The sequence below is a fragment of the Leptinotarsa decemlineata genome, unplaced genomic scaffold (genome assembly GCF_025532065.1).
Source record: "Leptinotarsa decemlineata unplaced genomic scaffold, Ldec_3_MD MMD2_tig00026328_RagTag_RagTag, whole genome shotgun sequence".
Classification (NCBI taxonomy): Eukaryota; Metazoa; Arthropoda; class Insecta; order Coleoptera; family Chrysomelidae; genus Leptinotarsa; species Leptinotarsa decemlineata.
In genome coordinates this window covers 6514488-6586576 of record NW_027412688.1, presented here as the reverse complement: position 1 = coordinate 6586576, position 72089 = coordinate 6514488, and the positions used below count along the sequence as shown (strand labels likewise).

At 35.2% G+C, this 72089-nt stretch overlaps 1 protein-coding gene across 2 annotated transcripts; it reads right to left on the bottom strand.

The window, feature by feature from the left end:
• Nucleotides 1-12535: 12535 nt before the first annotated feature.
• LOC111507512 (uncharacterized) lies at nucleotides 12536-60918 on the bottom strand. Of its 2 annotated transcripts, none has more exons than XM_074181985.1 (5): nucleotides 60687-60918; nucleotides 58555-58678; nucleotides 53666-53887; nucleotides 32898-33058; nucleotides 12536-18099 (listed from the first exon to the last, which is right to left on the bottom strand). In XM_074181985.1, the coding sequence occupies exons 2-5, from the start codon at nucleotides 58628-58630 to the stop codon at nucleotides 17914-17916; spliced, it is 645 nt and encodes a 214-aa protein (XP_074038086.1). In that variant the 5' UTR covers nucleotides 58631-58678; nucleotides 60687-60918; the 3' UTR covers nucleotides 12536-17913. The 2 variants fall into 2 exon arrangements, with proteins under 2 accessions (XP_074038086.1, XP_074038085.1); XM_074181984.1 differs by having other exon boundaries at nucleotides 32898-33076; nucleotides 60687-60917.
• Between the last annotated feature and the right edge of the window lie 11171 nt (nucleotides 60919-72089).

Below are 72089 nucleotides of genomic sequence, written 5' to 3'. Positions count from 1 at the left end.
CAAAAACTATTCATTTATTCATGAATCTCTATTTCGTCCCATTCAAAGTAGTATCAAATATAATATACTTGTGCCAGCGTTTTTTCCAATCCTCGAAGCAGTTCTGATATACACTCTTTGAGAAAAGGAACGAGGAAAAGTCGCAGGGGGACAACTCTGGTGAATACAGTGGCTGAGGCATGATTACGCTGCTGTTTTTGGCCAAAAAATTACTATTAGGCAATGACGAGTGAGCAGTTACATTATCGTGATACCTCGTATTGCTTTCCGCAAGCGGCGCATATACAACCATGTGGCAACATACGACAATGTGGCAACAACTCCTGATGCACTACTTCATGTACGGCTTTCGGAAACAAATATCAACAGGCGACCTTCTATCGTATGTCACCCATATTTGGAATAACGCAATCTAAAAACATGGAGAATCAAGAGCTGTTTCGCCTGATATTTCTAAGGCTTTTGACCGTGCTTGGCATGAGAGTTTGCTGGCCAAACTTCGATGCTGTGACTTGTCGTATCATTTTTGTGTATGGCTCTCCAGTTTCCTGAAAGAACGTTCCCTGCAAGTGGCCGTCGATGGATATCTCTCGAATACTTTCACCACCAACGCTGGTGTTCCTCAGGGAACCATATTGCCTTAACCCTTTTTTAATTGTATATCAACGACTTATTGTAAAAAAACAAGAATCCAATATATTGCTTTGTTGACGACAGCACACTTGTCTCTTCATTTCATTTGGATTCCAGGACATCGGCTACGGAGGCGCATCTTCATCGGCAGCAGGAGGTTGTATATCTCAATGAGGATCTAGAAGTGATTTCGAATTGGGGTGGAAGTGACCAGGATCAATTCAATGCCACAATAACCCACACATTGGTTTTCTCCAAGAAGATAAATGTCTCCGAACCGGATATAATAATGTCAGGTCAGACAATTAGGTAGATAGATAGATAGTTTATTTGACTACGTATATATATAAAACATTTGTAGCAAGTCAGGTGAAATCAAGCATTTGAAATTGAATAATACCTAAATGAAATAAAAACATTAACACTACAGTATAACGAAAACACAAGGCACCCAAAAGTGGTACAACAATTTTCAAAATACATTATTACTAGCAGCACTCTATAACAAAATACAATAAAATTTTTAAAAGATATTATTACAGGCACTTTCGTTTAAAAGATAAATTCGTTTATTACCATAATAATAAGAATTAATAATAATTTTTATTATTTCCTTGTTAAAAAGTACATTGTTATACGTACAGTGACAAGGAAAACGTCTGAGGGTGGGACACGTTACAGAGTATAATGTTTGTAGTAATCAATAATCTAAAAATATGATACATATAGGTATATAGGTACATATAATTATTTGTTTGGCTTAGATTATGTAAAAAAAATAACTATAAATAAATGAAAGTCAATTTTATCACATAGTTGTGATATTTTGTCATTAAAATATAAGAAAAACAGTTTAAAATTCGCCAAGTGTGAAGCAATTTTTTTCAATAAGTGCCTTTTTCAGTCTTGATTTAAAAATGTTAAGATTTGGTGATATTTTAATTGATTCTTCTAATTTATTAAACATTTTTGGTCCAAGATAGAGAAAACTTTTCTGATAAAGAGTTGTTCTATGAATATTGGGCATCAGTTTGTCTCTAGAAAGAGTTGGATAATTATATTGCTGGAAAGGTGTATTACGCTTGTTTCTATAAACGTATATAAACAATTCATAAATATAGAGACCAGCAAAAGTTAGTATATTGAGATTTTTAAAAGCATCTCTACATGATTCTCTCCAACCAATACCGGCAATGATTCTTATTGCATTTTTTTGCAAAATAAATATTCTTTCGGCAGCAGATCCGGTACCCCAATTCAAAATTCCATATCTCAAGTGGCAGTTTATGGTCGCATAGTATAAGCTCAGTAAAATCTCTTTACTACAAAAATTAACAATGAATCTCAGAGCATAGCAGTTTTTTCTCAATTTAATACAGAGGGTCTCAATATGAGGTGTCCATGTGAGTTTGTAGTCCAAGGTGACGCCTAACATTTTTGTAGAAGTACAAGATTCAATTGGGAGATCCCCATTTTCATGGATAACAAAATGTTCGGGCCAGTTACTAATTGTGAACTTCATCATCACAGTTTTAGATGTATTGAGTGTTAAGTGATTTTTTTCTGCCCATATGTTTACTTGTTTATGTACATCCTGGGTTCTTTCCTGTAGGGTCGTTACATCAATTTCCTTCACTATGAAATTTGTGTCATCTGCATACGCTACTGTGTGAATAGTTGACAATCCTTGAAAATATTTCATCAGGTCATTTGCATATATCAAAAATAGTATAGATCCAAGGATTGATCCCTGTGGGACACCCTGCGTAATGGGTGCCAACTGACTGAGAGTGTTTCCGACACTGACACGTTGCCCTCTATTTTCCAGGTAGGATTTCATTAAATCTAGGGCAACTCCTCTTACACCATATCTTTCCAACTTTCCTAATAGCAGGTCATGATTAACGCAATCGAAAGCTCTGGAGAAGTCTATGAACAATCCGCAAATATGGAATTTATCATCAAGTGCATTAACCACATGCTCATTGAACTCATAAAGTGCTGTTTCTGTACTTTTGTTCTTTGTGAAACCGTGTTGGTTTTCTGAAAAAAGGTTATTTGTTGTGAAGAAAGATATTAATTGATTTTTTAAACTTAGTTCAAAAATCTTGAAAATACTTGAGAGTAAGCTAATTCCCCTGTAGTTTTCATAGAGGTTTCTATCCCCTTTTTTATAAATTGGTGTTACTTTTGCTAGTTTTAAACTATCCGGAAAAATTCCATTTTCAGTAGACAGGTTTATGATATACGTCATTGGGTTGCAAAGTTCATAAGAACATTTTTTCAATAAATTGTTTGATATCTCATCGTAACCACTTGCGTTTGAATGCTTTAAGCTCTTTATCAATTCTATAATTTCGGGTTCCGTTAGTGGCGCAAAAACATTGATTTTTCGCATATTGTGATATTGCTATTCATGTAATCGAAGTCTACATTTCGCGGCTGTATGAAATTTGAGAACTCATTATTGAAGTTGTTGGCCATGTCTATGTTTGATACTTCAATACCATCTTGTTGAATTTTTATTTCATTTACCACGTATTCTTTTTTTTTGAATAGTATGTACCATATGCCACATTGATTTGACTTTGTTGCTGGAAATAGACATTTTGTCATTTACACACTGCTTATAACTGACTTTTAGTTTTTCCCTATACGTTTGGGTCACTCTCTTATATATCTCCGTATAATTATTATCAACTTTAGCACATTCTGAATAGAGGTTTACTTGGTGTTTCAGTTCATGAAGTTCCGGAGTGAAAATGTCAAAATTATGAAGCAGCCATAGAAGCAGCCATATATTCATCTGTACTATAAATGCCTTCATCAATGAGAAATTTTTTATGACCTTTTTAAAACGTGTCTGTGATAAATTATTGACTGTAGTTGGCAAGATATTGTATAGGTTAACATCTTAGGAATTCTTGGAAGATTTCTGTAGATTGAATTTAGCAGGTCGTATAAGATAAGCACCACGTGTTTCATAGTTATGGAAGTGGGAGTTAGTTGAAAAAATTTTATGTACCTCCAGCAGTGACTGAAAAATGAAAATCGATGGAAGAGTCATGATTCCCAATTTTTTGAACAATGGACGACGCATTAGAAATTATCCTTATTGCTTTTTTTTCTGTTACAAATATCTTTCCAGCAGAAGTAGAATTACTCCAAAGAAGTGTCCCGCAGCTAATGAACGAGTGGAAAAAGGCATAGTAGACAGCGAGAAGAGTGTCAATAGAAACAAATTTTCTCATTTCTGCTTTCTGCTTCGATAAGTTTATTGGGGGTTTAAATGGACACCAATATGTCTTGGCACAATCACGTTGCTGGAATTGCAATGGCTGCTGGTTCTGTTCCGAACCAGAAAACTGTACACACCTCAGCAACTTTTGATGCTTTATAAAGCTCAAATCAGACCTTTTTTGAAGTATTGTTCTCATGTATGGAGCTCCGCCCCCAAACATACCCTGTAGTTGCTGGATTCCAACTAGAAAAGAGCCATCCGCCAGATTGGAGACGCTTGGATTGGAGCAACCTTGGTTGCCTGGAACATCAAAGAAAGGTTGAAGATTTGTCTTTGTTCTATAGATACTTTCACGGAAAGTGTTCAAGTGACTTGGCACATGTGATTCCACCAAGAGCTGCTCATCGTTTTGAGGTACTACGCAGCACACCTCGAACTTCACTGTTTAAGAACTCTGCCATTTGGAGAGCTGCGTTTATGTGGAATTAACTTCCTGAGAACGTTTTTCCAAATGGTTTTAATCTCCAGCGATTCAAATCCAATATCAATCGCTACTTTCGCACAGACACCGCTCTGAAAGCGCCTTAAGGATTTTTCTGTAGTGCTTGTGTTTTATCCTTATGAATAAAGAATATAACTAGAATAGCCAAACACGTGTTGTGGTTTTGTAAACTGTCTAGTGAAAATCTCCCAGTGATGTGTTACTCGAGTATCGCAAGGAATAATCATGAATACTCTCCAAGAAATCATTATCTATTTATGGTATGTAACACGAACTTGTGAGCTCTACTCCCGTGTCTGCAATACGAATACTATTGAAAAAGATATCTTGCAACAGTCAATCATCAACATCAAAACCTCATCAATCACCATTGTCAGTTTTTCGTGAAAGCCGAAACCATCAACAAATTGAAAATTCCCCCGAATTAATTTAGCGACTCAAAAGACACGTGTCGGACGTGTGGCGTTCATCTCGCATAGGAAGAGCAGAACACTGAAATCGAGTGTTTTGTTTCCTGCTGCTCAGTTCCTGCAGCAACCTGCAAACACGGAAGCATACTTTATTGCCCACTTTGCTTAAACAAACACTTAGCTCGACTTTTGCGGTAATTAACTCTTCAAATTCACTATCGACGGTTTCCGCTGAGATGGATAAAGAAGTTTTATCCGCATGGGGTGGTTTTATTGAAGACTTCAGATTAGATTGTGGTGTCCTGCAGAGATGCATTCATTGATATGGGGATGTTGTATTGCTCTTGACTTTTATTAGATATTGTTCCTTTATTTCATTATGAGCCAATATATATTATTATGGAAGCATTTTATTCTAGCAACACACAAACATGGTCTTATTTAAAAAGCGTTTGAAAGGTATAAATGTTTGATCGAAGGTAATAACGCAAGACCTTGAACTTTTATTAATAAATTATAATTTTTTAACGAAAACTATATTATTAAGCAATATCGTGTGAGCAAACAGCTTGGTTTTATATGTTGCTGGTTGCTCAATTGGTATTGCTAAAAAATAACGTTCTCGGATTAAATTGAAAGAAGAATATTTTTAGGAGAGAATAATTTTTAGAAAAGTAATGTTCAGGCTTTCTACTTTCTTTACTTCCTAGAAAAAAAATGGGAATATTCCAAAGAAAGGAAAGAAGCAAATAATTTCAGAAAAAACTCTTCACATAGATGTATAATCATGCAATTGAATCACTTCGAGACACAAAACTGAAAAAAAAACCTCGAAACAACTACTTTCATATAAACATTGAATCACACAAAAATACTTTCAAAACAAGTACTTTTATATGAACGTTGAATTATACAAAACACATTCTCCTCTTCAGTTTGTACTTTGAACGTCAGCTATAAAATTGAATCAGATATTATTTAGAGGATTGCTAGACAAGATAGTAAATGGAACAGGTGAAATTTTACTTACATGAAACACTGTCATTCTCATTGGCGGACATCCGATTGTCTTTCCACCATCAATCTGGACCACATTATAAGATGAGATAAGATATATATTTCTTCTTTTTAGGTATAGTCTATCCATTCCCAATTGGAACGGCATTAAAAATAAGAGCACTACGAGGGGTGTTCATAATCACTGCCTGGCAAATGGGAAATGTATATACTACCAGTGCTTTTATGTTCAAAGCGTCGCCCAGATAGTTAGTGAACGTGCTATCAAATGTATTTGAGAAATAAAAGCTCGGCTAGCTGGACTGGCTGAATATCAATTATTTGGCCGCTTCACAATGTCGAGGCGGGAATTCCTTCTCTGTGCTGTTCCAATTGGTATTGGAAATACTATACACATGGTATACATAAGACAGGTCAATATATAAAACATAAAAGCTGAAAATTGAAGATAATTATAGAAACGTATACAAATACAGTCATAATAATTTTAAAAGTAATATAAAAAAAACATAACTCACTTTTCTTTATGATTTAAAAATTCACTTGAGTGAATAAAAATTGTTGTACGATAAAAATTTTTTCAATTGTATTTCATACTTTTTGTGATCGGGAATATCTTTAATTTTTCCTGGAAGGTGGTTGAAAGCTATTGCCTCGACATATCTTGGCGATTTTTTGTATTTCGTGAAATTACATTTGCTAACATGAATTTCATGATTTTGTCTAGTGAGGTAATCGTGTATTTCGTGAGATCTAGTGAACGATGGCAAATTTGAGTGGATACAAGACAGTAATTTATGCAGATAGACAGCTAATTAACGGAAAAACAGATTTGAACAAATACCGCTAGAATTTTATTTTTAAAAAAGACTTCTCTACATGATTCGTTGTATTTTAGATCGAAGATTAATTTTACAAATCTATTTTGGATAACAAAAACTCATACTACTTCTGGAGTACTCAATTCATTCATAAAATTACGATCTTATGTCACGAATAATAAAAAAATACTGGTACTCATGCCATCAAAATGATATGCCATACAAAATGAAATAAGTAAAAAACTTTTTATGTTAAATGGTTCCATTGATAATAATAATGATAATGATCTAGATGAGTCTAAAAAATAAAAAATAATATATTAAAAAAAATCAGTGAAGTGTGGCAAGTCGTTTTTCTTTCAGTCTCTTGTATCTGCTCATTGTTTTGGTGAGTTTTATTTCACTCACATAGTAATTTTAATTGTCTCAGTACAGTTATGGTCTCGTTTCATCATAACAACGAATTGAACCTGCAAATTTATGTAGAAAGTTGTATTCAAATCTTTCATTAATTCACCGGTTTGAAAAAAAATACCTATGAATTTTGTTTTTTTTACGTTATCGATTACAAGTATCGAGTCAGGATTATGATGATTGATATTATGAATTGAATGAGGTGGTAAAGCAATTTTTGAATATTACAGATCACTGAGTGTTGCGGTTTTTCCAAAATCGTTTGTATTTCATATCTTTGTCAATAGATTGCTCTCTTCTGAAAGAATTGCTAATTCAATAAGTTCTGTTTTTGAGTTTCCTAGGCATGTTTTCATGCAATTGAAAATGTTCAACCTTCTGCAGATATTCTGCAGATATTTTTATATAGGGTCTTTGAACAGGGACTTTCCGAATTTTGACAAATGATAACGGTCATTTTGTTGAAGCAACATCTGTCAAATTAATTGACATTTATTCAGTCTGTTTTATCTAAATCGGTGTTTTGTTCGGGTAATGTAACGCGCGCTTCGCCAATTTTTCGGTTGCGATAATCGTCCTACCGCAATGTCATTCGCAATGTGGTGGATACATTTGAGTCCACTGGTTCAGCAAACGAACGATCAACACTCGTACGTGGACGAAAACATCGCCGCTGTCTGTGGGAGTGTGCAAGAGAATCCGAGGCAGTCGATTTCGCGTCGCTCACAAGAACTCGGCCTTTCGCAGACCATAATTTGGCGAATTTTGCATCGTGACTTGGGCCTTCACCCTTACAAAGTTCAACTAACTCAGGAACTGAAGATAAATGATGTGTGTTCACTGAATGGGCTCTAGAGCAGTTGACAGCTGACTCTAATTTTCACCGAAAAATCATCTCCAGCGATGAAGCCCATTTCTGTTCCCAGATCATCACCCAACAGGTACCATAGGCGACTTCAACGCAAAGTCGCACGGCTGGAACTGCAGGAATTGAAATCAAAGAGGCAGACAGCTAGCGAGAATAATAGAAGAATTCGAGGATATTATGGTAGTAGCATCAGAATCCCCAACATATTACCCACGAGAAGACCAAGTCCCGGACATTCTTGACGTCGCGATAGTGCAGAACATCACTACTACTAGACGCAGGATCATCAGACCACAACCCCATTCTATTTACAATAGGAAGAGGTGAAGTGGAACCAGATAATCCAACAAAGAGAGTCATCGACTGGAAAAGATTCCAGCTCACCATTCACGATACGATAGGAGACATACCAGGTATCGAAACAAAGACCGATCTGGAAAACGCCACACAACAGCTGCAACAGGCGATCACCCAAACAATGGAAAGAACCGCACGGGAAGTCCCAGCCCAGAGCTTCAACTTACAAGAGCATCTCCCACCAGAAACGATAGAGCTCATTACAATCAGAAGACGCCTGAAAAGACGATATCAACTGACTCGCGCACCAATGGACGAAATGTGTATGCAAAGAGCCGGCAGAATACCGCGAGAAGAACTAAAAGAAATCCGAGATTAACAATGGACAACCCGTCTGCAAAAACTAAATACCGAAGACACATCTGCATGGAGAATGCAGAAAATTCTTGGAAGGGACCTCGAAAGCCATGCCCGCCAATACACGGCGAGCAAGGAATCGTCTAGACGGACCAAGAGAAAGCAGAAGCATATGCGGACAATTTCGAAAAGCAGCGTAGAGAGAACGACATCCCGGTCACGGATGAAGTGAAAGAAATAGGGACATAGGTAGAAACGACGCTATGTAGACTCAGAAGACGAAGAAGGGACAACGCGCAACTCCTGGCACCAACATCTCCCGAGGAAGTGAAAGATATCCTACGACGTCTAGCTACTCGGGAAGCCCCAGGCCCAGACCAAATAACAAACCGGGCTCTGAAAGTCCTACCACGGAAGGGTATAGCAGCTTTAACAAACATCATAAATGCTTCACTCAGACTGCAGCACTTCCCGTACCCGTTTAAGGAGGCGACGGTTATCCATATCCCGAAGCCAAAGAAGAACCACCTATTCCCAGATAACCATAGGCCAATCAGCTTAACCCCTTTTTTAAGCAAAGTGGCAGAACGTGTCATCCTGAAAAGATTAGAAGATCAAACCAACGAACTAGGAATACTACCACACGAACAGTTTGGTTTCTCGACACTCGACAGAGCTGCAAGTCCTGACGGTAGTAGACTTTGCCACGGAAGGCTTCAACCTAGGCAAAGGAGCGATTTCCTTAGACGTATCGAAGGCATTTGACAGAGTCTGACGTGATGGACGTCTGGCCCAAATGGTCAACTTTGGCTACAAGAAACCAATGTAAGATTAATCAAGTGTTGTCTAGCTAACAGACGATGCCGCTGCAGAGTAGGACAAGAACTCTCAACGATGCCATTACTGGAAGCAGGGGTCCCACAAGGTGCAGTCCTTTCGCCAAACCTCTTCTCGGTATACACAGCAGACGTGCCCAAGTCAGAGAACAACTTCAACAAGTTGGCGCTTTACACGGAAGACACAGCTCTGCTGGCGAGCCAAGCAGCACCTCACTTGATACTTGTAGCAACAGGCAGATAGATTAGAGGTATGGGCCAACCTGTGGAAGATCAATATAAACCCTAAGAAAAGTCAGGCAATACTGTTCCCCTGGAGAAAGGTGCACCCGGAGGAAACGTCATCTTCAACGGACAAGAGATTCCGTGGACCAACGAAGCTAGATACTTGGGGTCAACCTAGACAAAAGATTAACGTTCAGGTCTCACGTACGGCAGAGAATAGGAATGGCTAGATCTGCCCGACAAAACTGATTACCAATAATAGGTCGAAGAAGCAACATGAGACATAAAGGGAAGCTGCTGATAATAAAGACCGTAATACTACCGATAATCCTGTATGCATGCATTTCCTGGGACCAGTGCGCAGCTACATACAGAAGACAGATCCAGTCGTTTATGAAAACGTGCGTAAGGGCCGCCGTAAACGCTCCAAGAGATGTACTGAATAGGTACGTATTCCGGGATTTAGACCTGAACATACACTACGTGGACGAATACATGAGGAAACATGCAGAGGACACGTTCGACAGAATTCGACCGCACGACAATCCAGCGCTTAAGCAACCTACATAACGCAGGGATGACCCCAGATTCCGAGAGAGGGATAAACACAGAAGGCAAACGAAGCATAACCAAAGATCACCCCCCGAGAGTCAGCGTCAGACGGCTCCGGTAAGTATAAAAATTTCTCAACCAGACTTCAAATTAATATCATTTTCAGATTCCCTGAGAACCAACACTTGCTCGCGACTGAAAGACACTCGTCTCCGGTTAGTTTTTGGGGAACAAATGCAATAATTCAGTTAAGAAAGTCACGATGAAACAATTCAACAGACCAGAAAGTAAAAGCACCTAGAGTCTGACTTTCGACCAAAGTTGAGTCGATCAGTAAGCTGAGGAGTGCTCCGGAGAAGCGGGGAGGATAGACGAAATGGGATGTTCTACACACATTAACCGTGTGGGAAAGATTTCAACCCAGGGCACTCAACCCAAGAGGGGGCATGGGGGGGCATTTCTGTATGAATGGGCACGTGAACAATTCAAATTTGTAACGATACCAATCCACACGAGATCCAAGAACGTTCAATGTATCTCGAAAAAGTCATTGTTTGGTGTGGATTTTGGGCTGTCGGAATCATAGGTCCACATTCCTTTGATTCATGTTGTTAGACACTCCATTGAACCATTCAAAAGGTCATTTACATATACAATAGCTGAAAAGGAAGGTGGTTCAGCTGAAGCTGAAACTGAACCACCTTCCTTTCGGTCGAAATCTGTTTTCAGTTTCAGGTACTGCCTGAAAGAACACCTTCTGAAAAAATAATAATACCCGAATATCTTCTACGGCTGTTGCAGGCCATAGCTAAAATATTTTTAGTATTCTTATGTTTGTATCGATATCCGCCTCATCTCCTCTCTTTATTCGCTATCAAAATTACAATTACAATTTTAGTTCCTTTGTTATTTTTTTTTTGTTTTTCATCTTTTTCATCTTTTTTCTGTAAGGTGCAAGAGGAAGAATGAACAGCTTTGTATCATATTGACAAATTTGTATTTTGTTTTTCTTCATATTGTATCATGTTATTTCTGCTGTCAATAAATTCTCTTATTTTTTTTTCACCGTAGTGTGCGCTGGTCAGGCCCTATCCCCCGAAGCTCCGATATATTCGGTAGGGCGCGCCAGCATTATCAACCAATGACCACTCCCCACACCGTGGGGTAAGTGATAATTGGGTCCGAGAATCACGTGCCCTGAGCAAACGCAGTGAGCCAAGAGTGACAACCTTCTGCACCTGTGCGGCTAAGATTTCTGCCTTAGTGCGGCAAGCCGGTATGATTTTAAGATTCGAGAGTAGAGAGGGCATCATTCCACCAAAGACTCCAATAATCAGAACAACCATCTGGACAGAGTTGTCTGGATAGAGTCTCCAGAGTTCGAAGGAATCTCGATATTTTAACCGTTTTTCCTCCTCTTTTCTGACGATATTTGTCTCGCCAGGAGCTGAAAACTCCACGACAAATATCGTTTTGCTCTGGTGGTCGAGAAGGACTACAACAGGCTTATTAGCTTGTATGAGCCTGTGTCTCGTCAATACCGTAAGAATGCCGTAGATGGTAATAAAGCACTCTTAGGGCCGCTTCATGTCGATGTATATAGGCCGAGACCGCATATGCTGGACATGCTGATAGCAATTGCATTAGGGCCTCGGGCGCCTCGCGGCAGGCCCTGTATTATTATTATTATTATCATTATAAGAACGTTGGTCAGGCTATCATTGTCAACGGCGTGCACTATAGGTCGATGATTACCAACTTCTTTTGGCCTGAATTGGATGATCTGGATCCCAACATGTGGATCCAACAGGACGGCGCTTGTTGGAACCACATGTCACATTGGATATTCTGCACAAGCGATTCGAGGTCATGGCGATCCCACCTGGAGGTGATGTGATATGGCCACCGAGACGTTCGATTTGACCCTGATAGATTTTTTTGTTGGATTTAATGAAAGTTAGTCACAACGACTAGTAACAACTCAGACAACTTGTGCTTTCAACAACTCCTGAGAAAGCATTTTAATGTCACGTAAAATCTGCTTTGAAAAACATGTTAATTATATTCATGAACAGAAAAGAGGAGCCACTTTCAAAACTGTTTCAACAATATCAAAATCATGAATTTCAGTTATATTTACGTAATATATAAAATACGTAAATAATGTTACCATCTTTAAATAAATTCAACACAACTGAAATCGCAGTGAATTCATATATTATCGAATTATGAATTTATGACGGTTCAATTCCAAATGAAATAACCAAACCGGTGTTGAATTGCTCTCCAAATATTGTTACGGGAAATATAATATACGAATATTATTTTGAATTAATAGGACTTCAATAATAAAACACTGATGTACGCTTCATATATTTATTTACAGTTCGAAAATATTCATATTTGAATAATATATAAACAAGATAAAAACAAATCATTTCATTGATTAGCAAAACGGTTCGTTAAAATTCAACCGCAAGAATCAGTTCACAACTTTTCAATATTCAAACTATAGATAAAAGAGGCAGTAATTTTAGCACGGTTTAACGAACAGACATACATTATAAATAGCAGCAAGTCATGTCAAATATAAATTAGTCTCATGTATGCAGTTTTAATAAATCACATCTGAGTCACATATAAACAAATTATCCCATACGATTATTAACCGTTCCCAAAATTAATACCTCGATTAGTTAGCGTAACTTTAAAAACTATGGAAAAAGTATACAGGTGTGGAACAGAGAAGGAAGTGGATTAAATTTACTATCTCAATCTTTAAGCATATTACAAAAAATCCTGAAACATTTCTACTTCAAATTCAAAAATTTCATCTAACTTCGTGAAAATCACGTTCTTAAATTTATCTTCCCAGTACTGAGGATTGCAACCGAAATATTCAAACGAAACGTAAAAGCTTATGATACATCATACAAAAAGTTTTGTGAAAGTCCTTTTGAAAATGTTCAGATTCAATACAAAAATTAACATTGAAAATACCTGATTGTCAAAATTCATAAGAACAGTCAAAAACCCAGAAGTTCACCCGATCTTACGCCACTTGACTTTTTATATATTTGTGAAAAATTTGGTATATGAAACTTTTTCTCGGTCATAGACGAAACACCAACCAATCGGATTTTTTCAATGTTGATTTTTGTTTTACATCTGAAAACAATTTCAAAGGCAAAGAGATTTAAGACAATTTCATTTCGAAATAAAATCTCAAATATTCATCTCTGCGATCTACCTACACCGTAGGTTCTAGTGAATGCTTGCCGGAAAAAAACTATTTCCCTGGCTAATACCACGATGGATATTCAATTATATTCTTCAGACATTTATGCAAGATACCTCACGAAAATAGTCTCGCAGCAGGACCATGCTGAAGTCTTTTGAGTAGAGATCTTTCGGAAATTTAGGTGTTGCAATCCTCTCCCAACTAACATTTTTAATTATAATTACGTTATTTTGTCCTTGATTAGGTGGGAGATCTTTCCGAATGAAAACATGTTTACGTTACATTAACCTTATATTTACCAACGCGGGAAAAAATCGAAGTAAATTAGATGTCGAAAATTGGAGAATATTCTCCATAAAATATAGTCTGGTCAACAAGTGCATTATAGATCAAACTTTTTTCTCAGCCTACGGGAAATATGAGAGTGTCATTCGTTTCGGAATAGCATGTACACGATTTTTGAAAAAATCAAGGGCCGCTTGTAAAAGTTGCAAAAGTTATAAACAATTAACTGAAAAAATGGGGTCCGGTTTTTTTCAATTATCTCGAAAATTTCTTACCTCCCGGAACTGTAGAACCAATATTTGAAATTTCCCCAGAGGGGTACCCTAAAACTGGTACTCACTCTGGCTTGCGCAAGACACGACCATTTTGAGACCTTCAATAATAAATATTATTTCAACTTATTAAATATCAAAATTGAGAATTGAAGAAATTCAGGCACCTACTGGATATATGAGAGAACAGTAATCCGCGGTCAAAGTACCCGTTTTGGGACGTATTTTCAACCCTCTGGGATAATCATAAATATTGGTTCTACAATTTCGGGAGACATACATTATTTTGTGAAATTTCTCCCTCTTATTGAATCTTTTTTTGCAAATAAACAAAACCCATTTTTTCACTTAGTTGTTCATAACTTTTGCAATTCATGTAAGCGGCACTTGAATGTTTTCAAAAACTCTTTCACATACTATTTCGAATTAAATGCCAACTCGTTTATTAATTTGATCTGAAAAGCAATTGTTGACCAGATTAATAATAGTTTATGAATAATTGGGCTTTGATAACCTTCACCTAGTCAATACTACCTAATATTATTTCAGATCATCTCGTTCCTTGATGACTTCAAGGCACTCTTGCAATTAAGTATAGCTGCTTTTTGACATCATTTTCACCCATTAAAATTTATAGATTTTACAGGAAATTACTTCGCGATAATCGTTCTAATTTTTGCCATTTTTGCCACCCATGAGTTAGCTGATTCTTTAATCTGTTTTCCATTAACCAGTTGTCGCACCCCTACGAGCGACAACCCTCAGAAGTCGAAACTTGTGCGAGCTATATTCAATTATTCAAGGCAAATATTATCACATTTTTTCTCTCTGAAGGCGTTTCTCCTCTTTGAAATATATGATCCTTAGTTGTTAGTTGGGTGAAGATTTTAAATTTGAGGGCGGAATTTTTACGAAATATTAATTGTTAGCTCTTCCACACTGTATAATTTTAACTAAAAGAACACCGGTATTATATACACTGGACGAAATAGCACTGCAGTAAAATATATAAAACCCAATAACACTTCACGTGTCAATAATGCGATACTACAGCTGCCGGACTGTGTACTGGCCGGTGAGAAGCCCCCCCTCAAGATGTGCAGTAGATATGTAGAAATCTGTTATCAGTCTGTTAGATTATTCGAGCTGTAAACATCCAAATTCAGGACCGTATTTCGTTAGTGATGGAATTCAAAAGTAAATTGCAAAAACATATTGTTAATACTTTAAGCAGATACGATTTCTCTCACCGGCCATGACCCAGTCCGGTAGCTGTAACATCTGAGAAATGCTAACCTAAAAGAAATTGATTTCGCCTTTTCATTGCTACACCACACTAATTGCTGGATAATGTCAATTCTATATATTTTGTGTAATCCCACTTTGAATATTTTTATGAACGGAATCATTCATCTTAAATAAAACTAAAAATAACAATGAAGATTTCCAGGGCCTGGTTTTACAATCAAAACAAATCATTTATCCCTATGAAATGAAGAACCAGTTAACCTCCAAATGAAATGTAGATTTTCAATAAACGACGTCAGTTTTTCAGACATATTTTGATTCTTGAATTTCTACTCTACACTAGTTTAGATCCAAAATTGTATTCAAGGACTGTAGCCCGAATCTTATAAAAAAGTTTTTTCTTAATCATTTTGTTGCTTTTGACAAATTGGGATTGCGATATATTACAAGTTGGTGACTCATTTTGGTTTATTTTTCAGATTATTGTACATCTTAGACTTAATAAGTTTATAGAAGGAAATATTTGACATTACTCAAACTACTCAAACTATTGTGATTTGGGTAGTTTTCAAAATAACAAATAACTGAAAAGAGAATTACACGAAGTGCACAATCATATATTATACCTTGTATCTGACGTTTCTAGATTCTAGATTTTTTGGAAAAATAATTACCTACCACATACTACACTTAACCTACTTATCACAAGAAAATATTGCTAACCTATTCCTGTACAGTACTTAAAACAGTCATAGATATTTCAAGATAAATATAAAAATTTACAGAATAGGCAAAAAAGTCGAAAGTCAATCGAAGAATATTATAACAAACTATCTACTCGATATACTCCATATAAATTGACACGGATCACTATGAGACATATTACCACAACTTGTATCTGATGAATTCTTGCCAAAAATGAAACTCAAACTTGGTTGACATGATGAGACAGTTAATCAAGTCAAACTTTGTGTCAATGTTCTACATTATGTGCTATCCGGGTATATACATACATAACCTTGAAACTTGTATTCGACTTTTTAAAGAAGGTTTTTTAGAGTCAATTGTACATTACACTTTGTGAACTACTAGACTTTTTTTTATACACTTACCATCTACTATTCACTACCAGGGGCCTATCAAAACTATATCATATCAGCATAAAACATTCAAGACATTACGTACAGGGTTACATTTAAAATAATACTGACGACTTCGTTTGTGATTTCTCTCTCTCGTATTTACGAAATTGATATACACGTGACGTCTCGAGATTTGGGATTCACAAACAAGCAACAATTGAGAATCACAAACTGCAGACACATTAACGATAAAAAGATTCTACAAAGTGTCAATCTTTTAGAGTTCAGTCAAAATTCCAGCTAGTTAAGTTAAATTAAATTAAGTTAAGTTAAGTTAAATTACGTTAAGTTAAATCAAGTTAAATTATGTTGAGTTAAATCAAGTTAAATTAAGTTAAACTAAGGTAAATTAAGTTGGGTTAAGTTAAGTTGAGTTAAATTAGGGTGAGTTAGGTTACGTTAAGTTAAGAATGGACTAACCTGTTGATGAGAATCAATAACGCCATCCATGATAATTAAACAATTTCCACAAACAATCTTTATATTTAAACGCGCTTCGCTAACACCGTAACTTTCCCGGTAGAAATGAATAGTACATACTGGGCTACACACTATTTCACTATTAACCAATTAAGTAAGCTACCTAAAACTTTTGTATATCATGAATAGTAATAATAGTGTTATTCAAATAAATCCAGTATTTTCTCTCTATGTTATTTGATGTTCCAATGATAGCATTAAATACGACAGGAAGGTCATTGACAAAAATCCTAAAGAAAAATTGGTAAACCAGTAGCTACTTTCCAAGAATTCTAAAAAGCTATATTCATTTATCTTTTTCATGTTTACTGAGCATGACATGAAACTAAAAAAAATCAATTATTCCTGTATCAACAAATTTGTTTCTGAGATATTATATGCTTTTTGGCCCCTGGTAGTAAATTGCCGGTAAGACGGAGGTTAAGAACTCAAGAAAAGTGGGAATTTGTCAATAAATTTACACCTTGAGTCCAACTAAAGACAAATAAGTGTTATTGGGTTCTCCTCTGTCACTAAAACGTACAAAAGTAGATTTACAAAATTATTATCACAAAGTAAAACTTGCCTTCATCATCGACTAAGGCAGATTATGATTCACATAATCGGAATCGAACACATTCTGCTGAGTGTGTTCGATTTCATCTTCCTGGTTCAAAGCAGTCATTGGCCTGTATTGGGGATATTGGGGATATTGGGGAAAACGGATAGGATGCCACGTGACCGTTCATATTGCATTCTGCTCCATTCATATTGCAGTTTGTTCTGTTATGGCCATGGCTACCCACGGGGGGAGCGGGAATTTCTCCCATGTAGGTGGATATATGAGCTCCGTTATGGTACCCAGCTTGCACTTGGTTGTGGTTGTACTGGCGAAAGTAGTCCAAATGCTGCTGGTGCGATGGATGATACCGTTGCGGATGAACGTAGCCATACGAATTTACTGGGTACCGATTGCACCCATTATAGTTGTAGCTTCCATGCCCAGAAGATGATATGCTTGGGGAACTCAGGGGTAAATTATTGAAATCTGTTCCGTTATAGATTTGAACTTGTGACGGTTCCTTTTTCACCGTCATCTCTGGTGGTGGAATTTTCGGGGGGGAACCTCTGAGGGGGAAGGGGGGTCTGCTTGGACTACCTCGGGGGAGGGTTTCGAAACTCTTACCTTCCGAGGGGCGGTGGTGGTCCTACGGGCGATTACATGGTTACTTGTTTTATTGGTAGTGCGGCATTTTGCTCTCCTGTTTTTGAACCACACCTGGAACAAAAGAAAGGTTATCTACTCATGTACGATCGAATTATGATTTAATTTGTCGCGAAACAGGTTAAATATCATACAGTGAGGACATTAAAGTTCCCCCTATTCTCTTAACTTTTGAACGTCACTGGATATCAAGGTCGGATAAACTTTATATAGAAAGGAATAGTTTATTGTACTGTGTGCCGTCAATTGCCACCAAAGAAGTCTAATAATTCAATTCTCAAAGGAAAATTGGGTCTGGTAATACATCATTTGTATCTCTAAAAATGACTTATTTTTGCAAATCGGACAATTCGCTCCTGAGTATTTGACAGTTTCACATAATTTCCCAAAATCTGCGACCATGATTTCAATAAAAATTGTGTTCAAAACTAACTTTAGTTAATTCCAATATATGTTCCAATTGTTGATCATCAATAATGTCAAAGTTTTTTACAAATTAATTTCATACAATGTGTCAACCTTTTCCAGTGAACACATTTCAGGAAACAGTATTAGAGAGTGATTCGGAAAAAGATAAATAGACAAAAAGCAAGTAAGGTGGTCTGAAAAGTTTCCGACATACTCTAATTTCAACTCTATACACAGCGATGCTCTCAAGTAGTGTGCAAATAGTACTTGGCGTTTTTCTCTGCAAAATAATTGTTTACAAAGGTGATGGCTTCTTCATTTGACGGAAATCTCTGTCCTCCGAGGGCAATTTTCAGATGAAGGAACAAAAATAAGTCACCTGGGGCTAGATCTTGTAAGTAAGGCGGATAGCCAAGCAGTTCCAATCGTAATTCGTGGATTTTCGCCATAACAACCGCTGAGGTTGTTATGGCGAAAATCCACGGTGCATGGCATTGATGAAAAAGAATTTTTTTTTGAAAATGTGGCGTTTTTCTGCAAGTTCCGCCTTCAGCTTGTCAAGTAATAGTGCGTAGTATGATCCTGTCATGGGTTTTTCTTTTTGAAGAGAATCGATCCCAAAAAACAGTCGCCATCACTTTCCCAGCCGAAAAACTAGTTTTTGCTTTTTTTGGAGCCGGTTTCCACTTTGCAGTCAACTGTTTGGACTGTATATTTCGTTCGGACGTATAATGGTGTATCCAAGTTTCATCTACAGCAATGAGTCGGCGCCAAAACTCCAATTTATTGTGCCTAAACTGCGACAACAAAGCGTTGGAAATGTTCATTCGAACACCTGTTTGGTCTAACGTGAGCAAACGCGGCACCCAACACGCGGATCGCTTTCTCGTGACAAAATATTGATTTAATATGCGAAAACACGTTTATAGCCTCTGCTGTCTCTCACTTTAATTCGGCGATGGTCTAGCCAAAGTGAACTTTGGCGATGTTCTCGTCAGTAGTTGAAGTTTTTGGAAGTCACGAACGTATATAGTCTTTCAAGCTGTTAGACTGCTTTTAGATTCAGCTGCCCAAAATATCGCTGTAGTATCTGATTCTAACTCACTTTTGATTTGCGAGGCGTATTGCCTTTCATAATCAAATATTTAATGACAGCTTGATAGTCGATTTTGTTCATTTTCATAAAAACACTCATATCTACTCACTCAAACGACTGTTACATGACAACTGCGCATCTAAAATGACTGAAACGTTAGTGAGAAACAAATAACAACAAACTTCAGTATTCCATTTACGAGAGCTTCTACCTTCATGTTGGGGTCAGAACACACTGTAGTTGATCTGTCGTGAACACATGTATTTTGAGAATGGCACACACAATGTTACCGCTTGGGAGATATTCTGAGTAACCACATTAGACGATGGCCCGCTAGGTCACCTGACATAACACCCCTAGATTTTTTGTGAAGATTAACGTAATCTGAAGTATACATCGCATAAACTCAGTTCATTCCGGAAATCTCACGGGGTATAGAAAGTTTCAATTCTCTTTTCTTCGTTAATCTGATTATTTCGATGGACTCTGATTACCTGAAGAATATGAATTAATGATGCAGCCCTCGCCTTTCGATGTGGGAATATAAAGATTTATTATTTGGACGACACTTGGAAATATATGGCAAGACAAAATCATTCCAAGGCTGGTCTACCGTATTGAAGTCTTCTTCTGGAAAAAGTAAGCGACTATTTATTACCCACATTGGAAGTGTTGATGGTTTTCTTAAGGGCGGTTTATTGATGTTTGAGTCAAAGCATTCTAGCAATTACCATAAAGACATAAATGATGATGTGTTTGAAGAATATTTTAGGCAAATGTTAGACCTCGTTTCACCTAACTCTGTTATTGCGATGTTTGATCTTCCTCATGAAGGTGACCACCTGGTGATCAAAACACATGTCGAGGTGTTAAAATAACGTTTTGGTGATGGGAAAACAATCCAGTAATATTTATTACTACACCAAAGGTTTCAAACAGTGCATCACAATTGCGATGATTAATGCAAATCATCATTCCAGAGAAGTTGAAAGAATACCAATTTATGCATAAAAAAAGCTGAAATCTATGAGTGGCTTCAACATAAAATTAAACCACTTGACGAAACTATGGTTCAAAACGATGTTCAAAGAGAGCTCGTTTCACGAAATATTCAGTCAACAAGATGGCACAGATACAAACCATCGCGAACTCAATCCCATTGAACTCGTTTGGACTCAAGTAAAGGGTTTCGTTGATCTAACCTGGAACCAACACTTGAACAAGGTAAAAAGGAAAGCGGAGGTAGCACTGATGCCCGCCAGACGCACCTATGGAAAAACATGGGGGCTAAAACCAGACATGGTATATTGGCTATACACGATGGTGGTTAAACCCATGATAACATACGCATCTCTGGTCCGGTGGTCAAAGATGAAGCAGGCGACCGCTATCGACAAACTAGGCAAGGTGCAAAAACTTCCATGTTTGGGAATGATGGAAGCAATGAGAACTACCACAACAGCTGCATTGGAGACACTCCTGAATCTACCTCCTTTACACTTTGTGATAATGGGGGAGGCCAGGATGGGCCAATGCAGACTGGAAAAATCACCGAACTACAAAAGATCGGACCAAACAGAAACTTTGGAACATGTGGAGGAGCACATATTGGATATGTGAACGGACCACATGACACCGAAGTACACCTTTAACACAAACTTCACGGCCAAAATCATAAGCCATGAAATGTGGAAGACCATTAGTCATCCCGAAAACATGTTTCCGTCTTTCAGGCGGAAGTGTATGCTATCTTGCTGTGTGCAGACTTATTAAATTGAGACCTCAAAGAAATGAGCGGATCAATATTTTAACAGACACCAAGAGCGCACTAGGGGCCTTGACAAACCCGAAGGTGACATCAAAACTGGTCTGGGAATGCCATGAAGAACTGAATGAACTTGCAAACAGGAACAAATTAACTTTGTACTGGGTGCCAGGGCATTCAGGAATCACAGGTAATGATAAAGCTAATGAAGGCGCTAGACACGGATCATCAACTTCATATATAGGTCCTGAACCAGCTATGGGGGTACCAAAATCATTGGTACGAAACCAGATTAGGACATGGTACAATAAGAAGCACACAGAGTACTGGACAAAAGTACCTAGCAACAAACACAGTAGAACCTTCATTAGGAAACCGTCCGAGAAAAGAACCGAAGAACTACTTCAATATAGTAGGGATCGGCTCAAAATAATTACAGGGTTACTAACCGGTTATTGTCCGCTTAGAGGACACCTGAATAAAATGGGGCTGTACAACGGAGACCTCAGCTACAGATTATGCAACGAAGGGACAGAAACAGCTCCACACATCTTATGCGAATGTGAGGCACTGAATTACAGGAGGCAGGCAATATATGGACGTACAAAATTACGTCCAGAAGAATATGACGAACATCCAACACGGAATCTGTACAAACTAGTACAGGGAACGAGACTGATGGAATGGGTGTCATGAGAAGTTAGGAGAATAAACGCAATGAGCCCGAGAGGCTGCAGTGTCTGGAGACTTGGACTAAATGAACAAGTCAGACAGCTCCCAAAGGACAAAAACAAGGGTTTCGTTGCAAAAATCGAACATGTCAAAATACCCTTCGAGGAGTCCTTGAAAATGTCGATTTCGAATGACGCAAATGTATGGAACATGTTGTATAAGAAAAGAAAAACATGTGGAAAGTAGACCATTCAGTTGAGGAAATTGTAGAACTTTCAGTCATATCGTTCGCCGAAGATTTATTGATTTCATCTGATGATCACACAACCATATTTTCTGCTTATACCTGAAAGGGATCTTCTCAAATGAGCATACATATTCATTACGTATATATTTTACATCGATATGTTACAAATGTTACAGCAGTATAGTTATAGCAAGTATTTTTGACTGAAATACTCAAACGCATGTCACTGCAGGTAATAAAACGACCCAAAAAGTCGTATAATTTCTGTTTGCGACCCGTTTACAACAAAAAAATAGGGTGGATACGCTAGAATACTATAAAACCACCAAAACCAGCTGTGGCTGTTTTTTTTTTTTATAGACGTAGAACCTAATACCTCAATCCAATTGAGGACGTAACAGGTCAATGTATTTACAGTGTCGAATATGCCTACCAAATCCTTGAAATCTCTAATAACCCCTGTAATATTTTACGAGCTATGATATGTGACAGTTACCCAATTTGACCTTGAAAGGCACCGTCAGAAAATCAATTCAACCCCATCAATCCCAGCCTCACTAATTATTACGGCACTGATGTAACGAATCCAATCGCACCCCCTTGTGGACCGAAGTGTCACCGTGTACATTGCCTAACTGTACACTAGTAGACAAACAGCAGCTGTGCCGTATGAAAAGACTAACTGGACTCCAAATTGAATCATTACCGATGGGACGGCAAACAGACCGCCCCTCGTATTATGCCATTGTCGTTGCCATACCGCAAATAATGCCCCAGAAATCTGGACTATGTTGCAAATCACGTAACATATGGGTTTGCGTCTGACGAATATATACGTTCAATAATAACAAACAAATCTTTTGTTGGCTCGTCACTGGTTGAAATCTATTATTAGGAATGTTGACAGGGTTTACAGATACCGAAAAGCGCGTGAAATTCGAACGATGAACGAGTTTCCGAAGACTAGGCAAGATTCTATAAGTTATGAGCGCAACAGTTCGATGGGTTTCACCCAAAAATTATGTCACGAACTCTATTATTTTTGACCTTCATTGACAAAAGACAGTGGATTTCAAAGATGCGATATGAACATTGATTTAGGGACTCCTGTCGAACTTCATTCGCAAGTCGAAAGATCTTGATCATGCCTTCCATACTTATCTTGGAAATGGTGGGGAAATATTGGAGGGAAATTTTTAGTACACCTCGACGAAATATGAGAAATAAGCTCAATATAAGTTCACTGATTCCAATATCATCCAAAATTGAGAGATATTTCATATATAATGGAAAAAAATGTTCAACCATTTGCCAATTGAGATCAAAGGAATAACTTGTTGCACTAAATTTAGAAATTCCGTAGAAAACTTCTGATTTCAAAGGACTATTATTCTTTAGACGAGTTCTATTCAGATAGAAATTCAAAGTCTATGAACAATTAATTTTTAAATTTATGTTTGAGTAGCAACAAGTATTTAAACTGTGTGACTATTTCATCTTTTTGTTTGATATACACATTTAGCTGTAAACTGAATAGTTTGGAAATGTTTACGAAGTAGATACTACTTTTATTTTCTGTGCATTCACTTTCTATATTATTATACTTTATAGTTTTTATATTCTTATATCTACATTTACATGTTGCATGAGAATATTTATTATTATTTATTTCAATATGTAGCGTTTATAGTTTTACTTTCTGACTACTTTTTCATTCCAAAATTCTGAAATTATCAAAAGTTCAATTACTACTTTTCATTTGTATATCACCTACACCAGTGTAGGTAATAACCGACGGCCTTAATGACTTTATCAATCAAATTTTGTTAGACCACGTCGATTTGGTCATTTAGTAGATTGTGCTTGTGTTGTGAATTTTCAAGGATTCCAAATAATAATTTTCCAGATTTTTTCATCTTGTCCACTTTATCTTTGGCATCAAAAATGAAATTAGATAACTTGAAGATTTTCAGACCCATTGAATCAACAGAGGACTGTCCTATTCTGCAGAAGGAGGTAAATTCGATACACGAATGGTGCATACTAAACTAGCTTCCACTTAATATTGAAAAATGTAAATTCATGAAATACACCTCTAAACACAACAAAATACAGTTTGACTATGCAATAAATGACGTCATATTATAACAAAGCACATAAACTAAAGATCTGAGCATCATAATCGATAAGAAACAAGTCTTCTGCAAAAAGAATGCTTGGATTTATCTTCAGAACGTGTAGAGACTTTCAAAACCAAGAATGTTTTATGCAATGTCCGATCTCGTCTGGAATATGGCTCCCTAATCTGGGCACCTATATACAATGTGCATATACATCAACTCGAATCTTGTCAAATAATTTTTATGAAATACATGGCTTACAAACTGGATGGAGTTTACCCGTCCCAAAGAATTGATGTTAGAGTGTTGCTAAATAGCAACATAAATTTGCCCTCTTATCCTTAGAAAACAAGAACATATTATGCTTGTATCGTTATATATAAATCGATTCATAATCTGGTAGACTGCCCAGATTTATCCCAGCTAGATTTTCACGTACCGAGACGATGTAGTAGAAACGAAATCTTCTTCTATTTGCCTATCCGAAGAATCAACGTGTTAATAAAATCCCCAGTTTATAACATACGTAATAAATAATAGTTTCTATTCAAATGTGATACTTTTTTTGTTCCAGTTGGACGTTTCAAGTATATAATTCCTCACAAGTTCTAATTTATTTATACTTATTCATAGCTGTAAACTTAATTGTATTTGTCTTTTAATTGGGATTACTCCTGTTAGACAATAAACCCTTTTTTTAATGCCAAAGATAGAGTGGACAAAATGGAGAAATCTGGAGTTTATAAGCTCCAGGTGTCCGGAGTGTAATAGTGTTTATGTGGCAATGTGGCCGAAATTTCCAAAAACGGTATGCTGAACATGAAAGGTCCTTCAGACTAGATAAAAATGAATCGACGTTTTTGAACCATTCCTTGGAGTGTAACCACAAGTTCTCGAATCTAAACGATACGGAAATTTTGCGCTATGCAGTCAAGGGTTGGAAACTCAATTATTTCAAATCCTTGAAGATTCACAAACATAAGCATTGCGGATGACTTAATGACTAAATCATTCTGGTCTAACAAAATTCAGGTAATCAAGTCATTAAGTACCTACAGTTGTGTTACGATGTGTTAGGGTTAACATTGTTAATTATTTTAGTTTATTCCATTCGTTTAGAAAGTGTCCTTGTAGGACGATATAAAAACATAGAAAGTTTTTATTTCTCATTTATCATTTGGAAAATGTTTTTTGATGAGGAAAGAAGTGGCTCAATGATTTGATATTTGATCCCTTCTCAAGGAAATTGATATTATTCTGGCCCAGCAGTTGTCTGGAGTAGATTCAGCAATCTGCCCTTTTTATACTTTGGTGAATTTTCAACTACTTGTGTAGTTTATTGAATTGCAGAAGATTCTATTATCCAGAAAATCAATTACTTAGTTTGTCCCTCAGTACCTTCTGATAGAAGAATATTGATTATAGATATCTAATCGACAATTCAAACTATCTAATAAGTTTTTTTTTTATTTTTTTCTTCATTTCTTCAGGTTTATACAAATAAACATAGAAATGCGTCAGATGCGTCATGAAAATACGCATTACAAAGGTTCTTATGGTAAAATAACATTAAAATAAATAACAATAAAAGAGAAGAAAAAGCGGATTGTTCACACATACAGATTGAAATTCATATCAAAAACTGCATTGGATATAATAAAAGTATGATGTGGATAAAGATCGATTAGTGCGGGTTGAAGTACTCATTTTTGAATGAATTCAGACTTGTCAGGTTTCTTATCTCGGTAGGGAGATTATTAGATGATTTTATTGACATAATGTGAGGACCTTTTGAAACAATAGATGAAGTGGAATCAAGATCATCTGATTTTCGCGAAGTTTATATCCTGTAGCTCGACTCAAGTCTTTTCTGCTTGTGAAGTTCTCATCGTGTGACTTCACATTAGATACACAGTTAAGTATGACACTATAACAGATGACTGTTAGAATTTTGAGATTTGAGAATGAAGCCCTACATGAGTCTCTGGAACCTTTGAAAGTCATAACTCTTAGGATTTTCTTTTGGAGAACTAATAATTTATTGATTCTGGTTTAATTTCCATTACGAATGATGCAATAATGGAGGGTAGAGTGAACATAGGCATAGTAGTAATTGAAAGATATTCAGGGGAACTGTTTTTCTAAGATTCCATAGAACATAACAGTTCTAGATAGATTGTTAGTTATATAGTCTACATGATGCCCCCAAGTGAGGTGCTATTCGTTTTAGAGCTTTTTAAAACGAGGCCATTTCTGTAGCAGTGAGATTTCATATTATTAACTGAATTTTTGGCTTTTCCTGAGAGTATAATGATATCATCAGCGTGTACGCCAAAGGAGGTTTCGTCAGCGAATTGGGCAGTGAACTTATTTTTGTTTATAGTGCAGAGATCATTGCCGAATAAAATAAATAATGTTGGTACCAGAACACTTTCCTGGGGGTTAATTTATTGTAGATGAGAAATCGACGAAATATAACAAAATTTTCTGCAACCCTTCCTTTCTTACTAACGCACCACGAAATAAACATAAAATTCAACGACCCAATCTTCTGTCGGCCATACATCAAAAAATAATCTCTTCCGCATCTAAAAAACTAATTTTTATAGCGGCAAAGTGAAAAGTCTAGCGAATCGAAACAGGGGTGGTTTCCCATTCAATCTGTACAACCACCGCACTGGGATAACTGTATATATTTTATTCAATAGAACAACACAATGGGCCGAACATGCTGCGAGGGGGCTGTTTTCCATTAGTTCACCGGATTAACGAGGGTTGTTCCGGCAAAACACCCCGCCCTTGCCTTCACGAAACCTCGGCGGGCATTGCAGATACCTATAAAACATCTATTATCGACAGAGTGAGGGGACTAATGTAATGGAAATTGATAGGGGGAAATTGGTATGACAACTGTCCATCACGGTGGGTTCGATGTGACATTGTGGAAGTCGTTCGTTAAGCCTGCTTACAATTTTTATATCAGATCTGGGTTAACAGCATTTGGTGACTTTTTAAGACGTCGATCAATGGAATTAAGAAGATGAAGTTACTAATAGGGACACTTGACTTTGTATGCGTTTCATCCAAATTTCTGTAACCCCCTCTTGTGGTTGGTCATTTAGAAATTATATCCTTTTCAAATGTCGGACTAAAACCGTTAAAATGACATCGAGACACCGTATGAATCGGCCGAATGGAATCAATATAATCCAATGATACAATGTTATCTATTTCAAGTAGTAATTTGGATAGCGCCATTAACAAAATGAACTCACTAGCAACAATTCATTTCTATCTGAATAGAAATGAACTTTAACTTGATACAAATAAAACTAAAGCAGTGCTACACCACATAAGGTAAAATATGTTAATATGGACAGTATGTGAAAGCCAAATGGATTAGATTCATTATTTCGGTTACGGTACATATGTTAACAAAATCCCGAAACACATCAAATTCAAATTATACTTTGACATACTTTAACGGAAAATGCTACCCCTACCTTCAACGGATTAATTGCACGTAACAGTAGTGTAGTGATTTCAAAGAAACTTCGACCTTGAAAACTTTATTCTATGGTTCAATAAGATCAAAGTTAGAATACGCGTCAGTTGTGTGGAGCCCCTTTCATCAATATCACATTGATATAATAGAACCAATTCAAAGACGATTTTTAAAACTGCTAAGCCTAAAAACCGATGGCATTTATCCTCCGATAGGAACAACCCACTCTGAATCGCTACAAAAGCATAACTTTTGCAGTCTCGAAAAAAGGCGTGAATATTATAGTGTTGCACTAACCTATAAAATTATCAAAAGCATAGTTGACTGCCTAACATTACTGGAAAAGTTAAATATTTACATTCCTAGAATCTGTTCCAGGTGTTCCCGAGTGCTTTCTATATAAAAACATCTCGCACAAATGTTCTGGAGAATTCTCCGATCCATACCATGTATAAAGTGACAAATTCTGTTAGCGATAGTTTAGATATATTTACTTGCAAATTCTTGCGGTTCTTGTTGAATATTCTTCGTGAGCAAAACAATAGCAAAATCAATACCCCTGACCGCTCTGGACTGAATGATTCCGTACAGCCCATCTCGTCTTATGTTTGTAAATTTTTTGCTGGAAAAATCCTCACTTGTTTACTTTGTAGTAAATGTTCAATAGGTAGCGAAAACTTATGTGAATTTCTGGAAATTCATCTAGCTTTTCCTAATATGACTAATAATCAGTTCGTGCAATGCTTATTGTTAAATCATCTGAAAATGGAATTTCTAACAGGTGATGATCGAGTGTATTGTCAAACATGCGCCAAACTAACTGACTGTTATAAGGAAACAAGTATAGCTGAGGCATCAGTCAATCTAATAATAACACTGATGATTTTCAAACAAAACTCAACCTCTAACGGAAGCAAGAAACTCTTTGAAAGGTTCGAAATAGATGAACATTTCAACCCAGCAGACCACTATCATAATATTCATGCAGTCATTGTTCACTGTGGATCTTGCGTTGAATTTTGTCATTATTACGCCTTGGTCAAAGACGAATCGGACTGTATTTAACATCTACATTTGTTTATCGTGGCAATAAAATTGTAAATTGGAACACCCTAAAATTCATGACTACATATCTCCACAGAAGAGTAAGTTTACAATGACGATCACTTTAGATTCGAACTAGATTTATTTATGAATAAATTAATAATCTATAATTATACATACTTCTCTCTCTACTTTGGATGGTCGTTGCTTCCTATCGTCAGGCGCATTTGACCAAAATCTCCTTCTGTTTGTTAACAGGAGCTTCGTTGGGGGGCGCAGCGGTCTTGCAAGAGGCAATGGTACCACCCATTTTTTTCGAACTTTATATAATAAAAAACAGTAGTTTTTTTCAAACATAACAATTTGATTTTTTGAAGTCGCCTCCTGCCTGGGAGACCTTTTGGTATTTTTCCACATATATAACCCCCTTTACGTGGTTATCCGAACCACCCTGGCCTGGATACCGGCGTGAATAAAGGGGGCCATTTATTTATCACTTTTTTAGATACTCACACATTTCAAAATTTAACACAATACGAAAAGGAGCCCCACGATAGCACATGGCATCCGCGTACCTTCTTTGTGGACATGTCCACCACAGAACTTCATTATACATACTTGCAGCTTGTCAAATCTAGGAAGCGATTTGTAACATATCACCACTTGCGTTCACTACCGACATAGAACGCATTAGATTATGATAGAAAAGGATGCCTCACTCTGGTTTAAGTTTGACGATAGTCGTGTCACGAAGTGTTCTGGCGATGTATTGAATTTATTGGAGCCTCTGGAGACACCCTACATTTTGTTTTATAAGAGAGAGGACATTGTTAGATCAAGATCTTCAGATGATGTGGTGCTGCAGGTTTTTCCGGGTTTTCCTGCAGCTGAAAAAGCAAATGCGCCACTGGAATCAATGAAGTCGCCCCGGAGCGCCAATTAATTTTTATTGTTGTTTTTATTTTATTTTTATCGTTGATTTAATAAAATGTTCAAAAAGTTGCAAATTGTCAAATATAAAATCCCACTTCCTAAAATAATTGTTTTGCCACCTATAATAAATATAAAACGTGTAGTATTTCAAGTCACATGATTGTATTGTTTGTAGACTTTACAGTCACTTGTTTGTGATGTATTTATTATACTCTGTTATTTCCTGCTCTGTAATTGGGCTATGTCCTGTAGAGTATTGTATTACAAATGAATAAAACCCCCGTCGAATGACAGGTACAACCCAAATTTTTTAAATGGAAAGTACAGGCTACTGATATATCGTTTGGGAGGTTTCTTCGATCTCTATTAAAAAATGTTATCGATTTCAAGTGTATTGCAACAATTGGAATGAAATAAATTAAAATCATGTGGTTTGCGAAATTCGATAAAATACAATCCAAACTTATTGCATTATACTCAAAACTTATTTCATGTTGAGGTGTTGATAATAAAAAAGAAAGCAAAAACCATAGCAATGTTCTTTTTGGATGGTATCCTTTAAAAAACTGTAAATAATTTCCGTGACAACGTTGGTTTCAAACGCCCTTTAACTTGTTTTGTATATCAGTATTTCAATTCAAATTTGAAGAACGTTCATTTCAAGTCTGACAAATGATATGACAAATGATAAAACCGGAAAACACCAGGAAGTAGCTTGCCTATTTCATGATAAATTTCCTAATTCACCACCAATATCTCAAGGAACAATAAGCAAAATAGAGAAGCAGTTTCGCGAACTCGGTCATGTGGGGCAGATAAAAAAACAGCTGCCAATGCAGTGAGTGATGAACTCAAATTAGATGTGATGCTTGAGTTTGAGGAAAACCCACATAAATCGAGTAGACAGGCATCCACTGCATTCAATATTAGCCAATACATCGATAGTAAACATATTAAAACAAAATACATTCCTATAAAATGATACCTACTAAGGAGCTCATGGAAAAACTTATTATTGTGAGCGAATGATGGACATGTTGGATAACAATATCATCCAATTAGAAGAGGTTGTTTTCTGATGACTGTACTTCTTTTAACGGTCATGCTAATCGGCAAAATTGTCGCTACTGGTCAATGGAAAATACTCACTGAATGAGAGAAAAACACACGCAATACCCTCAAGAGGTTATTATTTGGGCAGGGATTGTAGAAACCATATCAATGGTCCCTTTTTCATTGAAGGCAACTTGGATGGCGATAATTATTTGGAACTACATTCCAAGTTTAGCAAATTTATATCCTCATCCAGGGAACCCTCAAGTTCCAGTGAATACGATATGGTTTCAGCAGGATGGAGCACCACCACATTACCAAGTTATTGTTCGGCAATACCTCGATACATTTCCCAATCGGTAGATAGGGAGGCGAGGATCGATTGAATGGCCAGCGCGATCACCTGATCTTTCATCAATAGATTTATTTTTATGGGGATATATAAAGAGCAATGTGTACGAAACTGAACCTTCAGATTTGAATGACTTGAAAGAACGAATAACGCCTGCTATTAGGTCGGTCACGGCTGATATGTTAAATAGTGTTAGAAGACAGTTTTATTTGAGATATAGGATGTTGTCAAGACGTTCGCGGTGAACATTTTGAACAACTACTTCGTTAACATCCACAGTTCTTTTTTGTATTATACAATTCATTACGTTGACATTTAGTTTTTGAGTGTATTTTATCAGGTTCGTTCCAACCAGCGTCAGAAACAGTTTCTGACGGTCAGGATTCTGCGCAGTAATGTGATTGCGTTCCAACGTGAGTTTCCAACCATTAGTAAACTATCAGTTTTCTGTTCCATCCAAGATTCAAACCTGTTCGAAATCTATCAGAATGGTTTGAGGATTATCTTCTAACCATCAATCTGACGCATGCGTATTCCGTATTACTGTTTCTGTTTTATGTTCATGCAACTTACAAACAACATAACCTGCAAAAATTGTTATAAAATAAATTATGTATTTGCTGGCGCAGGAAAAATTGGGAATTCTTTAAGTGAACCTATAATATGAACATCTTTAATTACACAAATTAATTATTGCGGTGACCTCCCAGTTCCATGTTGATAAGTAAATAGAATAGAGATATAAAATACTGCAACCTTCTTTTACTCTCCAGAAGTACACTTGGTTAGATTTATTTTTGAAGAATTGAAGGGGTTATATTTTTACGAATGACATTCGTTGTGGAATGTTTGAAATAAAAACTGAGTAGAGAAAAGTATCTTCTGTATAATACAGTGTTCATATAGAAGTATTTGTTTCGAAAGAATTTTTGTTTCTTTCGTGTAATTCAATGTTTATATGAAAGTAGCTGTTTCAGGAGGACATTCTTTCAGTTTGTGTCTGAAAGTTACTTCTTTGCATGATCTACACATTCATGTATAGAGTTACTTATTTTCAAATTGATTACTTCCTTCCTTTCTGTGGAAGATTCCCTCATCCCCTTTTTTTGATTTAAGATGGAGTAGTAGAAAGCCAAAAACTTTCTTTCCCAAATTATTTTTAAAGGTTATGTTGAAATTCCATGCCAAACTTCAGTTGAAGTATCAGCTGTTCCAATCAGAAATTTCAAATCAATCAGAAACCAATATTTACCAGACATGCGCGTTGACTACGATTTACAAACAGTTGGAAATCTGTTTGTGACTCAAGGTTGGAACGAACCTATCGAATTTCAGTAACCACGTGGTTTTAATTCATTGTATCTTAATTGTTGCAATGAACTTGAAAGCCATAACATTTTTGAATAGAGAATGAAGAGACCTGTCAAAAAATATATCTTAAACCTATACTTCCCCCGAAGGGAGTTGCAGTTAGGGGAGGTATTTTTATTTAAAAGAATGTCAAATTATAATTTACATTACGTGATTGAATAATGATTTTATTCCATTTGGCTTTTACACAATGTATAAAGACATTCTATAGTATATTTAGTATGAGCTTTGCACCCGTGAGGTGGCGGAGCATTATGCCAGTACCTATCAATATAATTGAACTCACCTGAACTCTTGATTCTGCTAAGCCGAGTTTCATTGCTAGCTCTTCTCTCATAAAAATGTCAGGATATTTAGTTTTGAAGAAAAGACCTTCTAGTACATGAAGTTGGTCTTTTGAGTACGTAGTTCTTTCTCTTCTCTGCTTTCTTGGGACGCCTGGGACGCCTGTAAGATAGGAACAGACTGAAGATTATGTAATAGCCAGTCAGATTGCTTGTGAATATTATAAATATTATATTGAAACAAAATAGATTATATGTAATTTTTCAGTGATATGAAAACCGAATCGAGCCCCACTCAATTTTCCTGTCATTTTCAGGACTGGAACATATTTTTTCATAATGTAATAAGGATAGAGCATCAAATAACGAGACCTTCTTATTGATAACACTTTTTGGTGAATGAATATGAATAAAAAAACTCACCATGGAAAATAAAATTCAATTTTGCTTCGAGAATGATGTTTCAATGCTGTGATCCCCAGACAGATATTTAAAAAATGTTACGTCTCAGCAGACCAATCGAATTCAACTAGTCATGAACGGCAAGATGGGTGTGTGTAACAATATCTACATAGTTCGTTAAATATTCTAGGCCGCGAAGAAACTGCCTTAAATCCGGATTAAGGTAGCCGATACAACAAAATCTGTCCGAACAATGGACAAACAAAAAGAAATAATGCTATCTATGCATCTGAACATGTGACTCCATTTAATTTATCATCATTATTTCCCTAATTCAAGACTACTCATAATAAGTACTGAAACTGAATTATTGATTTAACTCATTCGGGTGCTAACTTAATTGTTTCTTTTTTTAAAACTAAGCAGAAAGGAGCATTGAAATCGAATTGAACCGACATCGACATTGCTATGTTTATAATTGTATATCATTTGCACTATTCACGATATCTCTGTAATTGAAGAGTAGGGAGGGTGAGTGTGAGTGTTGTTCTCCTAGGTCATTGTCCATCCTGTCCTTTACACTTTATCTCTATTGGAAAAACTATTACTTTATGCCAACATCGCCATGTTCCACCAGAAAATCTCACTTTTTTCAACAAAGAAATCAAATTTCTTGGCTTTTCAACATCATTCGTTTGATTATATCATTGCGAAGATGAACTATTTTGAATCAAGAAAATATAATATCATCTCAAAATGCACCACCTATTTGAAGGGGAAAATAAACTGTTCCAAATAGAGAGCATTATCTATTTGATGTGAACACATAGTGTTGGTTTGAATTTAATAGTGTATCCCTTCAAATAACTCAATTCGTTTATAACAAGAGTTTGGTGAATCCACATACAAAACTATATTATGATCGACTGAAAATACCAGGAATTTTGTTTATAATGAACAGGGTTTCTTTTAAAGAAGTATTTCATTAATTTCAGTTTCAATAATTCTGTGGTACTCTGGTTTTTCTATGACCCTCTTAAGTGAGCGGGGAATTCCGTTGTAAGCATCGCGTACGCGCCAGTATGTATTGGAAAGTGATGCTGGTGTGTTGCGATTTTGAGGAGGAAGTGTTTGATGTGTCTGTATGCAGTGCAATTTTTTCCGATTATTTTGATCTACCATTATGGAACAGATTTTACAAGACTGGGGTCTTGCATAGTTGAAAGATATTTTCATGGGTAAGTATTATAATTGGATAAAACTCCGCTATATCAGTAAGTACCGTGAGGTATACGTAGTACCGAAGAGAAAGTGGTAAACTTTGACGGCAACTCTTAATTCTGCCTTCATTTTGCGAAAACTATACCAATGATCAGTAATTTTTCACACATGCTTTATTACATTTGACGAGCTCTGCAAGTGTATATTAATTTAAACTGAAAAATCCTCCACGTTGATTCAAATTTGCCAATCTCTTGTTTTGAACATACATTTTATCTTGTTTCAAATAAGAGCATTTTCTCTAAATAAAATTTGATTTTCTCTTAGACCGAATTCATTTTTCATTGAAAGATAGAGGTACTTATAGTTTCGACAATAAATTATAATACAAAAGATACCAAAATAGGCACAAGTAGATATGAAAAGCTTATACATGGGACAGCCACTTTCTGATTTCAAAATGTAAATATTTATTGAATTACGAAACGTCTTTGCTTTCTGTAATCACTTCAGAATTTTTTCAGCTTGACATTATTTGATAGATTTCCTTTAGGAATGTAAGAAATAGGTAGAAATATTACCAAACTCACTAGAGATGAAATATGAATTTCCAAAAACGTGAAAACAGTGAATGCTGTTATTTAAATAGCGAATCATATTCCTTTAAGTTTGTTTGTATAGGCCTAATGGGAAAACTACGTTGAAAAAAAAGCGCTAAGTACACTACCTTATAGGTGGCGTGGAAACGTGTGCATACAATGACGATTACAACTTTTACAACTTTTTGACTCGTCGTATCTCAGAAACGGTGGCTCTAAGAAAAAAAAGTATTGATATTGAAACTATGTTTTGAACAATTACACGTGTTTGCAGCTTGTTGTAAATTTATGTACCTTCCAATGTCTAGATTGACCGGATTAGTATGCCATCTTTGCAGTGCTAAATCCCAATTCTTTATAAATCATTCTAACCTCACAACAGCCAGAGAAGACTTTTCTAGTGAGTTGTTTAACATGGTCCACAAATTTTATCGTGATCTCATAGATATATGACAAATGTCAATTTATAACTGCCCAATGTTTTATATTAATCCATGGAACTGACAGTTCAGAACGATTCACGTACTCTTCAATGGGACTCACGGAACATGATGAGTTATGTAACAGAACTAGCAATTCCGTGTTTACAATGTGACTTACGGACTATAGTTGATATGATGAAGATTAATGTAAAATGGATTTCATTGAATTGTTCCTTAAATTATTATTGAATTTATCAAAGTATATATGTGTAAATGGAACTAATATTGTCATAATCAGATTTTTTATTCATTGCATTAGTTTCCCTCAGTATATGGAACATTTCCAATAGTATCATGAATATTTACTGAATGGTTTTCTTTGATGGCATGTTCGGTCAGATCACAAGAAAGTTGTGACATGTAATTCTTCCTATTAAGCTCCGACCAGTTTGTACTGTGTATGTTCGGTCACAGTGTTGAGTGATCGAATAAATTCAATATTAAAAAAACAGTCAACTAGTTTTTTTGCCGACGTATCAAATTTTAATGAATTCTTCTTCAGGGCTCGAAAAGTAATTTCTTCATGTTGATATTACTATTAAAAAAACGATTAGACATATTAGATTTTTTTAAATATATAAAAACCATTGTAACAATCAAATTTTCGAGGCAACAGCAACACGAAACGACATGAAACAAACGAATGGCGATTTTGTTATGTATCTAATATGTCTAATGGTTTTTAAAATAGTAATATTAACACGAATTCATTTAAATTCGACAAGAAAACAGTTGTCTTTTTTTATTGACCATTCTTCTTTGAAAAAGAAACGTTGTTATTATATATGCATCTGAACTTAACTCAACATTCAACCTCCCCCCTTTTCAACAAATTTCTTCGCACTATTCCCATTCGGGCAATAAATTCCCATGTCCAGCGTACATCCCCAAACCGCAATATTTGGAGATCTATTAGCGCTCGAGCTATTCATTGCAATGAGCACTTGCAACCCCAAGTGCTAATAAAAGTCCGGAAGCGATAGCTCCAACCCCCGACCATTGCGGAGGTTATATTGCTTTTCCTTGTATTAACACGTCTAGTGTTTGAACAGCGGGAGAAAAGGCGATACATGAAACTGCTGATATATTTATTGAGGGGGAAGTCATTGAAAAACACACGACAAAACCGATGCAGGGTAAAAAGATTCCCGTGTACTGTATCCACTGATTTCGTGAAGACGGTGTTTAATGTAACAGTCTTTATTTTATGCAAAATATCACTTGTTTTCTTGAGTGCGTTCAGAAAGGATCGGGGAAAATGTGGAACACGTCAAGTTTTCCTGTGAGAGTTATAAATTCTGACATAAAAACCTTTTATAGTATCATGTCAGGAATCACGTTAAAAGGTAAACCCCGTTAATCATTAATTCGAACAAGTTTCGACTTCTGAGGGTTGTCGTTTATAGGGGTGCGACAGCTGGGTAACGGCTATCCATGAAAGACCAATGATAATAAAAGCATAACCAAACTGGTGCATTATATGCTTCATGCGCATTTATAAATACCTCGCGGGTAACTTTTTCTCAACAGGTATATTTTGGGAAGTTTTGTTTCGGTAGGAGTCACACGTTAAAAGGTAAGACCTCGTGAGTCCTTAGCTCATACAAATTTTGAGAGTTGTCGTTCGTATGAGGGCGACAACGGAAAAACAGATTTTTTAAACAGGTATATTCTTTCTCAACATTTCAACACAATCAGGCATCAAAATGGCATTAAAAATGTAAATATTTTCAAGAAATTCCGACTATCAAACAGTATTTTCTCGCAGAAAAATCGAGTTTTGTCCATTATCAAGTAAAACCACAACTAATCAAAAGAAAAGTGGTATTTTTACTTCTCAAACCGTTTTTAAATTCTGGCTAATATGCATATCCATTGAATAAAATCTTTTTTCGTGATAGATTTTTTTCTGAAAAAATAAGAAACCTAATTTCAAATTGGATACAAAACAATGAATTGACAAAAAATTGGAATGAACCAGTTTTGTAGATAACTGAAAAAGATATATAGTGTAAATTGTTTCAATAGCTCATACATTTCCCCATAAAGAGCTGCCACAAACACTATAAAATACCCAGCACCTTCCAATCACCAAAACTGTAATACTCTTCGCGACGCACATTTCACGAACCAAGACTGCGTCTTCAGGATATGGAGAAAACTATTTTCTTCATCTACTGAAGACATCGACTTGGTTGGTAAAACGGCGTCGAGCAGAGTATTGCAGTTCTGGTGATTATAGGAAAAGTGAATTGATGGATGTAGTCGTTACTATGTGGTAGGAAATCATCACGAAAGATGGGAATTGAAACTGTCTATGTAATTTACCACTTTTATAAAAGTGATAAAAAACGTAGAAAGTTTCAATTTTCATTTTTCATGATGGGAAAAGTGCTTGTTTTAGATTTATTCTCCACCAGAGGATCCAGTTTTACCTTTGACTATAAAATACATTGTATGATTGACCAGCTTTCACATCGAATATTAATAGTGACTATAAACAATTCTGATAAAAATAACGTCAAGCTCGATCCGCAGAGCTGCATTTAAATTCAAATCAAGGCACACCAAGCGAAAAGCGAGAATAATGTAACCACAATGTTTGCGCGAAAATTGTTGCGAAGTTTTCATGGGAAACTACCCATCTGTCTAATAAACGTCCTTTGGGGTGTCAAATTCAATCAGTGATGTTTTATTGGGGTATTTTGAGCATGAATTTAAAACGTTATATAGGGATGGAGCATTCTGCTTAAACAAACTTAGACAGCTGAATCTGCGAGTGAGAGGTTTCCTGCAGATTTACTCACGTACAAGACTGTTTTTTAATGGAAGGGAAGAAGAGGGAGAAAATAATTTGAGATAAAGAATTCATCCTTGCTATCGAAGGATAAAATAATATGTCTAGAAGAAATTACTCTAAACTGAAATTAAACTTATCGTCCAGGATTGTACAAAAAACGATAATCAGTAAGGGAGTAATCATTGAGAAACCTGAAAAAAATATTTGGGAAATTATTGATTTTTTTGAGAATTATTCTTTTTGGTTGGGTAGGAGACCAAAGGAGTGCTTTCTCAACTAATGCTGTTGTGATGCCTAATTAATTATGAAATTATAATATTTCTGATCACTCTCAATTTTGGGAAAGAGGATCAATTTCTTGGAAAAAACTCATTATACAAAAATTTTATGTGAAGTTACTGAATGTGATTAACTCCATACTATGTTGATGATACACAAAAATTTATATCTCAAAGAAACTTCTAAACATGTTCAGTTGTTCAAACAAAAGTGGAAATGTAAAAAGCGTGAAAAAAGTATATCTAATTGTGACGAATTAGGTGATTTTGCAAGCCATTCTATTGATTCTTTCCTTCTCATCCAACCATTTAAAACCTCCATTCAGAAATGTACGTACAACTTGAAAAAAGTTGAAAACAAGAAGCCTGATATTACTCAATAGCACAACCATCTCAGCCCTCGAATAGGAAGCAGTAGATCCACCATCAGTGCATCTTGGCACAAATGCATCAGTAAGATTTATTATTCAATCTACATGATTTGAGTATATTAGGACTGGTCGATAAATATTGGCACAAGAAAGTTTTACCACTTATATATAATAGTTACACCAATGTTTGTAGTTTAACAAATATAATATATTCCAATGAAATACTTCCTTTTTTTAATGGCAAACCACAATATTATAATCATTACATACATACGAACTACCCCACTACCGAACATAACAATCCAAAGAACAAATATCCAATAAATGTGCTAACCGAAAATAAATTTATAAAACTGGCCTAATAATAGAAAATAAATATACTTTTGCATTTCACCATTCCAATAAAAATATCCAGAAACGTTTACTTTCAAAAAAGGCATCGATATACTATACAGGGTGTTTATTAAACATGTGGCAAAAATTTAAGAGGCTCTTCTTAATCTACAAGAACTGTTGAAAATGACATCACCCCGCTCGAATACAAGAATCTAGAGAGAGAGAGAAAGAGGAGAGAGGGAGAGAGAGAGAGAGAGAGGAGAGAGGGAGAGAGAGAGAGAGAGGAGAGAGGGAGAGAGAGAGAGAGGAGAGAGGGAGAGAGAGAGGAGAGAGGGAGAGAGAGAGAGAGAGGAGAGAGGAGAGAGGGAGAGAGAAAGAGAGAATTCTCAAGTCTCTTCTTAGTTTTGAATTCTTAGCTATACAAAAGTAATGAGAAATTCTATTTCATCAGTTCGGACTTTCATTGTCTAAACAAAAAACTGAAAATTACAAAAAGTAACATACAAGCAACTACCAAAAAAAAAAAAACATCCACGAAGAGGAACATTGGTTCAGGAGAAAATTCAAAGAAGCCGCGTATATGTTGTCCAACAACGCATTTAGTCGAGCTAGCATAGAGATACGTAACATATGGAAACCTCTAATCAAGCGAACAACGACCAACTCCCGCTAAACGGTCATCTCCCGCTAAAACCAATGAAACGGAAAGGGGGAAGAGAGGATACGTGAAAGTACTCAAATGACCTGTAAATAGTCAGATCTCGGAGGAATAAGTCCAGTTACCACCCGAAGACGATTTTGGATACTAACAATCGAAACGCAGTGAAGTAACTTGGTTTGGAATCTTTTAATTTTTAATTTTTATTTTTCATTTTTCGTTAATAATATTTTTTATTTATTTTTTTCAGCTTTTATTAATATTTCAATTTTTTTATTTTCTTGGTAGTTGCTTGTATGTTATTTTTTGTAATTTTCAGTTTTTTGTTTAATAAAATTGGTTAATCTTTTTAATTTTTTAACTTTGCCTTCGACTGGAATTGATGAACTTTATATTTTAATCAGTTTATTAGATAGAAATAACAGCAGTGTTGACTATTTCGAACGAATTGTAGTTTATTGGATATTTCTATTTCAATTTGTAAAATGTTCATTGTGGATATTCATTTTACGCCTAAATCAACACACTCTGTGAAACTTTCAGAGCTGACCACGTAATATTTCCCGCATTTTTCACATTCACTTCCCCGGACACATTTTTGTAGAAGAGAATCTCAAATATTGCATGATAAGACAGAGTCTAGAGCACGTAACATGTTGGTACTTCTGGAGTTGGGATCCTGAGCCGATTACAGGGGTGGTGGGTGCTTGTTGCCATGGAAACGGCCTTTCTCAAATACATCCCCTTTGGGCCAGTGTGCAACTTTACCTCGATTTGAGGTGAATGAGAATATACTGTGAACTTCGTCGTTGAAATCGAGATGGGAGTATTGATGTGGATTTGATGGTATGTAACCCAATTACTGAATGAAATTTGGCAAAATTCTATTTTAAAATAGTTTCCACAAAAATTGTCCAAATATATGTCGGGTTTGATGCCCGTTGGGGTTTTAGCTACAGTCTGACAATTTTCAATTGAAGGTAACTCATATACAGATTGAACTGATAGCTAACGGCAACAATATTAAATGTTAGAACTAAATTTTTACCGGGGTCATTTTGATTGTCTATGCCATTGTAAATAATTGAAAAGTAACATGATTCCATAAAATTTGACCCCCGTAACAAGATAGCTTCTGCATGTCGATAGGATGTACGAGCGAATAGGTGAACCAGTTCATTAAATACTTTGAAACATCGGTAAACTGAGCAACACTTCGCAGGTCTATTATATTTGCGTCCTTAAAATGCCATAACTAGTCATTCGGTTTCTTCATTATCAATCGTCCGTATCTACATAGGCGTCCTGTGAAGGTCACTTTGTTTTGTATTTATTAAATATATTTTATTATATTTATTAAATAGACTGTTGTATTTATTAACTTTAAAATATAAGATAGAGTTGGCCGATACTTGTTTTTCAAAATACATTATCATAGATTTTCATCACATTCACACTTTATTGTGAGATAATTAGTTGACCTAGTCATTGAACTCAGGTATAACTGTCATTAATTAATTCCTACAATATTATTAGTTTCTAGGTAGCTAGTAATATTTCAAAAAGTATATATAAATAACAAAGTATGTATAATTCAGTTTGTTAGTGAACACGCTGGGAAAAGCTACTGTGCCGCGAAACACGTGTTGCGGATTTGTTAATCTGTTCTAGTGAAAATCTCACAATAAAGTGTTTTTCAAAATATATCTACTTTAAAATAGTTTTTGAGGTAAGTAAACAACTGACAAGTAGCTGAATATCATTGAATTTTATTATTTTATAGCATTAAGATGGATGCCGTAGAAGGTCCAAGTAATGCACAAAGAAAGCAGAAGTTTATGTCGTTAGAAGAAAAACAGATTGTCTGTAGAGTACAAAAATTAAAAAAATACACTCCTTACAGTGGAAGCTGTAGACCAGTGTTCATTTTTAACAGGAATATCCTTGTCGACAATTGAACGCATTGTACGTGAAAAAAAGGTGACTGGGATTGTGCAAACTCCAAAAGTACATTGTGGTGGTAGAAAAGCAATTGAATTGGGCGAGCACCTGAAAAATTTTGTACGCTATAATATTCGCTTTTTCGAGAATGAAGCGCCAACCCTCGAATCCATTAGGACAAAAGTAATGGATAATGATCTCATTCCAAAAATGAGCAAAGTTAAGAAAAATAATAAAAGAAGATTTAAAATTTATATATGCCAAACGATCCCGTAAATCTGTCTTAATAGAAAGAGGAGATATAGTTTCATGGCGACGGAAATATTTTACCTTTATTAGAGAAATGCGTTCTGCTCACAAAAAAAATTAATGTCTGGACGAAACGTGGGTGAATGCTGGTCACACAGTATCTAAGATTTGGCAAGATACTACTGTAACTAGTTATATTTAAGCATTTGTGGACCAACGGATACTCGGCAACGAGTAATTGTCGCCCATATAGGTAAGGAGAGTGGCTTTTTAGACGATAGTGCACAAATTTTTTCACCCAAAAAACGGGGGATTATCATGAAGACATGGACGCCCAATGCTTTGAAGGATGGTTTGAATCCCTTCTTTCACGAGTCGAGCCAAATTCGGTTATAGTAATTGATAACACTTCTTAACACAACCGATTAGTAGAACAGCTGCCAACTATGACCACCAGAGAAGCAGACATACAGAGTTGGTTAGGACAAAAAGGAATTCCATTTTCCGAGGACATGATTAAGGCCGAGCTTATGAGTGTCATTAAACAGCATCGTGACAGATATCGCCAGCGTGTGGTGGATACAATAGCTCGTGCTGAAGGCATCACCATTTTGAGACTTCCTCCTTACCATTGCGAGTTAAACCCGATAGAATTTTTCTAGGCTCAAATTAAGGGCTACGTAGCTCGTACAAAAACGTGACACATAAAGTTTCTGATGTCCATCGTCTAACTAATGATGTAGCCCATGTGATCGAGGAAGAAGAGAAAATGTGGAGATTGGACGGGATGGTAGACACTGTTTCCGACCAAATAGTAAGGAATAAGGATGGTCTCAAAAAGGAAGTAGGCATCATCAAAAATGGCCTTTAACGAAATGATTACTCCAAAGTGATGGTGGAGCTCTCAGCAAGAGCTCCACAAGGAAGAGAAGCCCCCACAACCAGTACTTGTACTGGCTGTGGGGGAGGATTGTCGGAAAGGATATGAAGGATTGGGTCCAAGTATAACAACAGAACCTGCTTCAGATCTTGGAATACTATCCGTAGCAGCCTCATGAAAACCAGTCCACCAAACGCGGACTGCGATTCCAAGATTTGCATTTACCGGATACCCTGCGAGTGCGGAGAATCATACATCGGTGAAACTAAAAGGCCGTTGAAAGTTCGCATTGCTGAACACAAGAAACACATACAGCGAGGAGAAACCAGCAAATCAGGAATACCTGAGCATGTTTGGACTCATCAACATAACATCAAGTGGTCTCAAGCTGAAATCATCTACAAGGAGGAACACTGTTTAGGAGATAATTCAAAGAAGCCGCATATATGTTGTCCAACAACGCATTTAGCAAAGCTAGCGTGGAGATACGCATTTTATGGAAACTTGTAATCAAGGGGAACATGACCAACTCCCGCCAAACGGTCAGCTTCCGCTAAAACCGATGAAGGGGAGAGAGGGAAGAGGAGATAGGTAAAAGCACTCGAATGACTTATGAAAAGTCAGATTTCGGAGGTTATCACCCGAAGACGATTGTGGATACGTCGTGTGGAAACGTCGTGAAGTAACTTGGTTTGGAATTTTTCAATTTTAATTTTCATTTCTTGTTAATAATTTTTAATTTTCATCTCGTATTGAAGGTTCAATTTTTTTTTATTTTTTGGTTGTTGCTTGTATTTTATTTCATTATAATTTCAGTTTTTATTGCTAAATATAATTGTTATTTTTCAGATAGGTAATCTTTTTTAATTTTTTTGATTCTCTACAGGTTTTCAAATCAATTCATATAATCTTAGACAATTGAATTCCGTAGTAATGAAATGCATATTTATTTTTATTGACAGCGATATCGAAACGATATATTTCTATTGTTCTGAAGCCATAAACAACCGGTTAGCAATAATTGAGAAAATACACGGTTTCATTAGCTTACAGAAAATGATCTACTATGAGATATATTTATGACGTTCAATGTTTTATAAATTATATCGATCATGAAATAATGTGTTACGGAAATTTCATCACGATACCGATATTTTGTAAACGTTGTTTATCGGGAAGTGTAAAGTAAATTATAGATTCTGCTTTAAAATCAATCAGTGAAAATTATATTGAGTTAATCCAGTACAATAAGATGTCTTTTAGTTTCACCAAATTAACCTTTCCTTTCGTATATATTCTCGTCTGAAATAGAAGTATATCAGTTATAAGGAATCCCTCTCGATAACGGCGGTGTCATTTCGTCTGCACTTTAGGGCTTTGAAGCAAACAATACACACTCACTTTGACCCCATAAAATACCAGTACATCAGTCGTACTACATCGATTTTTTTTTCTCTCACACGTGCCCAAATATAAAATAAATCATCACGGAATCATTGCAAGAATAGACGTGGCTGCAATATACAGAGCGTTGCGTCCTGTGCTGTCAAATTGAGAATGTTTACCACTGAAAACTGATATGCAAAAAATGTCACATGCCACCTCTTTCCAGCTTGAGAAATACCATACTAGAGTAATTGAAACAATGGACCGCTAATATAGAAAATATCCTAACCCGTGCTTTTCTTCTATAATTTTTTGTGAACACCCCAGAAAGGAAAGGAATATTCAGCTTAATATTATGAGATAACCATATTTCCTTGCTGAAACTTTCCAATCTCATTATCTTTCAAACTTTTTTCTTCCAAAAAATCTTGTTAGACAACTTAATGAAATAAAAATTCAGTGAAACGTTATTCATCTATAAAATATCAAATGTAACCTCGACCAAGCATTGAAACCATTGTTTCAGCCTCTTGCATATGAACGTAAAATATTCGATATTTGTTTTAGAGAGTAGCCAATAAATCTCTATGGACTTTACGCAGGGTGACTTCTGACTACTACGACAAATTTAAGTGCTGGGTGGGAAGAGTAAATACAGACACACGTACGATAATATGGTAATCTCCTACGCTGTAATTGAAAATAAACTAAAGACCCCTCGAATGTAAAAAGCGCAGCCTTCTAGATAGAATATGTTAAAGCTGAGAATTCAATTTGGAAGTGCAAATTTTGCCAGTGTTCCATCACTGTGTTCAGGTGCGAGTTTTAAACAGTTCAAATAAAGCAACCATCGATATCCTTAACGAGAAATGAGACATTCAATGAGCACTACAAGTTGTAAATAGCAACAAACTGACAGAATTAAATTGGTAACATTTTGTAGGCATCAATTATGAATTCTAGTTCATTAGACAGCGTAGCTACAATGGCGTTCGTTTCGAACTAGTTTATTGGAAATTATTATGTTGTTAGTGACTCAGACTCCACATTTTGTTCATTTTGAGTTTATAGTCAGAGGAAATTTGTACAATCTTTCTCTCATCCAGTAGTGAATGTCTGTAGTTCTGTTCGAATTATGTCCCTACCATTCAATAAAATGGAGTTTTTATAGCTCCGGCTGTTTATTAAATATTGTTTATTGTCCCAAAAGGTGAAGGATAATGAAATTTACAGTATCGGGATGAAAAGTAAGGTTAGGTTAGGTAAAAAGTGAGTGAGTCTATTCGACCCTCCACCGCAACACGCAAGGGTTTATTGTGGCTCAAACCTATTCACACTCGACCAAATAAACCCAACTTCTTTACGAAGCCGATAAGTTTGTATGGTGAGTGGTCTTTCAGGTCAGATGGTGAAAGTACGGCTCTGCCAAACTCTGAAAACCTGATTCGGTCCCCAGCGGGGCAGGCACAAAGTATGTGTGCTGTTTCATCATTTTCCAAACAGCGGCGACATACACTGTCTTTCGACAGTCCGAGCTATGCATATGATGATTCAGATGACAGTGACCTGTGAGAAGGCCTGTTAGACATCGTAGTTCATTCCTACTGTAGTCCAACAACTGTTTGGTATCGATCCTCGAAAAATGAAGAAACGCCTTGAAGTGAGTGAATCCTGGAAGAAATTGCCAGAAGTCCATAAATCTTCTTGCAGTCCAGGTGTTCAATGTTTATTTGGCCTAAAGCGATTCCAATGACAGGTTCTGGTCCGATGAAGCTGCTTGCAGCACCCTCCTTTACCAGGGAGGCAGTAGCCTCACTGCTTTCCAGGCCAGTATGGCCAGGAATCCAAACCAGAGACAATCTGTAATGTCTTCCTATGGAGGAGAGTCGTTGTTGGCAATTAGCTACCAATTTAGACGTTGCTCGATAGGAGCCAAGAGCTTCCAACGCCACTTGATTGTCCGAGAATATTTCTATTGACTTGTGTATGAGGTTGGATTCTTCCAATCTCTCCGTACACAATTCACTAGCGTGGATTTCCACTTGAATAACAGTCGCATAGGTTCCTAGGCAGGTTGATATCTCTGTTCTGGGTCTGCGACTTTAAACACCTGCACCAGAACCTGAAGCTGTTTTTGATCCATCTGTGAACCAACAACTATCCGCTCTTAATGTTTCCCTCTTCCGAAGGATCCAGTCCTCTCTACTCGGGAACAGTACTTTATGAGTCAATTCGTAGTTAACAGTTGGAGGCATAAAGTCAGAGGTAATTTCCAGAATGCTGCGCCTTTCAGTCTGTTGCATTCTGCATTAAATTGATTTGTGCAATTGGCAATGAGCAGAAATGTGGAGAAGAGGATCTCCATGGCCGAAGATATCGAAAAGACATCTGGTCAACATTGGTCACTTTTTGAAAAATCATTAAGTGATTCATAATAATTTATGGGGAAGCAGATAAGGAATGAGTTTGGTATTGGGTGGGATTAGTTTAGGAGGAAGAACAGATATCTCGTTTCATTAGAAAGATGCCGACGCAGTTGGTGACAATTATATCCTGTTGCATGATAATACACGACTAAACGTTGCGTGATTGGTGAACCAGTTCCTGCAAGGTAAAGGAATTGACGTATTGCAATGTCCTGCATAATCACCAGACCTTAACCAATGACACGTTTCAGAATCGCCTATAGCTATTTGAGGCCCTCCAAGCCGTCTGGCAGGCAATACCTCAAAGGAACCTAGACAATTGAATTTTGTGTATGCCCAGAAGATGTCAAGACGTTTTGATTAGCCACGGAGGACATACTCTATACTGGCGTTGAAAATATTCGCGAAGTACATTGAATTACACAATATAGACAAAGTACTTTCGAAACAACTACTCTCATAAAAAATATACGAATATCACTTTTTCTCATTCAGTTTGTACTTCAAATATTCGATATGGAATTGAATCAGATGTCATTCATAGGAACGAATATGATATGAAAGATATGTTTCGAGATTTTATTTGGAAATATTTATGTCAGTGCATATAAAGTAATCGTATGAAAGTATATAACATTTTTAAGAGAAACAAAGGGTGTAGTTGATAAAATTGAAATATTAAAAAACCGTTTCCAAGAATTGGTATTTAACTCAACCCTTAATAGTCAAATACAACATACAAATATCCCATTATTGATATTTGAATGAACTGAATTGTTTTCTATTATTTTGTATTATTTTAAAAATTATAATCACTGTGGTTTCTTTGTAGTAGATTTTTTATGCTTGCCCCGAACTGCAGAATGCGTTTACTGTTGAATTCATTAGTGAAGTGAAGAAAATGACCGTCTGAAGAAAAAATCTGATTCAAACTAAGATGGTATTAATAGACATATGAACCTTTTGTTATGAACATCAGCCTGATAGGCCGTAGTTATCTTTGAAGTGTATTATTTTCAGTCACAAACTACCAAACTACCATGTTAGTTATGTTGGAATAAAAACAAAAAAAGTATCGCTTGCGACTAAGGAAGTGGCAAACTGCTGAGAAGGAAAAAAATCAACTGTTGCAGATAAAATTTTGAATTGGAACATATTTTTCGAATCATATTTTTGATGTGTTGAGAAATAACTTCACGGATTTTTTCAATTCAAACCATTAAGAAAAATAAATCAACTTTTGCAGATGAAATTTTGAATTGGAACCTATTTTTTAAATCACATTTTTGATGTTTTGCAAAGTAACCTCAATTCGATCCATTTTTTGTGCTACTTTTCATCTCGATAGGAACATTTCGAATGAATCCTTTAATTAAAAAAATCTATATATTGGGGATATTACTAGTCACACTGTATATTTCTGAGGTTCCGGATATTATATCCTTCGTGAGCATTTTATGTGAAATTTCCTGTATAGAAAGTATCACTCAACTGGATGTATCTCACTACATAAGAAAAGAAGTTGGTCAGACATTGATAATTTCAGACCAATTAGTCTTTTAACATGTATATCAAAACTATTCAAAAACGCAATGGCCACAAGACTAACATTTTTCTTCTCAAACTTCAATATGTTTTCTAGTCAACAACACGTCAATTTAAAAAAGAAATTCATTGAGATAGCTCTTGTTAATTTTAGTAATGAAATTCTGGAAGCAATGGAAAGAGCGGATCTATCCTTTGGGATTTTCATGATCTTCTACTAGGCAAACTTTACAAATATGGAATTCAAGGGAACTCCTATGACTGGTTCAAGTCATATCTAAAAAACAGAAAGCAAATCGTAGAACTGAACTTGAAAGATACAGCAGCACGATCAGAGGCTTTGGAGACGTCTATGGGAGGTCCACAGGGTAGTATATTTGGTCCAATACTCTTCAGTATATTTACAAATGACAAACATGGCGGTAAATTCAAATTCCGCTCACATAATTAATTAAGCTGATGATACTAACTATTGTTGACAGGTGCAAACTTACCACATATAATAAAACATGGTAGAATTGTAATAGAAAGGAGCAAAAACTTCTTTCTGGAAAATAAATTGATTTTCAATGATGAAAAAACAGATTGCGTCATGTTCAAAATTGATAACAGCATGGAGACACTGAAGAGCATCAGTTTCAATGATTTTAGAGTGACCTGCAACACCTCTGTGAAGTTTTTGGGTATAAATATGTGTGTATATATATATATATATATATATATATATATATATATATATATATATATACATATATATATACATATATATATACATATATATATATATATATATATATATATATACATATATATATATATATATATATATATATATACATATATATATATATATACATATATATATATATATATATATATATATATATATATATATATATATATACATATATATATATATATATATACATATATATATATATATGTATATATATATATGTATATATATATATATATATATATATATACATATATATATCTATCTCTACGACACCTTAAGTTGGGTTAATCGAATAGACAAACTCTGCAGGAGATATGCTACATATGCCATATATGCTATGAGAATTCTCAAAAAAAACGTTGACAGTGATGTTCTGATGACTGTCTACTATGCAAATTTTTACTCTACAATAAGGTTTGGTTTTATAATTTGGGGATCCAGTCTTGGGCTGAACAGAGTGTTTCTCTGCCAAAAAAGGGTAATCAGAATACTTTTTGATATGAAGGTCAAAGACTTATATAAAGGAATCTTTAAAATGAACAAATTAGTAACAGTACCAGCGATAGACATTTTTGAGTCATTAAAATCTTTAGTAAATCAACCAAGCTACTTTAAAAAGCATCATAAAACACATAAGTAGTTGGAACAAGATTTAGGAATGATGTTTTATATCCGATACATATAAAAATCTCTATATGAAAGAAGTACTGTCTACAGCGCGATTATTCTTTTTAATTCTCTCCCACAGGATATAAGAAACATTGGGATGGCCAGCGGTTTTCTGAAGTCTATGAAAGAATTTTTATGCAATATAGAGCCTTATACTATAGAAGAATATTTTAACAGCTTATTTTAAATTTTATTTTATCAACTCTATATTTATATGTGTATGTGACGTGTTTTATTCAAATTTAGTACCTTATTACTTTTGTAATTTTGTTCACTGACGTATTTCTGGGAAAAAGTATTTCTATTAACTTTCATACAAGATTTACATATACTCTGTAGAAATAAATGAATATCTATCTATCTATCTATCTATCTATCTATCCATCTATCTATCTATCTATCTATCTATCCATCTATCCATCTATCCATCTATCCATCTATCCATCTATCCATCTATCCATCTATCCATCTATCCATCTATCCATCTATCCATCTATCCATCTATCCATCTATCCATCTATCCATCTATCCGTCTATCTGTCTATCTATCTATCTATCTATCTATCTATCTATCTCATTTAAATAATATATCCGTTTTTGCAGTATGTACATTAAGTTACAGTAGATTGTTCCAGAAAAAAGGAGCGACTTTAAGGACAAAGAGTCCCAACACAGCAAAGGTTTCTATAATCTATATAATAAAAAATACTCGCGCCTCGCTTGCACCTGGTGGAGTATCTCTAATTTTAAATCCAAATAACACATTTATCTCGCCGCCCTGACGTAAATTCGTTAATTTGCATCCGAATTTGTAACCGGTAGCTCGGAAAAAATCAAGTTAACAAATCATCGAAATTATTCTCGCGGTCGGTGCCTCACACAGATGAGATTCCCGGCTTTGGGAGAGTAAATTATGACTGCAGGATCAGAAATATCGTATAAAATTCAATACCGGTAGCCGTAGAATCAAAACTGAATTGTCCGAGATCACAATTTCAACTCTTTATGTGCGTGTCTCTGCGGATTAAGAGGGCCTTGTTACGGCCAGTTGGTCGCTAGAAGTTCTACGAACGTCCGTCGGGGATTATTTCAACGTACATTTTCCGGACATCAATCTGAACAACTCCGAATTGAGTTCATTACGCGGTCGGTGGGTATGTTTTTGTTGATTTTACCTCGAAATGTTCGAGAGGCCCAGTTCTGGATGAATTGGTAGATACGTGACCAAACAAAATTGAAGAATTTGAGACGATATCAATGCACGTTAGATACAAGAGCTTCCAGTGTATCTAAGTCAAAAATCCACAACAAGTCAGTGCTTGTTGTGGATTTTTTAGGCTGGCGGTGTCATCGGGCCATATTTCTTTAAGAACGATGTTGGCCAGACCTTCACTCTTAACTGCGACTATAGGTCTTCTTTTCTTTTGGCCTGAATACGATGATCTGGACACCAAGGGCATATGATTTCAATAGGGCATAGTTCATGGCACATTTGATATTTTGTACGAACGATTTCAGGGCATAGTCATCTCACGTGGAGGTGATGTGAACTGGCCACCAAAATCGTACGATTTGACCCCGTTAGACAGTTTCTTACGGGGTCCTTCTAAGTCGCAGGTGTATGCGAATAAGCTACAAACCAGAGGGGTGTTCAAAGCCAACATAACCCAGGTCATCGGTCAAATACAACCTGATTTATACGCCAGTCATGGAAAATTGGAAGGTTCGGATACGCTCTACCCAAAGAAGCCGTGACGGACATTTGAACGATGTTAGGTATATTCCGCACACAATGGCATTAATAGATCTTTCGAACGAATACAAAATTTCAATAAACACACACATTTTGTTTTATTTGAATTTAAAGATAGGAAGAGCCTAATGAAAGACATTAAATTAGCAACATGTACTTGAGCGTGGACATATCTGATGTATTTTACATTTTTTTTATTTCTTGAATTATTTTTCACTTGGTTTTGTGTGAATATAGCAGCATATTTTCCAATAACCGTAACTCCATATTGAGTTTTTGTTACAGGCTTTTTTTCTATTGTATAGTGGAGCATTTAGTTTTAGCAACATGTAGTAGAATAGTGGAATGAATTTTGTATGAATATACAGCATTGCTGACATAAAAATATACACCAGTGTCGTGTTTTGTAAAATTTCGAGTTCAATTCCGACTTCAAACTCAAAAATTCGCCTTCAATCTCGACTCTAAACTCGAAATTTCGACATTAGTCTCAAAATTTCGACTTTTATCTGGAAATAATGACTTCAAACTCGAAATTTTGACTTCAATGCCGTGAATATGAATTAAATTTCGAAATTTCGACTTTAAACTCGAAATAATGAGCTTAAACTGGGAATTTCGACATTATTATCAGAATTTTGACTTCGAATTCAAAATTTCGACTTCAATCTCGGTATTTCGACTCTAAACTCGAAATTTCGACATTATTCTCGAAATTTCCACAATAATCTCGAAATTTCGACATTAATCTCGAAATTACGACTTTTTATCTCGAAATAACGACTTCATACTCAAAAATTTTACTTCAATAACGTGATTACGTCTTTGATCTCGGAATTACGACTTCAATCTCGAAATTTCAACTTTAAACTCGAAATAAGGATTTTAAACTGGGAATTTCAATATTAATCTTGAAATTTTGACTTCAATCTCGAAATTTCGAGTTCAATTTCGAAATAACGAATCTAAAATCGGAATTTCGACATCAATCTCGAAATTTCGACATTAATCTTTTATCTCGAAATTTCGACTTTAAACTCGAAATAACGACCTCAAACTCTATAAATTTTGACTCCAATCCCATAATTACGACTTAAATCTTGAAATTACAACATAAATCGCGTCATTTCAGAATTTAACGTTCATCTCTTAATTACGACTTTAAACTCGAAATAACGATTTTAAACTGGGATTTTCAATATTAATCTCGAAATTTCGACTTCAATCTCGGAATTTCGAGTTCATTTTCGAAATAACGACTCTAAATTCGAAAGTTCAACATTAATCTCGAAATTTCGACATTAATCTCGAAATTTCAACATTAATCTTTTATCTCGGAATTTTGACTTTGAACTCGAAATTACGTCCTTAAACTGGGAATTTCAACAGTGATAATTTCGACTTTTAACTCATAATTTCGACTTCAATCTCGAAATAATGACTTCAAACTCTAAATTTTGACTTCAATCCCGTAATTACGACTTAAATCTCGAAATTACCACTTAAATAGCGTCACTTCAAAATCACAACGTTAATCTCGTAATTACGAGTTTATGCAAAATGAAGTTATCCAAAAAGGTGCTGATAAGGAATTGGAGACGAGTATTTTCAGCCGACAATTGGAAGTTTTCGATATAATAGAAACATGATATCAATACATCACGTTGTGTAGCGTTCCTGTGACTGATATCTGTTTCAATGTCATTACCAATATTTGGAGTACCTACAGACCGAATACGAAAAAGTAATTTTTGCAAAATTCAATGTTAATAGGTTTGAAAGCGGTGTTTCCGATGGGGATACTCTTTCAGATTGTAATCAAAAGAATACTTATATGCATGGCATACACATTATTATAGTTAATTATTTCCTTCCTTCATTTGGAAGTTTTCCATAGAACTTGTATAATAACGGAGAAGCATAAACAGTCGATTCCCTTTTTTATCATCAGAACATTTCAAATTTGATTCCTTAACCTAGAAACCAGTTCGCAAACTAACCTTAACTCTATACAATAATCTAGCAAAATAGTTACCTGCAGGATACGACGGAGTTAGAGCATACGGCGTCATGCTCGGCATAGGCATTCCAAGTGGTCCTCCCAAACTACTTCCCAACCCCGGAGCCAAATTTGGAGCCTGCGAATAGTGAGGTATGTTCATCTGGGGGTAACTGGGATACATCGTTGGGGCACCCGAAGTGGGCACGCCATTAGGATTTTCCAATGGGGGAGACGTGGTGGAGCCGGATGTGTCACCTGAAACAAAAGAAAACTCCATTGTATATCTGTCCCAACGGTGTAGAAGAGTTGAATTGCTTAATTCGTAAAAGGAATGGGAAAAATCTAGGGTCATTCTGAAGTCAACACAAACAATGGATTCCTTTTTTTGCAACTTTCCAAATGATTAACTTTGACCGCTTCAAGTTTCAATTTTTTTTAACAACGCGAATGCTGTATATTCAAACAAAACCAAGCGAAAAATGATTCAGGTGATAAATTAGATATTAATTTCAATATTCTATTACATGTTGCTAAAACTAGATGCTCCACTATACAATAGAAAGAGAAGCCTGTAACTTAATATAGATTTACATGTTATTGGAAAACATATTGTTTATTCAAACAAAACCAAACGAAAAATGATTCAGGTGATACAAGATGCTCCACTGTACAATAGAAAAAAAGCTTGTAACTTAGTACAGAGTTACATTTTATTGAAAAACATGCTGTATATTCAAACAAAACCAAGCGAAAAATGATGCAGGTGATAAATTAGATATTCATTCCAATAATTAACTACATGTTCCTAAAATTAGATGCTCCACCAAATAATAGAAAAAAGCCTGTAACTTAGTATAGAAAACATGCTGTATATTCAAACAAAACTAAGCGAAAAATTATTCAGGTGATAAATTAGATATTCATTCCAATATTCTACATGTTCCTAAAACTAGATGCTCCCCTATACAACAGAAAAAAACCCTGTAATTCAGTACAGAGTTACATGTTATCGAAAAACATACTGTATATTCATACAAAACCAAGTTAATAATGATTCAGGTAATGAAAAAATTGTAAAATATATCAGATATTATGTCCACATTCAACTATATGTTGCTAATACAAGATATTCCACACTACAATGTGAAAAAAACCTGTAACAAAACTGAATATAGGTTACATGTTATTGGAAAGCATGCTGTGTATTCATAGAAAACTTTTCATAAAAATATTCAGGTAACGGGAAAATTGTAAAATAAATTATATATGCATGTCCACATTCAACTACATGTTGCTAATCTAGCAACCAGCAATAAAACCCAAATACAGAGTTATGTGTTATTGGAAAACATGCTATATAATAAAACAAAACCAAGAGAATGATTTAGGTAATGGGAAAATTGTAAAACTATGTCCACACACAACTACATGGTGCTAATTCTAGATATTCCACATTACAATGTGACAAAAACCTGTAACAAAACTGACTATAGGTTACATATTATTGGGAAGCATGCTGTGTATTCATAGAAAACTTTTCATAAAAATATTCAGGTAATGAGAAACTTGTAAAATAAATTATATGTGCATGTCCACATTAAACTACATGTTGCTAATCTAGCAACCAGCAATAAAACCTAAATACAGAGTTACGTGTTATTGGAAAACATGCTACATAATAAAACAAAACCAAGAGAATGATTTAGGTAATGGGAAAATTGTAAAACTATGTCCACATACAACTACATGGTTGCAATTCTAGATATTCCACATTACAATGTGAAAAAAACCTGTAACAAAACTGACTATAGGTTACATATCATTGGGAAGCATGCTGTGTATTCATAGAAAACTTCCCATGAAAATATTCAGGTAATGGAAAAATTGCAAAATAAATTAGATATGCATGCCCACATTCAACTACATGTTGCTAATCTAGCAACCAGCATCAAAACCTAAATACAGAGTTACGTGTTATTGAAAAACATGCTGTAGAATAAAAAAAAAATGATGAGAATAACGATTTAGGTAGTGTGAAAATTGTAAAATTATGTCCACATTCAACTACAGGTTGCTAATACTAAATATTCCACCCTACAATGTGAAAAAACCTGTAAAAAAATAAATATAGTCATTCATGTTATTCGAAAGCATTATACGTATTCATACTCAGGTAATGAAACAATTATAAAATAAATTAGGTATTTATGTCCACATTCAACTACTTGTTGCTAATCTAGCAACCCGCAATAAAACCTAAATACAGACTTACGTGAAATTAGGAACCAATGCTGTTTATTTACAGAAAATTTGACAAAAGAAGATTCAGATACCGAGAAAATAGATGTAAAATAAATTAAATGTTTATGTCAATGCCATGTTGCTACTGTTCCACTTCAAATTGTGAAGAAAACCTGTAACAAAACACATCGTATATGATATTGGGAAACACCCTGTATACTCGTATTGAAACATACCTTTGCGAAGTACATTCAATTACAAGTTGCTTGTACTACCTGCTCCACTCCACAGTATAGAAAACCCTTGACAAAGTGAGAATTTCTCACAACAAATACTCGGTGAACTCCGTTTTCAACATGATTGAACATGGTAGAAATGAATCCAATTTTTCCGCGAAACGATCATTTGTCGGTGTTTTCGTATCTGAATGTGAATGAGTTGCTTCAAGGATTAAATGTTTACAGTAAAATAATCCTATGCTTTTTGCCGGCATTTCTTGTGACAGACAAGTACTACCCGGACTTATCTATACCAATAGTCTTGGTCACAAGAACCTTTTTTTGGAACTTCTGTCAAAAAGTACCAAAAATTATGATCCAGGGCACATTCTATTCGGAATAACCTCTAGCAACTTTTTGAAAACTTACAACAGGGTCTCGAAAAAATTGCAAAATATACAATATACGCTTAAATTTAAATATTAAAAAATATATCACAAGTTCTTCTATTCAAATAAGGTAACAATGAAGACACTTGAATGAAAATATATCAACATTTCTTCAAAGAATAGCAATAAATTCAAAAAATGCTCACTCGCCCAATATTTTTGGAAGCTAGAAGCTATATAGTCCAGGAATATTAGTCAAATGAGAGCAAGCATCTCGAAATGAGAGATAGCCACCTAGTAAGTTGTATTAAACTTATTTTGGCACCCTAAAACTTGTCTCAAAACCTACTTCTCGTAGGTTGTCCGCAACTACAGACATTCCAAGGTCAAAGGTCAAATAATCGATTTTTTTACACATTCATAACAAATACCTACACCGGTAGGTAAGTGTTATTAAATTAATGAACAATGAATTATTGAAAAAAAAAATGAATTATAACGCAATAATTAATAAAAAATACAAATTATTCAGAATTACAAATTAATCAATAATTTATTTACTTTATAGGGCGTGTTTTTGATCGGGACTACAGGCTGACCACGAATGATACTCGAAAATTTGTCTGGGGACCTATCTTCATTATATAATTTTTTTCGCGAACCACATATTAAAAAATATTGAAATATTGGTGAAGATGATATAATTGAAGATAAAATACAGTACGGAAAATACTTTCAATTCAGAATCTTAAAACTGAACAAACCAAAAAAAATTAAAAATGAGACTTGTGTAATTAATGTGACTTGTGGAGCTGGTGTTTACGATTCACTTCAAACGTAGGTCACTTTTCACAAAAAACATATTTCTATATTCATTTTTTAAATATACCAAATTAGAAAATGCCCTCTCACACAAAATATATGGTTGTAAACCCCATCAGCTCTTTTAAGATTATTTTCGAAAGAACTGGATACTCTCCCCTAGCCTTTATCCAAAATGAGAAGAGCAATTCAAAAGTATTGAGTATTTTTAATCTATATGATGGAATCGGCCGATACTTGATGAAAATCCATCACTAACGTATTATAAAAACACTTTGAGTGATTTTTACTAGATAGTTTTACAAAAACGCAACACGTGTTTCGCCATACAATGGCTTCCTCGGGCGTGTCTTAAGACACGCCCGAGGAAACACGTGTTGCGTCACGCAACACGTGTTTCGCCATACAATGGCTTCCTCGGGCGTGTCTTAAGACACGCCCGAGGAAACACGTGTTGCGTTTTTGTAAAACTATCTAGTGAAAATCACACAATAAAGTGTTTCGCCATACAATGGCTTCCTCGGGCGTGTCTTAAGACACGTCCGAGGAAACACGTGTTGCGTTTTTGTAAAACTATCTAGTGAAAATCACACAATAAAGTGTTTTTAGAATACATTTGGTTTTAATCTGTTTCCGCGACCCACCAGTTGGTCGCGACCCATAGTTTGCGAACCACTGCTCTAAATAGTTAAACACTGCGTGCGCTCTGTCCCGTATCTCAAAAACGGTTCAAGATATGAAAAAAATGTTCAAGCAAAAGTTGTAGAGGAATCAATTCTCTACAATATTGGTAATAACTACAAATAGTATAAAACCAATAGGTTGTATACTATTCATTTGCAATGAATGTACAAAAAACTTTATTTTTGACCTTGGAAAATCTATAGTCGCGGACACCCTACGCTAAGGGGGTCTTAGACCGTCAAAATTGAGGTTTTTAGCTGAATAATAATACATAATATCATTCAAATCGAAAAAAACATAGTTTTTTGCATGGACAAATGTCAAAATATATTTTTGCTGTTCTACTTCTTCATATATCTCCAAGATATTAAAACTCTTGACAAAAACGTATAGGTCATGCAATACAAGTTCAATCCATATGATCACTGAAAGAAAAAAAACCCCAAAACAACTGCTGTTGACCATTGAATTACACTCATCCCTTCTTACTCAGCTTGTAGACCAAAATATTCGTGATGGAACTGAAACAGATGTCATCCACAGGAGTATTAATATAAATTACACTTACTATCAGAAAAATCGTCGGGCCCCTGGTGCATTACTCTGGAACGCCCCATCCTCATGAACTTTTTTGTATGTTTCATGGCACGATTCTCTCAATTCTTGCGAAAAAACTTCACAATTTTATCTCACTGGAACATACAAATGTGCTGCATTCCAATGACAAGTGAGATTTCCACTTCAAAGTTTACAAAACCGCGACACCTGTTTCGCTATACGATGGCATTCTTAGGGGTATTGTGATGCCCGAGGATGATATCGTTTAGAAAAACACGTGTAGCGGGTTTGTGAACTTTCAAGTGAAAATGTAACATTCAAGTGTGTTTTTTGAATACTGTTAAAAATGTTGGCAACACTTCAAAATTTTCATAATGTACAATGATTGTTGAATATGAAGGTATCACTATTATAATTGGTAAATATTCGTTTCGAGGGCACCCGGCGATTTTGAAAAATCAACGGGCGATTTGAAAGAAGAAAGCGGCGCTCTCCGTTATTTACAAAGTTCAGTCAAAGGGCAACTTTTCAGCCTTCTTTTTCACAAGATAGACTATTTAAAAACAAAAGCATTCATTCACTAGGTCAACTTTACACATTATTCCTCCTTAATTAACACATTTCAATTCAACAATCAACATTTTTCTTATAAAAAACTTAATTTAAAAACGAATGCTTCTTCTGGTGACATTCTTCTATTTCAAGGTTAGTTAGTAGTGACATTTCAGAAAAAACGGTTGGTATTTGCCGCCGCCAACTATTTCAAATTCGTAGATTTGAATCTTTGGTTTGACGTGAGTGATTAGAAAAACACAATGAATTTGAACCAAAATAATAATTTAGTGAAAGTAAGAAAATGTAATTCTTTATATAGTTCAAGTTGTACCAATTGCAATGAAGAGTGCAAATTGAATAATGACACTTTTCTGTATAGATGTACAAAAACGGAAAATCAAAATACCGAAGAAAAAAGCTGAGTACATTTGTTGTAATTTTAAATAAAGTGCTAGAATGTGAACCTTTCTTGAATGTAAATTGGAATTGGCATCAGTCGTACTAATTATGCCATTAGATAACCTTAAAAACGTAAAATACAGAGATATATAACTAAAAAGCAGCTCCGTACATTTTTTAACATTTTGATTGGAAAAATGTTGATCGATGAAGGGAAAAGTGTCAAGGAAGGAGGAATAAGGTGCAAAGGTGACCTAGTGAATAAATGCTTGTGTTTTTAAATAGTTTATCTTATGAAAAAGAAGGCTGAAAAATTGCCCTTTTCTGAACTTTGAAGGGCAGTAACTTTGTAAATAAGGGAGAGCGCTGCTTTTTTTCTTTCGGATTCGTAATCTACGCGTCAAAATACGTAGGTATATGCAACATTTTTTTTCAAAATCGCCGGGTGCCTTCAAAACGAATATTTACCCTATAATTTATTGAATTATGAGTAGTTGGCAGCACACCAAAGCCCTTCAATCTACGAAGTAAAAACATGTAAGGTTGGCAACTCAGTATCGATGTAAAATATTTTAAAATGTCGGTAACGCTTAAAAAGAGGTACCACAATTGTTTATTAAAAAAAGACCCATTCTTCGAATTGTTCATGCAAATGAGAGGCAGAAGACATTTGAAAATATGATAAGAATTCTGAAAGCTAGAAGCCATTTTATTATTTAACAGTATATCAATATCAAAGCCCCTTGACAAGAATTATCATGAACTAGTATCTCAGCAGTCTTTAAAAAATATTCAACTTTTTCAGATATAATATCGGGCAGGCCTTGAGACTATTTAAGCGTGCTGAAATAAAACACAATAGAATTCGAGGTATTCTGCAACTGAAGTTGAGATTCTTTCAGTGTTACTATGGTTTTGTAATGTTTCAAAAATAAATATGAGTATTCACAAATTTTCAATAGGATCTCGAATGATTCAGGTCAAATAAGGAACAACCCCCAATTTCCGATATTTTTATGACTGAAAATCACAATGTTTTAAGACTGCAAGAATCGAAAAAGCTGTTTTTGGGATTTGCCAACTGTTTGAAACTTCATATTAATAATACAATAATGAAGGAATGAATTTTGAATGTAGGTACAGAAAGGAAAATTCCTTTGGAACACTATGAAATATGAAAAAGCTTACCTCGAGAATAAAAATTGTCGTCTCTCAGGAGAGTGAGTCACTACAATTGCACTGCCGCGTAGAAAACCACTTTGTCAATACGAAAACGTCCAAATCTGATCCACGAACTAGTTCAGAGTATCAAATATCGCAACACGAACTACGAATACCCTCAAAACCTAATGTCGATCTGTCCACTCGAATGACCAACTGACTAGTATTTATGCCTACAGCTGATATTATATCAAATGCTAAAGGTGCAGTGGCCTTAACTACAGGGCTGAAGAGACAAGACACTATAATAGGGTGAAAAGAGGGAGAATTGTTAAGGTGGGAGACAGGGTGAGCACTTATTGGCAAACTTTGGGATTTTGCTGGATTTCTATTTGTCCTAGTTTTTACCTGAGATTACTAGTTTTCGGTTTGATGTAATGCGGGCTTTGTGAGTCAAAGATTTGTGATGATATACACTCTGCTAATATCATTTGAGGAGATTTGACGAGATTTTGGACTCGTTTGTTGATGTAGATTAACCGCACAAGCTGATACAAAAGCTGATTAACTTGTTAATACTTACTTAGTTGGATGAGGCAGTCAAATGTGGACACGTTTTGGTATTTAATGTAATTGGACGTGAATATGCGATATAAATAATAGATAACAGGGATGATTTGGAACATATTGGAATTCAGAGGGTCAGAAACATTCACAAACCACTTGACTTTGTATTTTTAATCATGAGAAATTATTATTATTGTCCAATATATTGTGTAAGCAATAATGATTTTCATTCCTTGTTAAACAGTACGGAATGAGAATTACAATATTTCTATGTGTACAGTGATAAGGAAATTGTATAGGTGTAGAAACAATTATAAGACGAAATAATTTTTTAAATACATCTCTGATAACTTGAATACCTAAATATTGTGAAGCGATATTTTTTTGTTGGTCCTACCTGAAAATCTGATGATTTATAGAAAAAAAAAAAAGGAAAATTCCCGTTGGAAAAATATTCTGAGGCTTCGCTCATGCGAAAATTTGATTTCACATATAAATAACACGGGAACGTTTTTTTGTTTTCAACCAATTTTTCGGTTTTCATTTTTTTTTTTCGAAAAAATGAGCACCTTCGGGTGATGACCCGAAGACGATTGTAGATACCAACAATCGAAACGTCGTGAACTAACGTGACTTGGAATCTCTACACTTTTTTATTTTTTATTATTTTCTTTTTTCATTCCTTTAATTTTTATTTATTCAATTATTATATTTTTACTTGTAGGTTATTTCACTATCATTCCATTTCAGGTTTATTGTCGCTTAATATAATTGTTATTTTCAACTATTCTTTTTTAATTATTATTTTTTACTTGTTTCAGGGATTTCAAATCATTTTATATAGTAGACAATGGAAGTCCGAACTAGTGAAATTCAGGCTACCTTTTATCGTACGTCACCCATATTTGCAATAACGCAATTATAATAATAATAATATTTATTCATGTACGAAAGAAGAATACAGAACAATGTAGTAAGAAGATAAAGGTGAATAAATGAGTACTCGATAAGTGTTTTTCACACTTGAGAAACATAGAGAATAGAGAGCTGTTGCGCTTGATATTTCTAAGGTCTTTGACCGCGTGTGACATGGTGTGTTGCTGGCCAAACTTCGATGCTATGGATTGTCGGATCATTTCTATGTATGGCTCTTCAGCTTCCTGAAATAACGTCCCCTGCAAGTGGCCGTCAATGGATATCTCTCGAATACATTCACCATCAACGCTGGTGTTCCCCAAGGATCCATATTGTCTCCAACCCTCTTTTTATTGTATATCAACGACTTATTGGAAAAAAACAAGAATCTAATCTATTGCTTAGCTGACGACAGCGCACTTGTCTCGTCATTTCATTTGGACATCGGCTACGGAGGCACATCTTCATCGGCAGCAGGAGGTTGGAAATCTCAATGAGGATCTAGAAATGATTCAAACCCATTGTGAATCGCTAATTTCGCACAGGCACCGCGTCTTAAGGATGTTTCTGTAGTGCTTGTATTTTGTTCTTGAAAAAAAATTGCAAAAATGTGTAATTTCTCTCTGAAAATGTCTTTCTTTTTTTTGGGTTCCCAGAGGTTCATAAGTTATAATAGAAATAATTTCGAAACAATGCGGTTTATCTTCAGAAACGAAATTTCTGAGTAAAATAAGTTCTATACAAATAATTCGATCTTTTGGTGCTCAACGAATCAACAAATTTGAAAAGAAGAGATTTTCGTCATGACAGTGTTTCAGAAGACTTCATCTTGATAACTTAGATGATGTTATGCAACAAAAAAATTAACTATTGAAAATTCATCAACAATTGCGCATGCTAACTTTCAAGAAATACCTTCAAATAATATGCGGTACGGTGTGGCAAAATTTACTAATAAAATAGTCAAATACAGAATGTTAACAACAAACGACGTGATTTTCATCAGTGTTTTTATAGTAGTTATAATTTCAATTAATTTTTGCGTAACGCTTATTTTGTAATTATTTTCTTTAGAATAATTTTCACCTTTGGTATCGTTGTCCAACTTGTACCCTCAGTGAGCAACTCGTGATTAATTTTTGGAATCTGCAGTGATGACGTCATAACTGTGTATTTGAATATCATTTTAAAAACAAGTGAATTGAAACGAATCGACACGTTTCGAGAATTTACTGATAATACTGATTATTCAAGTCATATTGACTGTATCTGTGATTTTATGAACGTCCTGTATATGAACAATTAATTCAGCTCATTCAGTAACAGACCTGCAAATACAATCCTGTCATGAAACACTGGTAAAAAAACAGTTCAATCACACGAGTTGAGATGAACATATAATTGACTCTATGAAAATTTAAAAAATTGTCAATCTTTTGTAAACAAAATAGGACGTTTTCAAAAATCATTTCCATAAATCAAAATTATTACTAGGTTATTACCGTGTTAGGAATCACACGTTAAAAGGTAAGACCTCGTTAGTCCTTAGCTCGCACAAGTTTCTCAACTTCTGAGAGTTGTCGTTCGTATCGGGGCGACAGCTGATTAACGGAAAAACAGATTTTAAACAGATTTTTTTAAACAGATTTTGTATCTTTTTGGAATCAACGAAAACGGTCATATACGCAAGCTTTTTGGATATTCTACGTTTTTAGTCCAATTTCTTTACCGTCGACGTTTCTATTAGGAATTTTGAGACTATCTGTTGATACACAATTCCTAAACTATTCATTACATGAAAAAAAACTTATATGAACTTTTAATAGGACTCGTTGAGAGGAACATAATAGTTACTATATAAATTTTAGAAATGTTCAATTCTCTGAACGTAAAATGAGATGTTTCCAAATATTTACCGATACTTCCTGATTTCCAGTAATTATCAAAAAACTCTAACACTAATATGGTGTTTTGTTTGTCTCTCCAAGAAAACCAAAAATGGTTCCCAGAAAGTTTCTATATTTACAGCTTTCATACGCAAATTTTGTATACTTTGATAAAACATTTCTAAGTGTACAATCAGAATTTACAAATTCCTAGTCATTTCCAAACTATAACCGTGTTAGGAATCACACGTTAAAAGGTAAGGCCTCGTTAGTCCTTAGCTCGCACAAGTTTCTCAACTTCTGAGAGATTTTAAACATATTTTAACAGATTATATTCATGGAAAGGAGTAAATATACTTTCTTTAGTTCTCGAAGAGTCGAACAAATTTGTTCTTTGAAAAATTTCAAAGTAGTTTCGTATTATGAATGAAATTATATGTATCAAAAATCATCGATATTTACCGTCCTATTGAGAAACATCATCACTAATTTTATTATACATTTTATGGAGAAGCAAAAAAAAACTACACTTTTTCAGTTCTCTGATACTTTTGAATAAACAAATCGAAGAATTTCCAGAAAATAGTTTTTCTATTTCGCGATTACTCACAAAAGTGATCATCTGGAGATCCAGTCTACTACTCCTTTATGTAGTGAAGATTTCAAAATCACAAACATATTCTGGACAGACAGACGGACAGACTGGCGGAAAACTATATTTGGCTCTTTCATAAAATTTGCTGAATTTTATTGAAAATTCTTTGAGAACTTCATTTGTATCAGAAAAGCCAGAAAATACGTTTTTCATTCAAACGTTATGTGGTTGCAAAAAACCCTCAGAACTAATGGAATTGGTTAATACTTGATGAGAGTAAAAGCACACCCGGAGAAGCACTTGTATGGCGAAACACTAGCGTTGAAAGTATTTTTAACACGATTTTTTCGACCAAATAGCAATAAACAAAACATAATTTTCCAATTTTCAAGGAAGTTTCATTATGAACAATAGATATAATTAAATTCTGTTACAAATGTGTTATGTACATTAATTACATTATTATTTTTTATGAAAATTAATATGAAAAGTACAATTAAAACAACTGCTGATAATAATATCTTGCGACGTTAAAGTGTCTTATAATATATTTGAACTATCTGAGTTGACAATTTCATGGGCATTAACATTCAATTCTTGAAGTGAAGAGGACGATGCTGTAACGCTGGAGCTAGCTGTTGGGATTATTCTTTCAGCCGTAGCCTTTTTATAAGAAATAGATTGATCGATGTAACCTTCAGCTACTGTTGTAGACTTCCATCCTTCGTGCTCCTCAATATCCGTCATTTTTGCTTCTGATTCTGCTAACAAAGAAGCAGAAGACCTTCTGAAACAGTGTCCTGTATATTTCTTTGGTTCCGGGAGGTTCAGAAACTCAGCAATGTTAGAAGGCATTTTTCCAAACGTTTATACCAACTGGGTTGGCGTTGTATTTATAATTTGGGTATTTCACAAAAAAACGTCGATTATTGATAACAGAAGGGCGTAATGCAACGTATTTTGTAAAATAGTTCATGTTTTTTTCCGACAATGCAAAAAGAACGACTTATTTTCTTTTTTGTATTTGGAATTTCAACAATCAATGATTCACCCATTAATTTAATGTCTTCTATTGATAATTAGCACAGCTTTTCACGCCGGAAAGCTCTATATATTTCGAAAATAGTGGCAACTTTTATCACTAAATATTTCTCATCTGACTCCTCATTCATAAACCTCAAGACTTGTTCAAACGTAAAAATTTTTGATTTTTTAACCCTATAAATTTTATTTTTCCTCTCAAAGAATACTATCACTTTGAAATAATTGGTTGTATTAACACCATTTTTAACGAGCGTAGGTACTCGACTTCATCATTGAAAACCTGCTCCACAAAGTTGACGAGTTCCATATTTTTGATTTCGCTTCACAGCTAATGCAATAACATGAAAATAATTAACTGACAAAAGAGATGTCAAAATGTGTTTTTATAGAAATATCAAATTCATCTATTTTATTATGAAAACAGGACAGTTGTACAAAAAACTTTGTATGATTCTTGTGTTAAAAGTAAGTTTTATTTTGTTCGTGAAATTGCTCAACTCGCTACGCTCGTTTCGCAAACTTTTTAACTCACAAAATGAAACTTTACTTTTAACACTCATTACATAGACAGCTATTTTTGAATACCTTAACTATCAGAAATCCGCCATAACTACTCTGTATTAAGACAGAATCCTATGATGAACTTTCTACATAATACTGAACAATTAGAAAATTGTTTGAAATTGGTTGACAATGTTTCGTGGTGTATTTCATCAGTTGGGACTTCCATTGTCTAATAAAATATAAATTGATTTGAAATCCCTGAAAAAATCTGTAAAAAAAATTAAAAAGGATAACCGAAAAAATAACAATTTTATTAAACAAAAAACTGAAATTATAATGAAGTAACATACAAGCAACAACCAAAAAATTAATAAAAATATTATTAACAAAAAATGAAAGTTGAAATTAAGATTCCAAACCAAGTGACGTAACTTGGTTTCGAATCTTTTAATTTTTAATTTTCATTTTTTGTTAATAATATTTTTATTTTTTTTTTATTTTCAGCTTGTATTGATATTTCAATTTTTTATGTTTTTGGTTGTTGCTTGTATGTTATTTCTTTGTAATTTCAGTGTTTTTAATAAAATTGTTATTTTTTCGGTTAATCTTTTCAAATTTTTTTTTACAGATTCTTTTAGGGATTTCAAATCAATTTATATTACATTAGACAATGGAAGTCCGAACTGATGAAAAACAATTCGAAAATGTTTGAAATTCGAGGTAGTTCTCTTGATTTTCCATTATGTTCTTTCTATTGCTGACGATACCTGTATCAGGAAGATATTTTGAAATTCCAGGTAGTAATTGATAGGTAAATACAGGTATTTATCTGAAAGACAAGTAGCCGCAGTAACAATGTCATTTGAAAATGGTTGCTTTTCAATTCAAATAATTCCCAGAAACCTGCAAATTTCGTAGTTACCTGGGGTCCCGAATGTAATTAAATATTCAAATTATTGGTATTGTTCAGATCCGTTCTATTCACCTGATTGTGACGCCATTACAAAAATTCGTAAATCTTCACATTGTTATAGAAATCAAGAAATAATTCTACCTGAAAAGAGAAATCTCATCGATGTAGTTCTTCTACTCAATACTTGAATTTGTTCAGACGTCATCTTACGTAATTTTTGAAATTTCATTTGCTTTCGAATAGATCATTTTTTACCAATTTATTGATGAATCATTTTACAAGTTGTTTACAAATAAATGAAAATGCTAATGTTCCTAGCTTTAGATTGAGATCATTTTCTAAACATTTTCTGGCAAAGGTCAAGGTCATCGAGATGAATTTTGATACATAAAAATTACTATTACATCACTATTTGACGAATAAAATGATACAAACGGTGATGAATATACTAAAAGTCACTCATTCATATTTTTGTTGTGATGAAGATATTTTTAAAATTCCTGATAGGGTATTTTTTCCTCTCACAATCTGGAAAAATCAAAATTTATAATGAAGAAGTTTCTACAGGGGTAGAAGTTACTGCGTGAATTGAAGGTACTTCATTACATAAAAAAATATTTGCTTCTCTACATCGATCGGTTGGGAGTTCTACATGATACATTTTTATTTTTTCACATCATGGAAGGTGAAAATACGCGAAATAGATTGATAAAACCACATTTTGTGTTTTTATATTGACAGAATATTCCAAACAATTATTCAACATTTTGTACAAATAGATTGTATTATCAAAAGAAAAAATCCATAAAAAAGACGAATAAAAATAAACGCCACGCTTAAGTTATGATAGAAATGAAAACAACAATAAAAATTAATTAGCGCTGGGGGGCGACTTCATATGAAATTAACAAAAAGTAACACACATTTTTAAATACATTTTTCTCCACACAAAAAATTAAAATGATTTCATAAATTTTAAAGTGAATTGAAATTTCACATTCCCAGAAAATATCATTTATTGAATTTTCAGTTTCTTCAATATCATCATCAATATTTTCCAAACCTCATTATCTCAATAGTACATAATGAAAATAGTGTCTCAGTATAAATGATAAGAAGAAAGGATCTTTGAGTGATTAACACAAGGCTCATTATTTTATTAAGATTAGTTCATCACATAATCATCAAATCACTAAACCATTAAACTCTATGAGGACTAGTTTAATCTTATTACTATTATAGATTATGAGCATTGCTTTCTGAATCGTTATATTTACTCCTCCTTGTCGTACTGAACATAACTAGCTAATTTCGGTCGAAACATCTCTATATATTGATTGAATATTTGGTTGGCCTATGATAGACTTAACTCACTCCAGAAAGCAATTCAGTTTATTACTCATTCCAAATTATCATCCAATTCGTGCAAACAGGAACAGTACCTACAACTCCCTGTGCTTGAACAGTTATGGATATCTATAAATTTCAAAAATTAGATATTTATAGGAACTTCCAACAGGGACTTCTGAAATTGCTGAAGCTACATATGTCAAATTAATTGTCATTTATTAAGTCTCTTTCGGCAAATAACTATGTGAATAATGAAATTGTTTTATCAAAATGGATGTTCTATTAGGGCAACGTACCGCGCGCGTCAACAATTTTACGGTTGCCATAATCGTCCTACCGAGAGGACTATTCGCAATGTGGTGGATGAATCTGAGTCCACTGTTTCAGTAAACACACCCAACACCCGTTCGTCGACAAAACGCAAGATCTGCCGAAAACATTGGCGCTGTCTGAGAGAGTGTGCAGGAGAATCAGGGGCAGTCGATTTCGCGTCACTCACAAGAACTCGGCCTTTCGCAGACTACAACTGGGCCAATTTTGCATCGTGAGTTGGGCCTGCACCTGTACAAAATTCAACTGACCTAAACTGAACTGAAACTAAACGACCATAGACAACGACGTGTGCTTGCTGAATGGGCTCTGCTGAATGGGTTATGTAACATTATTATATTTTTCGTATTATTTAAACCCCAGTGGATTTGCAATTTATTCATCATTACCTTCAAGATGTTGATTCTATTTTGTATGCAACATAGACCCGATACATTCGGGAGGGCTCGCATATCAGTCCAAAGGGTAAGGGAGCCAGGCTCCAACCTGTTTGAAATCAAGACGACGTGCTTGTAAGGGCGCGCAAGCATTATCAACCAACGACCACTTCCCACACCGTGGGTCAAGTGATCATTGGGTCCTAGAATCATGTGCCCTAAGCAACCGCAGTGAGCCCAGACTCACGGTCTTCTGCATTTGCTCCGCTAAAATTTCTGCCTTTGTGCGGCAAGCCGGCATGATCCTAAGATTCGAGAGTAAAGAGGGCATCATTCCACCAAGGACATCAAAACAACCATCCTGACAGAGTGATCTGGATGGAGTCTGTGGATTTCGAAGAGGAAATGTCGATATTTTATCAGTTTTTCCCCTTTATTTCGGACGATATTCGTCTCGCCAGAAGCCGAATACTCCACGACAAATATCGTCTTGCTCTGGTGGTCGAGAAGGACTACATCAGGCTTATTAGCCTGTATGAGCCTGAGGGTCGGGAACGAATAGTTCCAATAAATTCGGCCCTTCTTGTTCCCCACAACGGAGGGGAGCCAGAGCGTAGGGCAACACCGGTATCTCGTCAATACCGTAAGAATGCCGTAGATGGTAATATAACACTTTTAGGGTCGCTTTATGTCGATGGATATAGGCCGAGACCGCATATGCTAGACATGGTGATAGCAAAACACCTTGTGTCACGAACCTCTATACCCATCACGCGACTGCGGTAGACTAGAAGTTGAAGACACTATACTGGCAAACCATAATGAACGCCGATTTCAGCCTACTCGACCTGAGGAAAGCGAAAGTCAGGCACTTTGATAAGCCAAGGTCCCCAATGTTATTGAAGAACACCCCTTGAATTGGCTTATCCTTGTGTTTCCCCAGAAGTGATGATCTCTGCGGCTTTTATATGAGCCTTTTGCTGAACGGGTTCAAACTCGATGACAGAGTTGTGGTCACCTCGTTCAGTGTCGGCAACTAAACCGAGTTAATCAGCTGCTCGGGCAGCTGCCCTAAAGAGAAATGCTCCAATTCCTGCTCTCTCATGATCACGGACCATGCGTAGAAGCGGATCCGAATTCCTGACGACTTTACAGGCTATAACCAGTACCATTCTGTCATGTAGACACTTCTTTAGTACTGTGACCTCTTGTGAGTGGCGTTGTTATCATTATTATTATAATATTGATGAAAGATGAAAAAATATCAACAACGACTATTGCATAGCGTTATTGGAGCAAAATCGTGAAAAAACGGCCCCATTGAAGAAAAAAATGACTGCTTCATCAAGACAATGCACCGTTTGACAAATCTATGGAAACGGTGGCAAAATTGCATGAATTGGGCTTCGAATTGGTTTCACACTCGTCGTATTCTTCAGATGTAGTCTTCAGCGACTTTTTCCTGATCTCAAACCACAAGAAAATGCTTGGAAGGAAATTCAGCGCTGAAAACTGACGCCTGTTTTGAGGCTGAAGAAAAATCGTACTATAGAAATGGTATCAAAAGACTATATGACCACTATGGGTAATCGTTTTTTCGCCATCGAAGGTAACTTAATTGAAATCAATTTTCATATATTGTTTTTATTTTATCCTAAGAACTTTTCAGCCCAACTGTTACTTTACGAATGTTTACACAATAGTCACTGTTCCATAGTATCTTTAACCCTTACTAAGCATAAGCTTCTTTCTCAATTTTGATGATAATATTGATGAAGACATTTGATTCTAATAGCTGAAATACACTCAGTATACAAAATTACCAAGGATTATATCAGATTAGAATAGATTAGATTTTTATAGGTCAAGTTATTACACCTTAGTGCTATGACAAGTCAATAATGTATAAAATAAATGTAAATTACAATTAAAATTACCGAAAAGGAGTAGGTAGTACATAAAAATTGTATATGATACAAGCACAAAATAAAGTAAATAAATATATAAATGTAAAAATGAAAATGTAAAAATAAAGATACATAGAGACAGTACCTACATTGACGATAGTCACTCTGTAAAGCTGAAGTCAGACGCATCATAGTAAGCATTCTCTGGGAGATGTTTTTTCAGTTTCCGTTTGAAATTAGCGAGGGTTGCATTTTTCATTGATTGGGGCAGTGAGTTGTACAATGATATGTATGAGTTACATCTTCTTGTTGTTTCTAGTCTTTGGTTTGGTGCTCTAATATTATCCTTGTTCCTAGTATTATAAGAATGGTTGTTACCGTTTGTAGTAAACTTTTGTATATTTTCTTGAATGTGTATCAAATTGCAGTATATTACACATGATGGCAGAGTCAATATATTGAAGTTAATAAACCAATTCTTACAGCTCTCCATTTGACCTATTCCAGCTAAAGCTCTAATTGCTCTTTTTTGAATTTCAAATATCCTCGAGATATGAACAGATGTGCCCCAGTTTATCAATCCATAAATTAAGGAACTATGAAACATTGCATGATAAGCGGTATGGGCAGCTTCATTACCGACTTTATTTTTTTATCTGCCTGATTACATAGACCTTGCATGATAGATTTTTTGCTAGTTTGTCAATATGGGGTTTCCAAGTTGACTTTGAATCAATGGTTATACTATAAGACATTTCACATTATTTGAGAGGTTATTGGACAGCGAGAACATAACTGTTTGTGTCTTGCTTTCATTCACACATAGGCTATTTGCATTAAACCAGTCCGTAGCTTCTTAAATAACTCGCTTTTCTAATTCTGATGACTCTTCAATATTTTTTTTCCGAATGGCGAAGGAAGTGTCATCGGCGAATAGCATTGTAAACATTGTCATTGAATTTAGCAGGTCATTAATATAAATCAAGAAAAGTAGTGGCCCAAGCACACTGCCTTGTGGAACACCATTCAATATCGTTTGTAA

Coding starts and splice junctions, on each gene's coding strand:
- LOC111507512 (XM_074181984.1), bottom strand. CDS start 58,630: ATGAAACATACAAAAAAGTTCATGAGGATGGGGCGTTCCAGAGTAATG. Junction 33,077..53,665: donor AACTCCGTCGTATCCTGCAG/GTAACTATTTTG, acceptor CATAATCTTCAG/TCTGTTCCTATCTTACAGGC. Junction 18,100..32,897: donor TAGCAGAATCAAGAGTTCAG/GTGAGTTCAATT, acceptor CTTTTGTTCCAG/GTGTGGTTCAAAAACAGGAG.